This window comes from Hyla sarda, chromosome 8, assembly GCF_029499605.1.
Source record: "Hyla sarda isolate aHylSar1 chromosome 8, aHylSar1.hap1, whole genome shotgun sequence".
NCBI lineage: Eukaryota > Metazoa > Chordata > Amphibia > Anura > Hylidae > Hyla > Hyla sarda.
Genome location: NC_079196.1, coordinates 118,777,051 through 118,849,139, shown reverse-complemented (window position 1 = coordinate 118,849,139; position 72,089 = coordinate 118,777,051). Strand labels below are relative to the sequence as shown.

Genomic DNA, 72,089 nt, shown 5'->3' with positions numbered 1-72,089 from the left:
AACCTTGGAGGCTGGGACCGGTGCACTTTATTCCTAGTCAGCTCAGTGGTTAGGTACTACACGTGGAACGCACGGTGTTTAGTGTCGACGCAGCGTAAAATCCTCCCTGTGGATGTGGTGGTTAGGAACATTCTCGGTGACCTGGTGAAGGTGCGTTCTCTGGAGTACGAGAGGCTGGGTGCTGGCAGGGCCTCTCGTCTATGGAGGGGCTCTGCCTTTAAAGTGCCTTAGCCTGTTGTCTCCCCCTGGTGGTGGGCTGATGCTGGCACATTAGTCTTTTTGTTTTGCGCAGTTGGTTTATGGTAATATAGGGCTTGCAGGCGCTGAACTTGAGCTTTAGGGGTTTGTTGTTTGGCTTATAGTGTTATATGTATTTGTTATTGTATTTATTGTTGTAGTCTATTTGTATACTTATGTATTGTATATATTGTTAGTCTGTGTATATTTTATGTAATGTATATATTGTATATATTGTGTGATGCCACCTGGGGTTTGGGTTTAGTTTAGGTTGGGTGGTGGGTTAAAAAGGGGGGAGGGGGTTTGTATGGGACTTTTATATACACAGAAAATCCTGGACTGGTTCATGGACGTCTGGTAACATGTTCTGGGGGCATGGGATGCGGGACCAGCTCAGGGCCAAAAAAAAAAAAGTGGTGTTATTTTGTTTGTGTTGGTTTTTATTATTTTGTATATATTATTATTGTTGTTGTTATTCTTTTTGGTATATTACTGGTATTGGGTTTTTGGTATTGCAACTGGGCCAGGAAATTCACATTTAGTATTAGTGTATATAGTTTATTAGTATGGTATGGGTATTATGGGTATTATAGGAATATGTCTTTTGTAAATATTGTATATATTTGTTTGTGTGCAGGAATGAGTGTGGGGTGGACCGGTGTTGTATTTTATGCTATGGTGTTGGTTTTATGATCGTTATATTGATATGTTCTGTCGGATATGATATGTTTATGTTTTGTAATTTTTTTATTGTTATGTTTGAAATTTTAATAAAAGATCTACAGGATATAACTCAGGATCAGTACAGGATAAGTAATGTAATGTATGTACACAGCAATCTCACCAGCAGAATAGTGAGTACAGCTCTGGAGTATAATACAATACTCTGGGTCCTAAGGCAGTGTATGCCAACCCAGGCGCCTCCAGCTATTGCAAAACTACAACTCCCAGCATGCCTACACAGCCAATGGCTCTCCGGGAATGCTGGCAGTTGTAGTTTTGAAACAGCTGGAGGCACCGGGTTGGGAAACACTGGGTTAGGCCCTAAGATAGTGTTTGTCAACCAGGGCGCATCCAGTTGTTGCAAAACTACAACTCACAGCATGCCCGGACAGCCAAAGGGGTTGAGGGGGGAAGGTAGAAGGGGGGCAGGCAGGTGAGGGGGGGTTACCTATATGGTGTTGGGTGATGGAAGGGAGGCCATGCAGGTGGGGAGGGGGGGGGGATACCTGTATGGTCACAGTAGCGGGAGGCCTGCAACATTCTACGGGAACAGACAAAACTGCTGGAGGGCGCATGCTCATCTCCAGCGCGCTCCTCTCTGCCGGCACCACGTCTCACATGTCATCACTAACGTGATGACGCTTCTCCTAGGCAGCCACAGCGGTGCTGTAGGGCCGCATGCTGCAGGCTGCCTGGGAGGTAAGGAAAGGGGGGGGGGCGTGGGGGTTGGGGGACACAGAGCGCGGGCGGCGGCACACAGCACGGGCGGCAGCAAAGTGTAAAAAAAAAATATATATAAACTTTAATTTTGCGGCGGTGGGTCAGTCCGCCCCTGGCTCCCCCCTTGAGAGTGGCACCCGGGGCGGGCTGCCCCCCCTTGCCCCCCCCCCCCCCCCTTAGGCATGCCACTGGCTAAAACTTAATATTCCTTAAATACTAAAAGATGAGCTGGTGCTCATAATACACAAAAATACTAAAATAGTGATGTAAAAAGCACCTCAAAAAAGTGTACAACACCACAACCACCAGCTAAATGTGTGGTGCGAGGGCACCAGGACAATAGGAAAAATAGGATAACAGATATTAAATCATAAATGAGGAATGCTGGAGGGAGGACAAGGGGGGGGGAGTATTAATGATATTACAGATGTCCCCTATAAATAGATGGTATATAGATAGTAGTATAACTGAAGTAGGAGGGGTATAGTGCCCTCTAACTTTAGTCCACCCTCATCAGCTGTCCCTGTCTTTTGAGGGACGCACCTCTGTAACAGGGTTACCTCAACCACGGTGCTGTTCCCTCACCTAGTCTAGAGTGAGGGAGAAAACAACAAACCAGATGTATAATGAAGTAGAATAAATATCAAAAGATCATATAAAAAGCCCAGGAGCCCTTGTGGCACTATACACAGTTGGGTAAAAAATATTAGGACACAAAAATACAAAATAATAATGCAGTGCCCAAATAAAATATCAATGGGTTACAATACCCAAATATGATAAGAATATGGTGTTCAGAGGACACCTGAACATCAAGAAATAACTACAATCAGGGACTCTATAGTTAAAGGGACTGTTCCCCAGGACTGGCGCATGGCAAATGTGGTGCCAATAATTAAAAAGGGGACAAAAGGTGACCCAGGGAACTATAGACCTGTTAGTTTAACCTCTGTTGTATGTAAATTGTTTGAGGGTTTTCTTAGGGATGCTATTTTGGAATATCTTGATAAAAATAAATGTATGACCCCCATATCAGCATGGCTTTATGAGGGAAGTGCGTTCCAAATCCCAGTGGTTTGGGTTTATGTAGTATCTTATGCTATCCCAAGTACAGACTTGCGCACATACCTGGTAAGCGGCGGCATAATTTCTGTTGATGCATATGAGCCAGAGTGACATGGTATCCGGCAATTGGAGCGCATTTCTGCTATTTTGTTTTTTTTTTATTATAATTTTTTTTTATTTCATATTATATAATTTCATACAATTATATAAAAAAGAGCAACAATGTGGTATACAAACGGAACCTTACACATAAGTATCATACATTATACCTAAATAATTATTACCCCTCCTATGTCTATGTAAAGTGTTCGGCGGGCGCAGTAGAGGGCTCAGAAGGGAAGGAGCGACAAGGGGATTTTGGAGAGTACGTTTTTCTGAAATGGTTTTTGGGGGGCATGTTACCTTTAGGAAGCCCTTATGGTGCCAGAACAGCAAAAAAAAACACATGGCATACCATTTTGGAAACTAGACCCCTCGGGGAATGTAACGTGGGATAAAGTGAACCTTAATACCCCACAGGTGTTTCACGACTTTTGCAAATGTAAAAAAAAAAAAAAAAATTTACCTAAAATGCTTGTTTTCCCCAAAATTTTTTATTTTTAAAAAGGGTAATAGCAGAAAATACCCCTAAAAATTTGAAGCCCAATTTCTCCCGATTCAGAAAACACCCCATATGGGGGTGAAAAGTGCTCTGCTGGCGCACTACAGGTCTCGGAAGAGAAGGAGTAACATTTGGGTTTTTGAACGCAAATTTTTCTCTGGGGGCATGCCGCATTTAGGAAGCCCCTATGGTGCCAGGACAGCAAAAAAAAAACACATGGCATACCATTTTGGAAACTAGACCCCTCGGGGAACGTAACAAGGGGTTAAGTGAACCTTTATACCCCACAGGTGTTTCACGACTTTTGCATATGTAAAAAAAAAAAAAATTTTTCACCTAAAATGCTTGTTTTCCCAAAAATTTTACATTTTTAAAAAGGGTAAAAGCAGAAAATACCCCCCAAAATTTGTAACACAATTTCTCCCGAGTACGGCGATACCCCATATGTGACCCTAAACTGTTGCCTTGAAATACGACAGGGCTCCAAAGTGAGAGCGCCATGCGCATTTGAGGCCTAAATTAGGGATTGCATAGGGGTGGACATAGGGGTATTCTACGCCAGTGATTCCCAAACAGGGTGCCTCCAGCTGTTGCAAAACTCCCAGCATGCCTGGACAGTCAACGGCTGTCCGACAATACTGGGAGTTGTTTTGCAACAGCTGGAGGCTCCGTTCTGGAAACAGTGGCGTACCAGAGGTTTTTCATTTTTATTGGGGAGGGGGGCTGTGTAGGGGTATGTGTATACGTAGTGTTTTTTACTTTTTATTTTATTTTTTGTGTTAGTGTAGTGTTTTTAGGGTACAGTCGCACGGGCGGGGGTTCACAGTAGTTTCTCGCTGGCAATTTGAGCTGCAGCAGAAAGTTTGCGGCAGCTCAAATTTGCAGCCAGATACTTACTGTAATCCTCCGCCCATGTGAGTGTACCCTGTACGTTCACATTGGGGGGGACATCCAGCTGTTGCATAACTACAACTCCCAGCATGCCCGTTGGCTGTCGATGACTGCTGAGAGTTGCAGTTTTGCAACAGCTGTAGGCACACTGGTTATGTATCACGGAGTTTGTGACCTAACTCAGTGTTTCACAACCAGTGTGCCTCCAGCTGTTGCAAAACTACAACTCCCAGCATGTACGGTGCATGGTGTACGGTGACTGCTGAGAGTTGTAGTTTGCAACAGCTGGAGGCACACCGGTCGTGAAACACTGAGTTAGGTAAAAAAAAACTCTGAGTTTCACAACCAGTGTGCCTTCAGCTGTTGCAAAACTTTCAGCAGTCACCGACAGCCAACGGGCATGCAGGGAGTTGTAGTTATGCAACCAGCAGATGCACCACTACAACTCCCAGCATGCACTTTAGCTGTTTGTGCAAGCTGGGAGTTGTAGTTATACAACAGCTGAAGGTACACTTTTCCATAGAAAGAATGTGCCTCCAGCTGTTGCAAAACCATAAGTCCCAGCATGCCCATAAGGGAATGCTGGCAGTTGTGGTGGTCTGCCTCCTGCTGTTGCATAACTACAGCTCCCAGCATGCCCTTTTTGCATGCTGGGAGCTGTTGCTAAGCAACAGCAGGAGGCTGTCACTCACCTCCAACGATCCAGACGCTGCAGGTCAGTCCCGCCGCCGCAGCTGCTCCTGGGGCCCCGATCCCAACAGGGGCGCCGGGGATCGGGGTCCCCAGCACCCGGGGTGCACGTCCCGCACCCGCTCACGTCCTCCAGAAGAGGGGCGGAGCGGGTGCGGGAGTGACACCCGCAGCAGGCGCCCTGATTGGTCGGCCGGTAATCCGGCCGACGAATCAGGGCGTTCGTGAGGTGGCACCAGTGCCACCTCACCCCTGCAGGCTCTGGCTGTTCGGGGCCGTCAGAGAAGGCCCCGAACAGCCAGTAATTCCGGGTCATTGGGTCACTGGAGACCCGATTGACCCGGAATCGCCGCAGATCGCTGGACTGAATTGTCCAGCGATCTGCGGCGATCGCCGACATGGGGGGCATAATGACCCCCCTGGGCGATATGCCGGGATGCCTGCTGAACGATTTCAGCAGGCATCCGGCTCCGGTCCCCAATCGGCTAGCGGTGGGGGCCGGAATTCCCACGGCGTATGGATACGCCCTCGGTCCTTAAGGACTCGGGATGCAGGGCGTATCCATACGTCCTATGTCCTGAAGAGGTTAACATCTGTGCTGATGTGTACATCCAGAGTGTTCCATTAAACACCTGGTTGTTTATCTTTATCTTTAAGTATTAAAACATCTGGTGATCAATAATGTGGCAATGTATTGATGCTGACTGTATACCATTCACCGTGCATTATATGATCATGTGTGATTAGCTTCTACTTGTTAACCTATCGCTTTTTGAGTGCTGGGATATACTAATATCTGTGTGTAATAATACTACCTGATAGGTTGCGCTATTCCTCATAGCCTACATTGGTTATCCTACATATATTCATATGTGTTGCAATTGTAGTTATTTGTTGATGTTAAGGTGTTCCCTGATGAACCCATGTGTTACTAGAGGGGGAAATGTGTCAGAACAGTATTTTTCTGAACACCATATTGTTATTAATATTGTCAGTAATATCTGTACCCTTGTTCATGATATTTAGAGATTCTCTGGTGTCTGGTATTGTGCCAAGGGACTGGAGCAAGGTGAATGTGGTACCAATCTTCAAGAAGGGCTCTAGGTCTTCGCCAGGCAATTATAGACCGGTAAGTCTGACGTGCGTTGTGGGTAAATTGTTTGAAGGATTTATAAGGGATTACATACAGGAATACATAGGGGATAATAGTATTATACGTGATAGCCAGCATGGGTTTACTTAGGATAGAAGTTGTCAAACCAATCTAATTTGCTTTTATAAAGAGGTGAGTAGAAGCCTTGACAGAGGAATGGCTGTGGATATAGTGTTTCTGGATTTTGCCAAAGCGTTTGATACTGTCCCTCATAGACGTCTGACAGGTAAGTTAAGGTCCTTGGGCTTGGAAACTTTAGTTTGTAACTGGATTGAACACTGGCTCATGGATCGTACCCAGAGAGTGGTGGTCAATGATTCGTACTCTGATTGGTCCCCGGTAATTAGTGGTGTACCCCAAGGTTCAGTACTGGGCCCGCTGCTGTTTAATTTATTTATCAATGATATAGAGGATGGTATTAACAGCTCTGTTTCTATCTTTGCAGATGACACCAAGCTTTGTAGCACGGTACAGTCTATAGAGGATGTGCATAAGTTACAAGATGACTTGGATAGACTAAGTGTCTGGGCATCCACTTGGCAAATGAGGTTCAATGTGGATAAAAGTAAAGTTATGCATCTGGGTACTAAGAACATGCATGCATCGTATGTCTTAGGGGGGATTAAACTGGCAGAGTCACTGGTAGAGAAGGATCTGGGTGTACTTGTAGATCACAGACTACAGAATAGCATGCAATGTCAGGCTGCTGCTTCCAAAGCCGGCAGGATATTGTCATGTATAAAAAGAGGCATGGACTCGAGGGACAGGGACATAATACTCCCCCTTTATAAAGCATTGGTACGGCCTCGCCTGGAATATGCTGTTCAGTATTGGTCGCCTGTTCATAAAAGGGACACTGTGGAGCTGGAAAGGGTGCAGAGACGCACGACTAAACTAATATGGGGCATGGAACATCTTAGCTATGAGGAGCGATTAAAGGAGTTACAATTGTTTGCATTGGTACGGCCTCACCTGGAATATGCTGTTCAGTTTTTGTCGCCTGTACATAAAAGGGACACTGTGGAGCTGGAAAGGGTGCAGAGACGTGTGACTAAACTAATATGGGGCATGGAACATCTTAGCTATGAGGAGCAATTAAAGGAGTTACAATTGTTTAGTCTTGAGAAGAGACGTTTAAGGGGGGATATGATAAACGTATATAAGTATATAAATGGCCCATACAAAAAATATGGAGAAGAACTGTTCCAGGTTAAACCCCCCCAAAGGACGAGGGGGCACTCCCTCCGTCTGGAGAAGAAAAGGTTTAGTCTAAAGGGGCGACACGCCTTCTTTACCGTGAGGACTGTGAATTTATGGAACGGTCTACCTCAGGAACTGGTCACAGCAGGAACAATTAACAGCTTTAAAACAGGGTTAGATACATTCCTGGAACAAAATAACATTAATGCTTATGCAGAATTATAAAACTACATCCCGTCCCCTTATCCCCTTACATCCTTCCCTTCAATTCCCTGGTTGGACTTGATGGACGTATGTCTTTTTTCAACCATACTAACTATGTATATACTATGTATGTATATTATATTTGGGTACTGTACCCCATTGATATTTTATTTGGGCACTGCATTATTATTTTGTATTTTTGTGTCCTAATATTTTTTACCCAGCAGTGTGTAGTGCCACGAGGGCTCCTGGGCTTGTTATTTGATCTTTTGATATTTATTCTACTTAATTCTACATCGGGTTTGTTGATTTCTCCCTCACTCTAGTGAGGGAACGGCACAGTGGTTGAGGTAACCCTGTTACAGGGGTGGGTCCTTCAAAAGGCTGGGACAGCTGGTGAGGGTGGACTTGAGTTAGAGGGCACTATACCCCTCCTACTACAGTTATATTACTATCTATATACCATCTATTGATAGGGGACATCTGTAATATCATTAATACTTCGACCCCCCCCCCACCATCCTCCCTCCAGCATTCCCCATTTATGATTTCATGTCTGTTATCCTACATAAACATTTTATATATTGTACATCTTGGCAAAATATTAACCTTTCTAATATACTAAGAAAATGTTATTTCCTTTTTATGAAAATCATGGCTTATAAAATCATGTTTTGTCCAAGCTTAAGCACAGGCATAGACAAAGTCCAGTAGGTTAGGGTGGGCTAGCACTCCTCTCTGCTCTTTCCTGTCTATTTTTCTTATAAAGTATATTAGAAAGGTTAATGTTTTGCCAAGAAGTACAACATATAAAAAGTTTTTGAATCTGACAGTGCCCATTTAAGTTGTAAGGTAAAGATGCACCATGTGATGCATGTATTAGATATTTGGGTGCAATGCGCCACAATTTGAAATGTACCCAAACTCTGCCCAATATGAGACACATTAATAACTCTGAAGGGTTTTACAAAGTGAAAAACAAAACAACATGAGAAATGCAAACCATGACTATTGATACATTACCCCCATGGCGTGAGCCATAAAATTTGTGAGATCAGTCATTTACATGTAGTCTAGCAGGTCGGATCATGTATAACAAAAGAGCTAGGGAATGCAGACTGGATGATTAATAAAACACAATGAATATAGCAATGTCTGACGTGCAGTGGCTTGGAGGCAAGTATATCAGACTTGGGACCTTTAAGATGTTCTCTGGTCCTTAGTGCTCTCTGCTGACATCTCTGTCCATTTTAGGAACTGTCCAGAGCTGCATATGTTTCCTATGGGGATTTTCTCCTACTCTGGACAGTTCTTAAAATGGACAGAGGTGTCAGCAGAGAGCACTGTGCTCGTGATGTCAGCTGAGAGCTCTGTGTTCCAAAAAGAAAATAATTTCCTCCGTAGTATTTAGAAGCTAATAAGTACTGGAAGGATTAAGATTTTCTAATGGAAGTAATTTACAAATCTGTTTAACTTTCTGACACCAGTTGAGTAAAAAAACTAAAAAAGTTTTCCAAAGGAGTACCCCTTTAATAGTTTGTTGTTGCAATATATATATATATATATATATATATATATATATATATATATATATATATGTATATATATATATAAAACTCAATGTGTGTGTATGTATGTGTGTATGTTCCAACATCACGTCCAAACGGCTAAAGATATTAACATGAAACTTGGCACACATGTTACTTATTTGTCAACAACAAACATAGGATAGGTAATTTAATCCTTACTCTCCCATATTTGGCAGGGGCGGGGTTTATGTTTAAAGTCCCATACAAGTCAATGGGAAATACATGTTACTGCATAACTTCCAAACGGCTGGAGATATTTTGATAATACTTGGTCACATATTACTTATTTGTCCACTTAAAATATAGTAATAGTTAATTTAACCCTTAACTACCCCCATTTGTGAGGGTTGGGGTTTTTGTTTAAAGTCCCATGCAAATCAATGGGAAATGTATGTTCCCACATAACTTCCGTACGGCTGGAGATATTTCAATACCTGGTACACATATTACGGGTCAGGATAGGAGGTCGGGATATGAGGATGGGATATGAGGACGGGATAGGAGGACGGGATAGGAGGACGGGATAAAAGGTCGGGATAGGAGGTCGGGATAGGAGGACGGGATAGGAGGAGGGGATAGGAGGAGGGGATAGGAGGAGGGCGATAGGAGATCGAGATAGGAGGTTGAGATAGGAGGTCAGAATAGGAGGACGGGATAGGAGGTTGAGATAGGAGGACGGGATAGGAGGACGGGATAGCAGGATGGGATAGTAGGTCGGGATAGGAGGTCGGGATAGGAGGAAGGGATAGGAGGACAGGATAGGAGGACGGGATAGGAGGACGGGATATGGGGTTGGGATATGACAAAAATATATGTGGACGGGATATGAAGTCAAAAGCTTCCTCCTTTGTTTATTTTCCTCCCCAACAAGGATTAGGAAGGAAAAACCGGGCAACGCCAGGTACTCAGCTAGTATATATATATATATATATATATATATATATATATATATATATATATATATATATATAAAACTCAATGTATGTGTGTATGTATGTATGTATGTATGTGTGTATGTTCCAGCATCACGTCTAAACCGTTAAAGATATTAACATGAAACGTGGCACACATGTTACTTATATGTCAACAACAAACATAGGATAGGTGATTTAACCCTTACTCACCCCCATTTACCAGGGGCGGGGTTTACGTTTAAAGTCCCATACAAGTCAATGGGAAATATATGTTACTGCATAACTTCCAAACGGCTGGAGATATTTTGATAATACTTTGTCACATATTACTTATATGTCCACTTAAAATATAGTAATAGTTAATTTAACCCTTAACTACCCCCATTTGTGAGGGTTTTTGTTTAAAGTCCCATGGAAATCAATGGGAAATGTATGTTCCCACATAACTTCCGTACGGCTGGAGATATTTCAATACCTGGTACACATATTATGGGTCGGGATAGGAGGTCGGAATATGAGGATGGGATATGAGGAGGGGATAGGAGGACGGGATAGGAGGACGGAATAAGAGGTCGGGATAGGAGGTCGGGATAGGAGGAGGGGATTGGAGGAGGGGATAGGAGGAGGGCGATAGGAGGTCGAGATAGGAGGTTGGGATAGGAGGTCAGAATAGGAGGACGGGATAGGAGGTTGAGATAGGAGGACGGGATAGGAGGACGGGATAGTAGGATGGTATAGTAGGTCGGAATAGGAGTTCGGGATAGGAGGACGGGGTTGGAGGACGGGATAGGAGGACGGGATAGGAGGAGGGGAAATAGGGTTGGGATATGACAACAATATATGTGGACGGGATATGAAGTCAAAAGCTTCCTCCTTTGTTTATTTTCCTCCCCAACAAGGATTAGGAATGAAAAACCGGGTACTCAGCCAATATATATATATATATATATATATATATATATATATATATATATATAAACAAACAACAAAAAACGTGGTCTCAAATGGCTGGAGGTGCTCAACCCCAAATGCGGTTGTGCATTTATACTGGGGGAGCAGATCCTGCCCTTGTAGTCCGTTGCTAAGGGTGATCCCCAGCATAAAAATGCATACAATGGAGGATGCCTGCAGCGGACTACAAGTTCCACAATAGAATCCTACACCAGATAAACGGTGTGGATGTGTAACAATTAGAATACAATACAGGAATATGGGTGCACTACTGTGGTGGATGTAACAATGACATTGGCTATCCCTCAACACTGATGTTAAAATTGAGACATTCGCCAGTGTATCCTTATATGAAGGACACACCAGAGCCCGCACACCAACGCCAAGGTTTCTCAAGATGGTGCGAGACCTAACGCTAATCCTACCTGTGCTTGATAAGCCAAACAGGGGCCAGTGGGCAATTACGGCAGCATTCGGTCGACTCACAACTTCCTCCCAGATACCCTCCAGCGTGACTGAGCACACATGCAATGGGAGGAGGGAGGCAAGCTGCAAGCCCCACCTGAGTTGGCTAATATGGGTGCCTGGCCTCACAGGTGCTACATTAATGCTGCCTTGAAGGTATTCAAGGCGCATTAATTTTGGAGTTTACACACCTCCAAGTATAAAATTTAAACAAACAACAAAAAACGTGGTCTCAAATGGCTGGAGGTGCTCAACCCCAAATGCGGTTGTGCATTTATACTGGGGGAGCAGATCCTGCCCTTGTAGTCCGTTGCTAAGGGCGATCCCCAGCATAAAAATGCATACAATGGAGGATGCCTGCAGCGGACTACAAGTGCCACAATAGAATCCTACACCAGATAAACGGTGTGGATGTGTAACAATTAGAATACAATACAGGAATATGGGTGCACTACTGTGGCGGATGTAACAATGACATTGGCTATCCCTCAACACTGATGTTAAAATTGAGACATTCGCCAGTGTATCCTTATATGAAGGACACACCAGAGCCCGCACACCAACGCCAAGGTTTCTCAAGATGGTGCGAGACCTAACGCTAATCCTACCTGTGCTTGATAAGCCAAACAGGGGCCAGTGGGCAATTACGGCAGCATTCGGTCGACTCACAACTTCCTCCCAGATACCCTCCAGCGTGACTGAGCACACATGTAATGGGGTTGAGCACCTCCAGCCATTTGAGACCACGTTTTTTGTTGTTTGTTTAAATTTTATACTTGGAGGTGTGTAAACTCCAAAATTAATGCGCCTTGAATACCTTCAAGGCAGCATTAAGGTAGCACCTGTGAGGCCAGGCACCCATATTAGCCAACTCAGGTGGGGCTTGCAGCTTGCCTCCCTCCTCCCATTGCATGTGTGCTCAGTCACGCTGGAGGGTATCTGGGAGGAAGTTGTGAGTCGACCGAATGCTGCCGTAATTGCCCACTGGCCCCTGTTTGGCTTATCAAGCACAGGTAGGATTAGCGTTAGGTCTCGCACCATCTTGAGAAACCTTGGCGTTGGTGTGCGGGCTCTGGTGTGTCCTTCATATAAGGATACACTGGCGAATGTCTCAATTTTAACATCAGTGTTGAGGGATAGCCAATGTCATTGTTACATCCACCACAGTAGTGTACCCATATTCCTGTATTGTATATATATATATATATATATATATATATATATATATATATATATATATAAAACTCAATGTATGTGTGTATTTATGTATGTATGTATGTATGCATGCATGTGTGTATGTTCCAGCATCACGTCTAAACCGTTAAAGATATTAACATGAAACTTGGCACACATGTTACTTATATGTCAACAACAAACATAGGATAGGTGATTTAACCCTTACTCACCCCCATTTGCCAGGGGCGGGGTTTACGTTTAAAGTCCCATACAAGTCAATGGGAAATATATGTTACTGCATAACTTCCAAACGGCAGGAGATATTTCGATAATACTTGGTCACATGTTACTTATATGTCCACTTAAAATATAGGATAGTTAATTTAACCCTTAACTACCCCCCATTTGTAAGGGTCATGGATTTTGTTTAAAGTCCTATGCAAATCAATGGGAAATGTATGTTTCCACATAACTTCCGTACGGCTGGAGATATTTCAATACCTGGTACACATATTACGGGTCAGGATAGGAGGTCAGGATAGGAGGTCGAGATAGGAGGATGGGATAGGAGGTTTGGATAGGGGGTCAGAATAGAAGGTGGGTATAGGAGGTCGAAATAGGAGGACGGGATTGGAGGTCGAAATAGGAGGACGGGATAGGAGGTCGGGATAAATGGACTGGATAGGAGGACGGGATAGGATGTCGGGATAGGATGTCGGGATAGGAGGTCAGGATAGGAGGTCAGGATAGGAGGACGGGATAGGAGGTCGTGATAGGAGGTCGAGATAGAAGGTCGAGATAGGAGGTTGAGATAGGAGGAGGGGATAGGAGTTCGGGATAGGAGGACGGGATAGGAGGACGGGATTGGAGGTCGGGATATGAGGCCGGGATATGAGGACGGGATATGAGGACGAGATAGGAGGTCGAGATAGGAGGACATGATAGGAGGTCGGGATAGAAGGTCGAGATATGATGACGGGATAGGAGGTCGGGATAGGAGGACGGGATAGGAGGTCGAGAAAGGAGGACAGGATAAGGTCGGGATAGGAGGATGGGATAGGAGGTCGGGATAGGAGGCCTGGATATGAGGACGGGATATGGGGTTGGGATATGACAACAAGATATCAGGAGGAGATATGAAGTCAAAAGCTTCCTCCTTTGTTTATTTTCCTCCCCAACAAAGATTAGGAAGGAAAAATCGGGCAACGCCGGGTACTCAGCTAGTCTATATATATATATATAAAACTGAACTAGCTGAGTACCCGGCGTTGCCCGGTTTTTACTTCCTAATCCTTGTTGGGGAGGAAAATAAACAAAGGAGGAAGCTTTTGACTTCACATCCCATCCTTCATATTGTTGTCATATCCCAACCCCATATCCCGACCTCCTATCCTGACCTTCTATCTCGTCATCCTATCTCGACCTCATATGCCATCCTCACATCTTGTCCTCATATCCTGACCTCTTATCCCATCCTCATAGCCCGTCCTCCTATCCCGCCCTCCTATCCCGACCTCCTATCCCGACCTCCTATCCTGACCTCCTATCCCTTCCTCCTATCCCGTCCTCCTATCTCGTCCTCCTATCCCGTCCTCCTATCTCAACCTCCTATCACAACCTCCTATCCTGTCCTCTTATCCCGTCCTCCTATCTCGACCTCCTATCTTGACCTTCTATCCCATCCTCCTATACCGTCCTCCTATCCCGTCCTCCTATCCCGTCCTCTTATCTTGACCTCCTATGTAGACCTCCTATCTCAACCTCCTATCCCGACCTTCTATCCTTTCCTCCTATCCAGTCAATCTATCCTGACCTCCTATCCCTTCCTCCTATCTTGACCTCCTATCCCGAGCTCCTATCCCGACCTCCTATCCTGACCTCCTATCCCGTCCTCCTATCCCATCCTCCCATCTCGACCTCTTATCTCGAGCTCCTATCCCGTCCACCTATCCAGTCCATCTATCCCGACCTCCTATCTCGACCTCTTATCCCGGCCTCCCATCCCGACCTCCTATCCCATCCTCATATCTCGACTTCCTATCCCGTCCTCCTATCTCGACCTCCTATCCTGGCCTACTATTTCGACCTCCTATCCCATCCTCCCATCTCGTCCTCCTATCTCGACCTCCTATCACGACCTCCTATCCAGTCCTCATATCCCCACCTCCTATCCCATCCTCATATCCCCTCCTCATATCCCGTCCTCGTATCCCATCCTCGTATCCCGTCCTCCTATCCCGACCTATCTCGACCCGTAATATGTGTACCAGGTAGAGATGAGCGAACTTACAGTAAATTCGATTCATCACGAACTTCTCGGCTCTTCAGTTGCTGACTTATCCTGCATAAATTAGTTCAGCTTTCAGGTGCTCCGGTGGGCTGGAAAAGGTGGATACAGTCCTAGGAAAGAGTCTCGTAGGACTGTATCCACCTTTTCCAGCCCATGGGAGCACCTGAAAGCTGAACTAATTTATGCAGACTAAAGTCATCAACTGCCGAGCCGAGAAGTTCGTGACAAATCAAATTTACTGTAAGTTCGCTCATCTCTAGTAGCAGGTATTGAAATATCTCCAGCCGTACGAAAGTTATGTGGAAACATACATTTCCCATTGATTTGCATGGGACTTTAAACAAAAACCCCGACCCTCACAAATGGGGGTAGTTAAGGGTTAAATAACTATTCTATATTTTAAGTGGACATATAAGTAACATGTGTGCCAAGTTTCATGTTAATATCTTTAGCCGTTTGGACGTGATGCTGGTACATACACACACACATACATACACACACACACACACGTTGAGTTTTATATATATAGATGTGTGTGTGTGTATATGTATATATGTATGTATGTATATGTGTGTGTGTATGTATGTATGCATGTATGTGTGTATGTTCCAGCATCACGTCTAAACCGTTAAAGATATTAACATGAAACTTGGCACACATGTTACTTATATGTCAGCAACAAACATAGGATAGGTCATTTAACCCTTGCTCACCCCCATTTGCCAGTCCCATACAACTCTATGGGAAATATATATGACTGCATAACTTCCAAACGGCTAGAGATATTTCGATAATACTTGGTCACATGTTACTTATATGTCCACTTAAAATATAGGATAGTTAATTTAACCCTTAACCACCCCCATTTGTGAGGGATGGGGTTTTTGTTTAAAGTCCCATGCAACTCAATGGGAAATGTTTGTTCTCACATAACTTCTGTACGGGTGGAGATATTTCAATACCTGGTGCACATATTACGGGTCGGGATATGAGGTCGGGATAGGAGGTCGTTAGGAGGTCAGGATATGAGGACGGGATTTGAGAACTGGATAGGAGATCGAGATAGGCGGTCGGAATAGGAGGACGGGATAGGAGGTCGAGATAGGAGTTCGAGTTAGGAGGTCGGGATATGAGGACTGTATAAGAGGACAGGATAGGAGGTGGAGATAGGAGGACGGGATAGGAGGTCGAGATAGGAGGTCGGGATAGGAGGTCAGGATAGGAGGAGGGGATAGGAGGATGTAATAGGTGTTTGGGATAGGAGGGTGGGTTTGGAGGTCAGGATATGAGGACGGGATAGGAGGTGGAGATAGGAGGACGGGATAGGAGGTCAGGATAGGAGGACGGGAAAGGAGGTCCAAATAGGAGGTTGGGATAGGAGGTCGAGTTAGGAGGTCGGGGATAAGAGGACGGGATAGGAGGATGGGATAGGAGGTCGGGATAGGAGGTTGAGATAGGAGGTCAAGATAGGAGGACGGAATAGGAGGTCAGGATAGGAGGACATGATAGGAGGTCCAGATAGGAGGTTGGGATAGGAGGTCGAGTTAGGAGGTCGGGGATAAGAGGAGGGGATAGGAGGACGGGATAGGAGGTCGGGATAGGAGGTCGGGATAGGAGGTCGAGATAGGAGGACAGGATAGGAGGACGGGATAGGAGGTTGAGATAGGAGGTCGAGATAGGAGGACGGGATAGGAGGTCGGTATAGGAGGTCAGGATAGGAGGTCCAGATTGGAGGATGGGATAGGAGGTCGGGAGAGGAGGTCGGGATAGGAGGACTGGATTGGAGGACAAGATATGAGGATGGGAAAGGAGGTCGGGATAGGAGGTCGGGTTAGCAGGTCGGGATAGGAGGTCGAGATAGGAGGATGGGATAAGAGGACAGGATAGGAGGATGGGATACGAGGATGAGATAGGAGGTCGGGACAGGAGGTCGAGATAGGAGGACGGGATAGGAGGTCGGGATGTGGGGTTGGGATATGACAACCATATATGAGGACTGGATATGAAGTCAAAAGTTTCCTCCTTTGTTTATTTTCCTCCCCAAAAAGGATTTGGAAGGAAAAACCGGGCAAGGCCGGGTACTCAGCTAGTATATATATAAAACTCAACGTGTGTGTGTGTGTTTATGTATGTATGTGTGTATGTTCCAGCATCACGTCCAAACGGCTAAAGATATTAACATGAAACTTGGCACACATGTTACTTATATGTCAACAACAAACATAGCATAGGTGATTTAACCCTTACCCACCCCGATTTGCCAGGGGCGGAGTTTATGTTTAAAGTCATATACAAGTCAATGGAAAATAAATGTTACTGCATAACTTCCGAACGGCTTGAGATATTTCGATAATACTTGGTCACATGTTACTTATATGTCCACTTAAAATATAGGATAGTTAGATTAACCCTTAACCCCTTGGGGACGGAGCCCGTTATGACCCTAAGGATGGGAGCATTTTTTGCAAATCTGACCACTGTCACTTTAAGCATTAATAACTCTGGGATGCTTTTACTTATAAATTTGATTCTGAGATAGTTTTTTCGTGACATATTCTACTTTATGTTAGTGGTAAATTTTCGTCGATACTTGCATCATTTCTTGGTGAAAAATTCAATAGTTTGATGAAAAATTTGAAAATTTTGCATCTTTCTAACTCTCCTCGGTGGGTGGAACCTCTAGTACCTCCTCTGCAAGCTCTGATCGCAACCGGTTTAGAAAACCACGACGTACGCAGGAATATAATCAGCGATCTGGGAAGAGACGCTCAACCAGACAAAGGGAGACTACATCACGATCTGGTGCCTCCTTGAAGGTAATCAATCTGTCTGACATAAAGTTAGCTAAGGAACAGGAGTCTGTACTTAGACTAGGTTTGTCATTTTGCCCTCAAGCTAATTTTATTCTCTTTTCAACAGTGAAAGATATCCAACTGTTTGCACGCCGGTTGATTTTAAAGAAATTACATGCACGTCACTTGGATCAAGACACTGTGGCCTCACTAGACACAATATTGGATCAGTAAGTTGTTAGAAATCTACAATCACTACTTGATGAGCAAGAAGGGGGAACTCAATTGCGGACTGGTGAGTACCCACGTGACCTTCTTCCAAAAAGTACAACTTTTCCTCCCACAACATTGTTTCCTGAGATTGATATGTTTATCAAATTAGTAACCAGAGACCTAAGATCTTTGGAGGAAACAAGAGCTTGTGATAATTTGACACGTTCACAATGTCAAGCTGTCCAGGAGTTACGCTCCCTCAAAAATGTGGTAATAAAACCATCTGACAAGGGGGGTAATGTCGTTTTATGGCCAGCTCATACTACGTGACTCTCATTGCTACAAGGGACTCACTTTTAACCCCCTATTGTCTTTCAACAGGAGTTGTCACACATCTTGGACAATGCCATGGAGGAAAATATTCTTACATCTAAGCAGAAGAAGGATCTCACTGTACGTTTTCCCACGATTCCTACCATCTATCTTCTACCGAAGATCCACAAAAACTTGTTGGTACCACCTGGACGACCCATTGTTTCAGGGTGCAATTCCCTAAAGGAACCTATTTGTAAGTGGATCGATTTTTTCTAACAACCTCTTGTTGAACTGCTCCCTTCCTTCATTAAGGACTCTAATGACGTTCTGCAACGATTAGATGGGATCCAATTGGATGACAACTCGTTTTTGGTAACTTGCGACGTAGAATCGCTGTATACATCAATAAGACACTCTAACGGTATAGCAGCAACAAAGTACTTCCTTGAATCCAGTGACCTGGATGGGAAATTGTGCACTTTAATCCTCGAATTGCTGTCCTTTATCCTGACCAGAATTTTTTTTTTTTAAAGGGGTCTTCTACCTACAACTGCAGGGAACGGCTAAGGGGGCGGCTGGTGCCCCCTCATATGCCAATTTGTTCCTTGGGTTGTGGGAGAGGACCCTTTTTACTTCTGATACCTGCCCCCTGGCTGACAAAGTGTTGTCATGGGGCAGGTATATAGATGATGTTTTGTTTATTTGGCAGGGTACTTTAGACGAGTTGGAACAATTTATGGGAATTTTAAACGACAATGATCGTAACATCCATCTTACCTATAAAGCAAGCAAAACTAATATTGACTTTTTGGATATTTTAATACAGGGGGACAGCAATGGTTTTATTCAAACTAATCTCCATCGCAAAAGTACTTCGGCCAATACTGTATTGCATGTGAGTTCGGCCCATTCTGAACATTTGATCAAAAACATACCAGTTGGACAGTTTTTACGAGCCAGGCGACTATGCTCAACAGAACAAGATTTCGTGGTACAGGCACGTGATCTTGAACAACGATTCCGCGAACGTGGTTATAGCAATAGGAGTATAAGAAGAGCCTATCTAAGAGCAAAGAGGACAGATCACACTACATCATTGCATGGGATGCGAAAAACCAAGATATTGGATAACCAAGGTGAGGTGCATCCTGGATTTTAATTCTCGTAGTCATGAGATCAGACAGATACTTGACAGACACTAGTCTATTCTACAAATAGATGAAAAATTAAGGAACATGATATCCCCAAGACTGGCAATTGCATACAGTTGCAATGAGAATCTTAAAGATTTTTTAGTGCGGAGCCACTATGAAGAAAAAGAAACATACTTGTTTGGCTCCAAGGGGTCTAAGAATTGCTGTTCACCCTGTGGTAAATGTATTGCGTGCAGTAATGTCTTAAGAGCTGACAAATTTCAGAACTCATCTCATACTCAATCCTATGACATCAGACAGAAAATTAATTGTATTACTAAAGGGGTGGTATATATTGCCCAATGCCCCTGTGGATTGATTTATGTGGGCATGACCACGAGGGAGTTCCGTCGCCGGATAAGGGAACATGTCTTGGACATTGGCGCTTCAATTGCTGAAACGAACATTCAGCAATTGAAAACATTGCCACGTCATTTTAAAATTAAACACAACAGTGAGGCTACCCTCTTTAAATTTGTAGGCATTGACCATGTTCCAGTCAGCATAAGAGGTGGCCAATGGAAGAAATGTATGGCACAGAAGGAGACATGTTGGATTTTCAAATTGGACACACTCATACCTCAAGGCCTCAACGAGGTAAATAGTTACGCCCATTTCTTATGAGGAGTATTGGTGGACTTTTGAGCTCAGACTTTGGTGTGCGTTATTTTAAGGGTTTTTAATCTCAGTGGTTTTATCAGTTAAAATTGTTTTTAATTCACTCCTTAATCATCTTTTATCCTGTTGTTGTTTTCTAGATTGTGTGACTTACCATGTGGAGCGCTCTTGATGACCGATGGCTTGTGTTATATTCAGAACATCTTTCCGGGAAATTAATATAGAATGAAATATATTTATTTATTTATTTATTTTTTACATATTGCATCATCACTTTATTTCATTATTCACTCTTATTATTGATCTCATGATCATGAGGTCTTCTTATCATATAAAGACTTTGTTTACATACATATTTTTATATGTTTATATCTATATATATTTTTTTTGCATATTAGCACTTTATAAGGGTTCTTGCATACCTTGCATCACTAATTTTTTCATAATTTTTATTTTTTTTGGGAGGTTTCGTTTACATTGCACATTGCACCTTAATCATGGGTATTAGATTATACCCCTCAGTCATGTATTTAATAATCTCCCATTGGATGGATTTTCTCACAACCCCCCAATGTTAACCTTTTTCTTTCTAGTTTCTTCTCTCCTTTTTTTTTCTCTTCATTCTTATCTTTCTTTTTTCTTTCCCCCTTTTCCCCCCCTCTTTTTTCTCCCCCTTTCCCGTTTGTCCCCATTCCCCATTTCCTTCCCCCCTTCCTCCCCCCCTCTTTATCCTTTATTACTCCATTAATTACTTCTCCATTTTTTTTTCATCTTTTCTAATTTTTGCACGCTTTTTTTCACTGCATGTCACTATTTGCACCTTTTACACTTTTGCACGTGTGTTTTGCGTCACTTTGTCTTGTCTTTTCTATGTATGCCGGTCACACCTGATTTATTTCTTGTTCCTGCACTATGTGCAGGGCGGCGATAAGAATTAATCATTTACTTTTATATACAATTGCTTATGAATATTGATATTGTAGTGTTATATCTTCACTCAATTATACTATTTTTGTATTGCACTCGAATGTGTCATTTATTATTTATGTATTTTGGTTTTTCACTTAATCATATGAACGATCCTCCATTTTTGTCCTCTATTATTTGTTTACATAGTACTTACCTGTTATAATTTATTGTTCCCAGTTTAATTTAATTTATTTTAATTTGTTAATCTACTTTACTTGTAACATAGCCATCAATGGACCCACAGCGAGATCTCGCAATAGTAGCGATCTTCTTATATATATGTGGGTCTATTTGTCTTCCAGGCCTCGTTTTGAGAACGAGGCTTGGTCTTGCAATGAAACAGCGATATGCCTTAGTGATACGCCCCAGTGATGCGGCGCTTCATGTTATGTGACGGGCTCGTATCCAAGCCTCGTTGTGAAACTGAGGCTTGGTGCTTTCCCTGGATATACTATTGGGCGGAATCTCGCGGTGCGAGTGAACAGAGATGTCCAGACCTCGCTTTGGGAGCGAGGCTTCGCCGTCCCTGAGTGCGGATATTGCACAGATGTGATACACCCTCACATGCTTTACCTCAGGCACTCCTATTGGCTTTGTCCTCTTATAAATATTCACACCACATTCCTCTGACTACACCCCGGAAGAAGCCTTCATTGGTGAAACGCTGGGTGGCGGGTGGCAGGCACTCTATTTCCTCTCCACTTGGTTAGTATATTTTGCTTTGTACATGTCTCAGCATTGTTTTAGGTTTTTACTTAAGCCATATTTTTCACTTACTGCCTCTTATTACTTACTTTTTGTGTGCCTTGTTTACATACTTGGCCTTTGTATGGGAATTTTCCCTACTATCTAATATATAGGCACCACATTTATCCATTAGTATAGTGAATTGGCATTATTGTATTTTCTATACCTTTGATATCTCAGTGCTTTGACACTTCAGTGCTCTGCCCCCTGGTTCTCTCAGCAATTGTTGGACCTTTCTGACATGCAATATTTGTGTCTTTTAAATGTTTTTAAATGTTTGTGAATTTTTGCATTTATGTCAATAAAGTACTTTTTCATAATTTACTGTCCTCAGTACGCTATTGTCTTTGGTGTAATCTATATTTGTATGCATAGGAGCTTTTTGGGTATCTTATTTTTCTAACTTTGAAGCTCTCTGCTTGTAAGGAAAATAGATATTCCAAATAAATTATATATTGATTCACATATACAATATGTCTAATTTATGTTTCCATCATAAATTTGACGTGTTTTTACTTTTGGAAAACATCAGAGGGCTTCAAAGTGTAGCATCAATTTTCCAATTTTTCGCAAAATTTTCAAAACCGGAATTTTTCAGGGACCAGTTCAGGTTTGAAGTGGATTTGAAGGGTCTTCTGATTAGAAATACCCCATAAATGACCCCATTATAAAAACTGCACCCTCAAAGTATTAAAAAGGACTATAGTAAGTGTCTTAACCCTTTAGGTGTTTCACAGGAATAGCAGCAAAGTGAAGGAGAAAATTCAAAATCTTCATTGTTTACACTCGCATGTTCTTGTAGACCCAGTTTTTGCAATTTTACAAGCAGTAAAAGGGAAAAAAATCCTCTTAAAATTTGTAACCCAATTTCTCTCGAGTAAGGAAATACCTCATATGTGTATGTCAAGTGTTTGGCGGGCGCAGTAGAGGGCTCAGAAGGGAAGGAGCAACAATGGGATTTTGGAGAGTGAGTTTTTCTGAAATGGTTTTTGGGGGGCATGTCCCATTTAGGAAGCCCCTATGGTGCCAGGACAGCAACCCCCCCCCCCACATCACACACTATTATGGAAACTACACCCCTCAAGGAACGTAACAAGGGGTACGGTGAACCTTAACACCCCACAGGTGTTTGACAACTTATTGTTAAAGTCGGATGTGTAAATGAGAAAAAAAATATTTTTCACTAAAATGCTGGTTTAATAGGAGAAAATGCCCCCCCAACATTTGTAACCCAATTTTTTCTGAGTATGGAAATAACCCATGTTTAGACGTCAAGTGCAGAAGAGAAGGAGCGCCATTGAGCTGTTAGAGAGATAAGCCCCCCGTGGTGCCAGAACAGTGGACCCCCCCCCCACATGTGACCCCATTTTGGAAACTACACCCCTCTTGGAATGTAATAAGGGGTACAGTGAGCATTTAAACCCTACTGGCGTTTGACAGATCTTTGGAACAATGAGCTGTGCAAACAAAAAAATTAAATTTTTCATTTTCACTGACCACTGTTCCAAAAATCTGTCAGACACCTGTGGGGCATTAATGCTCACTGTACCCCTTGTTACATTCCGTGAGGGGTGTAGTTTCCAAAATGGGGTGACATGTGGGTATTTATTTTATTGGGTTTATGTCAGAACCGCTGTAAAATCGGCCACCCCTGTACAAATCACCAATTTAGGCCTCAAATGAACATAGTGCGCTCTCACTCCTGAGCCTTGTTGTGCGTCCACAGAGCATTTTACGCCCACATATGGGGTATTTCCGTACTCAGGAGAAATTGTGTTACAAATTTTGGGGGTCTTTTTTTCCTTTTACCTCTTGTGAAAATAAAAAGTAAAGGGCAACACCAGCATGTTAGTGTAAAAACATTTTTTTTTACACTAACAGGCTGGTGTAGACCCCAACTTTTCCTTTTCATAAGGGGTAAAAGGAGAAAAAGCACCCTAAAATGTGTAGTACAATTTCTCCCGAGTACAGAGATATCCCATATGTGGCCCTAAACTGTTTCCTTGAAATACGACAGGGCTCCAAAGTGAGAGAGCGCCATGCGCATTTGAGGACTAAATTAGGGATTGCATAGGGGTGGACATAGGGGTATTCTACGCCAGTGATTCCCAAAAAGGGTGCCTCCAGCTGTTGCTAAACTCCCAGCATGCCTGGACAGTCAGTGGCTGTCCAGAATGCGTTGAGTTGTTGTTTTGCAACAGCTGGAGGCTCCGATTTGGAAACACTGCCGTACAATACGTTTTTCATTTTTATTGGGGGGGGGGGGACAGTGCAAGGGGGTGCTTATGTAGTGTTTTACCCTTTATTATGTGTTAGTGTAGTGTAGTGTTTTTAGGGTACATTCACACTGGCAGGTTACAGTGAGTTTCCCGCTAGGAATTTGCGCTGCCGCGAAAAATTTGCAGCAGCTCATGCTTGAAGCAGGAAACTTACTGTAAACCCGCCTATGTGAATGTACCCTGTACGTTCACATGGGAGGGCAAACCTCCAGCTGTTTCAAAACTACAACTCCCAGCATGTACTGACAGACTGTGCATGCTGGGAGTTGTATTTTTGCAACAGCTGGAGGCACACTGGTTGGAAAACCTTCAGTTAGGTTCTGTTACCGAACTCAGTATTTTCCAAGCAGTGTGCCTCCAGCTGTTGCAAAACTACAATTCCCAGCATGTACTGATCACAGAAGGGCATGCTGGGAGATGTAGTTATGCAACAGCTGGATGTACGCAACTACAACTCCCAGCATGCCGAGACAGCTGTTTGCTTTTTGGGCATGCTGCGATTTGCAGTTTTGCAACATCTAGAGTGCTACAATTTAGAGACCACTAAACAGTGATCTCCAAGCTGTGGACCTCCAGATGTTGCAAAACTACAACTCCCAGCATGTCAAGACAGCAAACAGCTGTGTGGGCATGCTAGGAGTTGTAGTTTTGCAAGATCTAGAGGGCAGTATAGCGATCACTGTGCAGTGGTCTCTAAACTGTAGACCTCCAGCTGTTGCAAAACTACAAATCCCAGCAGTGTTTTAGACAATATCTGTAGTGAACACATAACTTATCTTTGTGTTGGTTCCATTTCCACAGATGAAAATACTACATGTCAATACAGCCTTAGATACAAAAAAAAAGTTTATCATTTGTTAAAAAACTACATAAAATGTATAGAAATAGTATTTTAACAAAAGTAAATGTCAAAGTGTAAAGTAACACTCCTCCTACTGGGTCACATGAAACGTGACATTATTCCTGGCAGCTCGAAAGGTCTGAACAACCCGAGATCTTCAAATTGTGACTGTAGAAAATCTGGTTGGAGTCATAGAATGAAAACCGAAATTCTCCAGGGGAGATTGAAGTGTATATAAATGGCGGAGGCATGCACAGCACTCCTGATAAATATACATTCTCAATGCATGGATTATTTAGAATTCATGACCAAGTTTTTTGCCCTAACCATCTTGAGTTTCCATTTTTGGCACAACAGAAATTGGGTGGGATAAGTCTTTTCTTTTTATTTCTTTTTTTTACCCATGATAAGAGATTTTAGATTATACCTCACACCGTTGATTCCTAAGGCTCAGTATGATGGCTTTGGGATGGACAATAATTTACTTCCTGTACTCAGCTGTCTGGGCATGCTGGGAGTTGTAGTTTTGCAACATCTGGAGGGCTACAGTCAAGGGCTACAGTCAAGAGACCACTATAGTGGTCTCAGACTGTAGCCCTCTAGATGTTGCTAGGCAACTCACTGGCTTCCGTTGCATCCAGGGAGTCGTCCTATTCTGCCGCACGCCGCCCCCAGATCTCCGTCGCCGCCCGCCCATCACCATCCCTCCGCAGCCTCCGGACGGGTAAGTGGACGTCCCCGTCATTTCCCCGTCCTGCCCCACCTATTGTGGGTGGGCAGGACGGGGAAAACGAAAGTAAAGCCCCCCGCCCCCGATCTGCTATGGTGGTCGCGTCTAGACCACCAATAGCAGGGATAGGAGGGGTGGCACCCGTGCCACCTCACTTCTATCGCTTCAGGGGGAACGTGGGTGTCTTAGACAACCGCAATACCCCTTATATTCCGGGTCACCGGGTCACCAAAGACCCGGAATGACCCGGAATCGGCGCAAATCGCAAGTGTGAATTCACTTGCCCCCCTGGGCATTTGCACGGTGTGCCTGCTGATATCAGCAGTCACCAAGGTCTGGTCCCCGCCCCGCGCGACCGAAATTCCCACGGGCGTATGGATACGCCCTTCGTCCCCAACAGGTTAACTACCCCCATTTGTGAGGGTCGGGGTTTTTGTTTAAAGTCCCATGCAAATCAATGGGAAATGTATGTTTTCACATAACTTCTGTACGGCTGGAGAAATTTCAATACCAGGTACACATATTATGGGACGGGATGGGAGGACGGGATGGGAGGACGGGATGGGAGGTCGGGATAGGAGGACGGGATGGTCGGGATAGGAGGTCGGGATAGAAGGTCAGGACGGGATAGGAGGACGGGATAGGAGGACGGGATAGGAGGACGGGATAGGAGGACGGGATATGGGGTTGGGATATGACAACAATATATGGGGATTGGATTTGAAGTCAAAAGCTTCCTCTTTTGTTAATTTTCCTCCCCAACAAGGATGAGGAAGGAAAAATCAGGCAATGCCGGGTATTCAGCTAATATATATATATATATATATATATATATATATATATATATATATATATATATATATATATATATATCTCAACGTGTGTGTATGTATGTATGTTCCACAAAAACTTTCAAATGGCTGAAGATATTAACATGAAACACAACAAACATAGGATAGGTCATTTAACCCTTACGCACCCCCATTTGCCAGGGGCGGGGCTTATGTTTAAAGTCCCATGCAAGTCAATGGGAAATATATGTTACTGCATAACTTCCAAACGGCTGGAGATATTTCGATAATACTTGGTCACATGTTACTTATATATCCACTTAAAATATAGGATAGCTAATTTAACCCTTAACTACCCCCAATTGTGAGGGTCAGGGTTTTTTTTTAAACATCAAATCAATGGGAAATGTATGTTCCCATCTAATTTCCGTTAGGCTGAAGCTATTTCATTACCTGGTACACATATTACGAGTCAGGATATAAGGACGGGATGGGAGGTTGGGATAGGAAGACGGGATATGAGGACGAGATATGAGGTCGGGATAGGGGGTCGGGTAGGAGGTTGGTATAGGATGTCAGGATAGAAGCACAAGATAGGAGGACGGGATATGAGGACGGGATAGGAGGTCTGGATAGAACCAGAATAGGAGGACTAGGAATAGGAGGTCAAGACAGGTCCAGGAATAGGAGGTCGAGATAGGAGGATGGGATAGGAGGTCAAGATAGGAGGTCGAGATATGAGGATGGGAAAGGAGGTCGGGATAGGAGGATGGGATAGGAGGTCTAGATAGGAGGTCAGGATAGGAGGTCGAGATAGGAGGATGGGATAGGAGGTCAAGATAGGAGGTCGAGATATGAGGACGGGAAAGGAGGTCGGGATAGGAGGTCGGGATAGGAGGTCAGGATAGGAGGTCGAAATAGGAGGATGGGATAGGAGGTCGAGATATGAGGACGGGAAAGGAGGTCGGGATAGGAGGTCGGGATAGGAGGTCGGGATAGGAGGATGGGATAGGAGGTCGAGATAGGAGGTCAGGATAGGAGGTCGGGATAGGAAGACAAGATAGGAGGACGGGATATGAGGACGGGATAGGAGGTCTGGATAGGAAGTTTGGATAGGAGGTTGAGATAGGAGGACAGTATAGGAGGTCGGGATAGGAGGACAGGATAGGAGGACGGGATAGGAGGTCAGGATAGGAGGTCGGGATGTGGGGTCGGGATATGACAACAACATATGAGGACTGCATATGAAGTCAAAAGCTTCCTCCATTGTTTATTTTCCTCCCCAAAAAGGAAGGAAAAACCGGGCAACGCCGGGTACTCAGCTAGTATATATATATATAAAACTCAAAGTGTGTATGTATGTATTTGTGTGTGCATGTTCCAGCATCACTTCCAAGCGACTGAAGATATTAACATGAAATTTGGCACTCATGTTACTTATATGTCAGCAACAAACATAGGATAGGTACTTTAACCCTTACTCACCCCCATTTGCGAGGGGAAAGGTTTTTGTTTTAAGAACAATGCAAATCTATGGGAAATGTATGTTCCAGCATAACTTCCGTACGGCTGGAGATATTTCGATAATACTTGGTCACATGTTACTTATATGTCAAATAAAAATATATAATAGTTAAATTAACCCCAATCTACCACCATATGTGACAAATTGGGTTTTTGTTTCAAGTCCCATGCAAGTATATGGGACTTCTGGTACCTTACTCCACAAGCTCAGCCTGTGCTCCTGGCAAATGCGTCAGTCCGGCTGGCAAGCCACACCCTCCCCACATTCCATGCCCCATCTTGCAAAAACACGGCCACCCTTTAAGCCACACCCCTTTTATTTTCAGTTTACAATATCTTTTACCACAACTCAGCCCCACCGGAGGACGGGATATGAGGATTAAAAATGAGGATTAGATATGGGAACGGGATATGAGGATAGGATATGGGAACGGGATATGAGGATTAGATATGGGGACAGCATATGAGATTAGATATGGGGATGAGATATGAGGTCGGGATAGGAGGACGGTACATGAAGACGGGACATGAGGTTGTGACAGGTGGGCAGGATATGGGGAGGGGATATAAGGTCGGGGTATAAGGTCAAGATATGAGGACAGGATATGAGGTCGGGATATGAGGATTAGATATGGGGAAAAGATATGGGGACGGGATATGAGGATTATACATGGGGAAAGGATATGGGAACAGGATATGAGGTCGGGATATAAGAACGGGACATGAGGATGGGATATGAGGTCAAGATATGAGGATGGGATATGGGGTAAGGATTTAAGGACAGGATATGAGGACAAAAGCTTCCTCCTTTGTTTCTTCCCCAACAAGAATAAGGCAGGAAAAATCGGGCAGCGCCGGGTACTCAGCTAGTTTATAATAAAATATGTGACCTGACCCTTTGTGGGTAGGAATACTTTGGTTCCAGCCTCCCTAGTTGGACTTAAGAGATTCCTCCATCAGAATATTTAAACAGCTTCTGGAAGGGAAAGACATGTGACCAAAACCCCATATCCTAAACCTCAGTGTGTAGCAGATGATATGGCAGATTACACAGGTTAAACTCAAAACAACCAGACAAAGATTCAATTAACTGGAGATACTTCACAGCCACACAACAGCCTTAGACACCAGCAGCTGGGACACAGGTACCGGGCCACTACACACTGAAATATGTTGTTATATTTGCTCTTTAGTGTTGCGCGCAAAAATCCGTAATGCTAATTTTTATTGCAACTATTGCAACTTTGTGAATATAGCGCTATATATTCGCAATTACAAATATTCAGGTTTTTTCTCACAGTACACATCACAGTGATCATCCCACCCTGCTTCCAGCTTGTGGTCTAAAGAAGGCTCCAATACTATTTACTGTGTTAGACTGGCTCGCAAATATTTCGCATGTGTGAATATTCGCAAATATCGTCACTGATCCCTCCCTTCTTTTAGCTTGTGAGCCAATGAGAATGATGCAAAAACAGTTGTCAGAGGCTAGCAACATCCTTATCAACCAATAGGAAAGTTGCCCACCCCTTCACTATATAAGATTCCTTTTTTTTTTTTTTGTGCAGTTTCATGTGTTTGTGAGAGGAGATTGAATACTGTCTGTGCGTTCAAAAGCTTTTTTTCAAAGCAAAGCAAATTATCTAGTGTAAGATAGAGTAGGTTAGCTTAGCAGATAGGTTCTAGTGTACGGTATAGAGTTAGTGCTGTGCTTTTTTAAAAGAAAAGCAGATCATCTAGGGAATTTATAGTGTTAGATAGAGTAGGTTAGTTTAGCAGATAGGTTCTAGTTTAGGGTATAGAGTTAGTTTAGGTATAGTATAGTGTAGGCTTTAGGTGTGTTTTAGTGTTTTAGTTTAGTGTCTGTGAAAAGAAAAAAAAAGTTTATTAGCTTTAGTTTTTAATTAGTCTTTTACTGTTTAGTGTGTGTAGTTAGTAGTGTCTGCATCAGTGTCTGCATAATTGTCTTTGGTTAGTAAAAAAAAAAACTAAAAAAAAAGTTTATTAGCGTTAATTTTTGGTTAGTTTTTTTTACTGTTTAGTTGGTGTAGTTAGTAGTGTCTGCCTAATTGTCTTTGTCTTGTTATAAAAAAAAGACAAAAAAATTAGTTTATAAGCGTTAGTTTTAAGTGTTAGTGTCTTCCTCAGTGTCTGCACCAGTGTCTGTGTCTTTTGTAATTTTTGCCCCAGAGTCCCCATCCCAATAACATTTTCCCCATCGCTAATATGAGTAGTTCACGTGGCCGTTCAGGCAGCAAGGGCAGCAGAGGTGGACCGCAGCCAGCCCGGGGCAGTTCCTCTAGGGGGTCAGGCGCAGGTGGCAGGGGTGTCCCTCTCATTAGAGACTTTTTTGTTGGTGGCAGCCGCCCCATTTCCTCACAGGATGCCAAGGAAGTAGTGGCTCTTGTGGCACAAGCAAGTAATACAGATTCCTCTGTCCCGGTTCCGAGCAGCAGCACTCCTGTTCCTGTAGGACCCGCCCCCAAGAATCTAGCCTTCTCCTGTTTGACAGCGACAGTGAAAGGGACCTCTTGGGGGATGTCATTCATCAGGCTGAACTGGATTTCAGTGATGATGCTTAGGACCTTTTGGAAGGGATTGAGGAGGAGGAGGAGGGGATAATGGCTGTCAGTACCTCAGTGACATCTGTTCCAACTGGTGGAAGTGGTTTTAGTCAACGAACCCCCTCACCTAGTCATACCCAGGCATCAGCGAGGGGACAGCGGAGCCAGGTCAGGGGCTCCATGTCTGCTGTTCCCCTCAGTCCTCCACAGTTTTACCCTGGGTCTGACATATCAGGGGGCGAAGAGGAGGGTGACCCAGAATGGGTGCCACCTCCCTTGTCAGTTCACAGCAGCAGTGACAAGGAAGGTAGGCACCCTAGGGAAACAGTGTGCCAGGTCACTAGGGAGACCAGCGTCAAGGGCTCCAATGGTAATGGCAGTAGAAAGAGGCAGCAGCAGCCAGCTCCACCTGTGCGCACTGAGCCCGAACAGTTGCAAGTCAGCACCACCCCATCTGACAGGAGGTCAGTGTTTAAGTCACCTGTTTGGGATTACTTCACCCTGATAGCAGATGATGATGCTATAGGCATTTGTCAGCCGTGCCATGCCAGGGTGAGGAGAGGGAGGTCTTTGGCTCGACTGGGTACCACTGCCCTTATCCAGCACCTGAGAGTCGACCACTGGCGGGACTGGGAACAGATGTGGGGTTGGGGTAACAGCGCCACCAGCAGTGTGCAGGGGATAGCAGCTCCTGCCACTGTGCTGCAGACACCCCAACCCCTTCCAGCCATGCATTTCCACTCCACCGTTCCCTCTCGTAGAGGTACTGGTACCGGTAGCCAGACCTCTGCCTCCACTGCACCCTCCTCTATGTCCTCCACTGCCGTCTGTTGCCGATGCATTTGAACGCACGGCGCCATACCCCCCCCCGGGGACTGGTGTGTGTGTTCACTCAATGGGCTCCTGGCAAGGTTATCGCCCAACATCTGCTGCCCTTCATTCTTGTGGACAGCAATCCATTCAGGCAGATGTTGGAGCAGGCCCAACCCTGATGGCGTGTCCCCTGCCGCCATTTCTTTGCCAGGAGCGGCTTCCCTGCCCTACACCATCACATTGTTCAGACTGTATCCCTGTCACTGGATCACGATGTCAGTAACAGAATGCCTCTGACAATGGATGGTTGGACCAGCAGACATGGGCAGGGACGATGTCTTAGTTTTACTGCCCATTGGGTTTCCCTCCAAGGCACCGGGGAGGGATCGGCAACATCTGAGTTTGTGGTGCTGCCCCGGGGCATCCAGGGGAGAACTGCTGCTCTCCAGCAAGCCACTGTCGCCATGGCTGCTGAGCCCCCAACAAGTGTCTCCGTAGCTACGCAAGTGTGAGACACGTGCGCTGCCAGGCTGCGCTCCAGCTTGTGAGCTTAGGAGAACAGAGACACACTGGACCTGATGTTCTGGCCGCACTACAGGCTCAGGTCCAGAAGTGGCTGACACCTCGCAGGCTAGAAGGGCAGAAGGGCAGCAACCTACTCGCCGCCCTCCATGCTGGCAGTCTCACCCACGTGCCCTGCCTGGCACATGTCCTCAACCTTGTACTACAGAAGTTCCTGCGCACATATCCATCCAAGGAAGCTTTTGACTTCATATCCCGTCCTCATATATTGTTGTCATATCCCAACCCCACATTCCGTCCTCATATCCCGACCTCCTATCCCAACCTCCTATCACATCATATCTCGACCTCATATCCAGTCCTCATAAACCGACCTCCTATCCTGACCTCCTATCGCATCCTCATCTCGTCCTCCTATCTTGACCTCCTATCTCGACCACCTATCACGACCTCCTATCCCGACCTCCTATCCCGACCTTCTATCCTGACCTCCTATCCCGACCTCCTATCCCGACCTCCTATCCTGTCCTCCTATCCAGTCCTTCTATCCCAACCTCCTATCTCGACCTCCAATCTTGACCTCATAACCCGACCTCCTATCCTGTCCTCCTATCCCACCCTCCTATCCTGTCCTAATATTCCATCCTCATATCCCGTCCTCCTATCTCAACCTCCTATCCCGACTTCCTATCCCGGTCCTTCTATCCCATCCATCTATCCCATCCTCCTATCCATACCTCCTATCCCGACCCGTAATATGTGTACCAGGTATTGAAATATCTCCAGCCGCACGGAAGTTATGTGGGAACATACATTTCCCATTGATTTGCATGAGACTTTAAACAAAAACCCTGACCCTCACAAATGGGGGTAGGTAAGGGTTAAATTAACTATCCTATATTTTAAGTGGACATATAAGTAACATGTGACCAAGTATTATGGAAATATCTCCAGTCGTTTGGAAGTTCTGCAGTAACATATATTTCCCATTGACTTGTATGGAACTTTAAACATAAACTCCGCCCTTGGCAAATGGGGGTGAGTAAGGGTTAAATTACCTATCCTATGTTTGTTGTTGATATATAAGTAACATGTGTGCCAAGTTTCATGTTAATATCTTCAGCCGTTTGGACGTAATGCTGGAACATACACACACACATACACACGTTGAGTTTTATATATAGATACCCGGCGTTGCCCGGTTTTTACTTTCTAATCCTTGTTGGGGAGGAAAATAAACAAAGGAGGAAGCTTTTGACTTCATATTCCGTCCACATATATTGTTGTCATATCTCAACCCCATATCCTGTCCTCAGATCTCGACCTCATATCCCGTCCTCAAATCCCGACCTCATATCCCGTCCTCCTATCCTGACCTCCTATCCCGTCCTCCTATCCCGTCCTCCTATCCATTCCTCCTATTTCGACCTCCTATCACGACCTCCTATCCCGTCCTCTTATCTCGACCTCCTTTCTCGACCTCCTATCCCGACCTTCTATCCTGACCTCCTATCCCGACCTCCTATCCCGTCCTCCTATCCAGTCCTTCTATCCCAACCTCCTATCTCGACCTCCAATCTTGACCTCATAACCTGACCTCCTATCCCGTCCTCCTATCCCACCCTCCTATCCCGTCCTCCTATCCTGTCCTAATATTCCATCCTCATATCCCGTCCTCCTATCTCAACCTCCTATCCCGACCTCCTATCCCGACTTCCTATCCCGGTCCTCCTATCCCATCCATCTATCCCATCCTCCTATCCCTACTTCCTATCACGACCCATAATATGTGTACCAGGTATTGAAATATCTCCAGCCGTACGGAAGTTATGTGGGAACATACATTTCCCATTGATTTGTATGAGACTTTAAACAAAAACCCTGACCCTCACAAATGGGGGTTAGGTAAGGGTTAAATTAACTATCCTATATTTTAACCCCTTAACGACGCAGGACGTAAATTTACGTCCTGTACCGGCTCCAGCGATATGAAGTGGGATCGCGCCGTGATCCCGCACCATATCGCGTCAGTCCCGGCGCTCAACAACGGGCGGGACCCGTGGCTAATACCACACATCGCCGATCGCGGCGATGTGCGGTATTAACCCTTTGGAAGCGGCGGTCAAAGCTGACCGCCGCTTCTAAGGTGAAAGTGACCCGGCTGCTCAGTCGGGCTGTTCGGGACCGCCGCGGTGAAATCCATACCCGGTGTTGCCCGGTTTTTCCTTTCTAATCCTTGTTGGGGAGGAAAATAAACAAAGGAGGAAGCTTTTGACTTCATATTCCATCCACATATATTGTTGTCATATCTCAACTCCATATCCTGTCCTCAGATCTCGACCTCATATCCCGTCCTCATATTCCGTCCTCCTATCCTGACCTCCTATCTTGACCTCCTATCCCGACCTCCTATCTCGTCCTATCTTGACCTCTTATCCCATCCTCCTATCCCGACCTCCCATCTCATCCTATCTTGACCTCTTATCCCATCCTCCTATCCCGACCTCCCATCCCTTCCTCCTATCTCGACCTCCTATCCCGTCCTCCTATCCCGGTCCTCCTATCCTGACCTCCTATCCCGACCTCCTATCCTGACCTCCTATTCCGACCTCCTATCCCGACCTCCTATCCTGTCCTTCTATCCCGACCTCCCATCCCGACCTCCTATTCTGACCTCCTATCCTGACCCGTAATACGTGTACCACCTATTGAATTATCTCCAGCCGTACAGAAGTTGATTTGAATGGGACTTTAAACAAAAACCCTGACCCTCACAAATGGGGGTAGTTAAGGGTTAAATTAACTATCCTATATTTTAAGTGGACATATAAGTAACATGTGACCAAGTATTTTAGAAATATCTCCAGTCGTTTGGAAGTTACGCAGTAACATATATTTCCCATTGACTTGTATGGGACTTTAAACATAAACCCCGCCCCTGGCAAATGGGGGTGAGTTAGGGTTAAATCACCTATCCTATGTTTGTTGTTGACATATAAGTAACGTGTGCCAAGTTTCATGTTAATATATTTAGCCGTTTGGACGTTTTTGTGGAACATACATACATACACACATACATACATACACACACACGTTGAGTTATATATATTTTTCCAATAATTGAACAGCTTATTTAACCCCTTAAGAACCAAGCCCATTTTCACCTTAACCCCTTAAGGATTGAGCCATTACCACTGTCACTTTAAGCATTAATAACTCTGAGATGCTTTTACCGATTATTCTGATTCTGAGATTGTTTTTTCGTGACATATTCTACTTTAGTTTAGTGGTAAATGTACGTCGTTACTTGCATCCTTTCTTGGTGAAAAATCTCAAAATTTCATGAAAATGTTGAAAATTTAGCATTTTTCTAACTCTGTTTGTAAGGAAAATTCATATTCCAAATAAATGTTATATTGATTCACAAATACAATATATCTACTTTATGTTGGAATCATAAAATAGAAATGTTTTTACTTATTGAAAAAATTAGAGGGCTTCAAAGTATAGCAGCAATTTTCTGGGCAGTCTTGGCATGCTGAGAGTTGTAGTTTGGCAACATCTGGAGGGCTACCGTTTGGGCAGCACGGTAATAGTGGTCTCCAAACTGTGACCCTCCAGATTTTGCAAAACTACAACTCACAGCATGCCCAGACAGCCTTTGGCTGGGAGTTGCAGTTTGGTAACCACTAGAAGGGCAGCAGTAAATATCGTTTTACTGCCACCTTTCTCCACCCCTCCCCCCCCCCCCCACCGTCTCCTCCCTACCTGCGCTGCTGATCTCCGCTCTCTCCACCGATGATCGGCGGTCCCCACGGCATCTTGTCCTCAGGTACCGGCCGCCATCTTCTCCCCCCATTCTGCCCAACATCCAGGGGTGGGCAGAGGGGCGGTTTCCATGGCAACCCGCTGTTGTGCATTGCCATTGGTCAGAATTCATTTCTGACTAATGGACGGTGATAGGAGGAGATCGCACCACTGCGACCTCGCTCCTATCCCTCAGGATGGTCGTGGCTGTCATTGAGAGCTCCAATCATCCCTATTTTCCGGGCGATCGGGTCACCAGAGACCCGATCAGCCCCGAATAGCAGAAAATCGCATGTCTGACTTGACATGCGATTTCCTGCGATCACCGACATGGGGGGGTCTCAGGACCCCCCCTCGGCGATGTGCCGGGATGCCTACTGAATGATTTCAGCAGGCATCCCAGGCCGGTCCCCAACCGGCTAGTGGCGGGGACCGGAATTCCCACGGGCGTATCCATACGCCCTCAGTCCTTAAGGACTTTAAAACGGGGGCGTATGGATACGGCCGCCGTCCTTAAGAGGTTAAGGACCAGAGCGTTTTTTGCACATCTGACCACTGTCACTTTCAGCATTAATAACTCTGGGATGCTTTAACTTTTCATTCTGATTCCGAGATTGTTTTTTCGTGACTACTTTATGTTAGTGGTAAATTTCCGTCGATACTTGCATTATTTCTTGGTGAAAAATTCCCAAATTTGATGAAAAAAATTTAACTTTGAAGTTCTCTGCTTGTAAGGAAAATAGACATTCCAAATAAAGTATATATTGATTCACATATACAATATGTCTATTTTATGTTTGCATCATAAAGTTGACATGTTTTAACTTTTTGAAGACATCAGATGGCTTCAAATATCAGCAGCAATTTTCTAATTTTTCACAAAATTTTCAAAATCTTAATTTTTCAGGGACCAGTTCAGTTTTGAAGTGGATTTGAAGGGCCTTCATATTAGAAATACCCCATAAATGACCCCATTATAAAAACTGCACCACTCAAAGTATTCAAAATTACATTTAGAAAGTTTGTTAACCCTTTAGGTGTTTCACAGGACTAGCAGCAATCTAGCAGCAAAGTAAAGGAGAAAATTCAAAATCTTTATTTTTTACACTCACATGTTCATGTTTCACAATGTTTTTATTGAATTTTATAAACATAAGAAATGTAACATACAACATAATATGACATCAGATGTGTCAGAGTTTACATATGAACATGCATAATAACCTTGACTGGTGGAGCATAATCGTTCATCCAAACAGTGTTATGCATATTCACAAAGGATCTATCAGGTCCAAAGGGACCTTAATTGAAATTTGAGAGCAAGATAATAACAATAAGAAAGAAAACAATAAAATAGTGAGTCTCCATAACTTCAACAAAATCAATCAAAATTGCTGCATCAGGCAGTTGTCTGGTATTTGGTAGAATTCAGAATCGAGGTCTCACAAGGGTCAGCCGTCTTATACACTCGAAGAACCCCTCTTTTGTGTGTAGTAAGCTAAATTTTATCATTACTTAGTTTAGATAATAAGGGTCTATGGGGGTTTATAAAGCTTAATCCAGGATTCCCATGAGGCTGTACACTCGTCTCTTTTTCCCTTTTGACCAAAAAGTATTAGCTCATAGTTATAGTGAGATAGCAGTGTATGTATTAATTCGTTAATGTGTGGAATCTCTTTTGATTTCCATTTGGAGGCTAGTAACATTTTATATGACAAACATATGTGTACAATCGGAGTTTGTATGTTTTTTGGGAGATCTTCCAGACCCAGAAGTAATAGAAGTAATTCATCTTTAGGTTGTGAACAATGAGGGATCAATTTCAAAATCATACTTTTTACTTCTGAAACAAAGGTAAGTATGGCCGGGCACGTGAGGAAGATATGTTTTAGGGAGCCTTGTTCCCCACAATCCCTCCAACATAGTGGCGACAGGTGAGGAAAAATCAAAGATAATTTTTTAGGTGTGTAGTACCATCTATTGACAAACTTGCAATGATGTTCCCATAGATTAGCACATACTGTTGCTTTTTTTATCTTTAAGGATGTATTCAGCCATTTAGATTCAGAGAATGATTGTCCCAAGTCGGATTCCCATCGTACCATCCCCGAATTTTTGTTTAACCATTTGTCATCATTAAAATAGGAATAAAAGTTTTTAAGTCCTTTTTCCCAGTTTTTGAATTTTTACAAGGGGTAATAGGAAAAAAGCCCCCCAAAATTTGTAACCCAATTTCTGTAGAGTAAGGAAATACCTCATATGTGTATGTGAAGTGTTCAGCGAGCGCAGTAGAGGGCTCAGAAGGGAAGGAGCAACAATGCGATTTTGGAGAGTGAATTTTGCTGAAATGGTTTTTGGGGGGCATGTTGCAATTAGGAAGCCCCTATTGTATCAGAACAGCAAAAAAAAATAAACACATGACGTACTACTTTGGAAACGACACCCCTCAAGGCACGTAGCAAGGGGTCCAGTGAGCCTTAACACCCCACAGGTGTTTTTTTTAAACATTTTTACAAGGGGTAATAGGAGAAGATGCCCCCCAAAATTTATAACCCCATTTCTTCTGAGTATGGAAATACCCCATATGTGGACATCAAGTGCTCTGCTGGCGCACTACAATGCTCAGAAGTGAAGGAGCACCATTGAGCTTTTGTAGAGAGAATTTGTTTGGAATGGAAGTCAGGTGCCATGTGCGTTTACAAAGCCCTCCGTGGTGCCAGAACAGTGGACCCCCCCCCACATGTGACCCCATTTTGGAAACTACACCCCTCACAGAATTTAATAAGGGGTGCAGTGAGTATTTCCACACCACTGGCGTTCAACAGATCTTTGGAACAGTGGGCTGTGTAAATGAAAAAGTAAATTTTTCATTTTCACGGACCAGTGTTACAAAAATCTGTCAGACACCTGTGGGGCCTAAATGCTCACAGCACCCCTTTTTACATTCCATGATGGGTTTAGTTTCCAAAATGAGGTCACATATTGGGGAGGTCCATTGTTCTGGCACTATGGGGGCTTTGTAAACACACATGGCCTTCAATTCCGGACAAATTTTCTCTCCAAAAGCACAATGGCGCTCCTTCTCTTCTGAGCATTGTAGTTTTGCCCGCAGAGCACTTTACATCCACATATGGGGTATGTTATTACTCACAAGAAATGGGGTTACAAATGTTGGGGGGCTTTTTTCCTATTTTCCCTTGTGAAAATCAAAAATGTAGGGTAATGCCAGCATTTTAGTGAAAAAAGAAATGTTTTCTTCATTTTCCATCCAACTTTAACGAACATTTGTCAAACACCTGTGGAGTTTTAAGGCTCACTATACCCCTTGCTATGTTCCATTAGGGGTGTAGCTTCCAAAATGGGATCACATATGGGTATTTATTTTTTGGCGTTTATGTCAGAACTGCTGTAAAATCAGCCACCCCTGTGCAAACCACCAATTTAGGCCTCAAATGTACATATTGTGCTCTCCCTCCTGAGCCTTGTTGTGCGTCTGCATAGCATTTTACGCCCACATATGGGGTATTTCTGTACTCAGGAGAAATTGTATTACAAATTTTGGGGTGTCTTTTTTTTCCTTTTACCTCTTGTGAAAATAAAAAAAAGTATGGGACAACACCAGCATGTTAGTGGATATTTTAATTTTTTTACACTAACAGGCTGGTGTAGACCCCAACTTTAACTTTTCATTAGGGGTAAAAGGAGAAAATGCCCCCTAAATTTTTTTGCCAATTCTACCCAAGTACGGAAATACCCCATATGTGGCCCTAAACTGTTTCCTTGAAATACGACAGGGCTCCGAAGTTAGAGAGCAATATGTGCATTTGAGGACTAAATTAGGGATTGCATAGGGGTGGACATAGGGTTATTCTACGCCAGTGATTCCCAAACAGGGTGCCTCCAGCTGTTACTAAACTCCCAGCATGCCTGGACAGTCAGCTGTCCGGAAATGCTGGGGGTTATTGTTTTGCAACAGCTGGAGGCTACGTTTTGAAAACACTGCCGTACGATACGTTTTCATTTTTATTGGGGGGGGGGGGCAGTGTAACGGGGTGTATATGTAGTGTTTTACCCTTTATTATGTGTTAGTGTAGTGTTTTTAGGGTACATTTGCACTGGCGGGGGTTTACAGTGAGTTTCGGGCTAGGAGTTTGTGCTGCGGCAGAAAATATCCAAAGCTCAAACTTGAAGCAGGAAACTCACTGTAAACCTGCCCGTGTAAATGTACCCTGTACATTCACATGGGGGGAGGGGGGCAAACCTCCAGCTGTTGCAAAACTACAACTCCCAGCATGCACTGAAAGGCATGCTGGGATTTATAGTTTTGCAACAGCTGGAGGCCCACTGGTTGGAAAACCTTCAGTTAGGTACTGTTACCTAACTCAGTATTTTCCAACCAGTGTGTCTCCAGCTGTTGCAAAACTACAACTCCCAGAATGTACTGATTGCCAAAGGTCATGCTGGGTGACTTAGTTATGCAACAGCTGGAGGTACGCAACTACAACTCCCAGCATGCCAAGACAGCTGTTTGGCCATGCTGGGAGTTGTAGTTTTGCAAGATCTGAAGGGCCACAATTTAGAGACCACTGCACAGTGATCTCCAAACTGTGGCCCTCCAGATGTTGCAAAACTACAAATCCCAGCATCCTCAGACAGCAAACTGCTGTGTGGGCATGCTGGAAGTTGTAGTTTTGCAAGATCTAGAGGGCCACAGTTTAGAGACCACTGTATAGTGGTCTCAATCTGTAGCCCTCCAGATGTTGCTAGACAACTCACCGGCTTCCGTAGTCTGCACCAGGGAGCCAGCCGCATGTCATTGCCGCCCAATGCCACCGCTGATCGCCGCCTGCTGCAAGCTGCTGCCGCCTCCGTTGGTAAGTGACCTCCAGCGCCGGTCACCGACGTTTTCCCTGCTCTGCACGGACAACAGTGGGTGGGCAGAGCAGGGGAACCGAACTGTAACCCCCCCGTCCCGGATCGGCTATTGGTCGCTTCTGACCGACCAATAGCAGGGATAGGAGGGGTGGCACCCCTGCCACCTAACTCCTATCCCTTCAGGGGAACCGGTGGTGATCCCCCTTATTTTACGGGTCACCTGAGACCCGTATGACCCGGAATCGCCACAAATCGAATGTGAATTCACTGGCGATTTGCCGCAATCACCGACATGGGAGGGTCTCAGAACCCCCCTTGGCATTGGCACAGGATGCCTGCTGAATGATTTCAGCAGGCCTCCCGGCCAGGTCCCCATCCCGCGGGCATACAGGTACGCCCTTGGGACTTAAGTACCAGCGAGCAAGGGCATACCCTTACGCCTGTGGTCCTTAAGGGGTTAATTATTTGATCAACACGCCGCCCACACCGACACTGTTATACAGCATAGCAGAGTTTGTAGTCTGTTCAGAAGGCACTATGTGTTCACCAAGACACTCAGACCAGATTGCTGTACGCTTTTCATCTCATTTTCGACAGAGATTAAGCAGATCTACATTCATTTTGTGGATTACATTTACCTGCAGTTCTATGTATTGATTAAAAACATAACAATATCAAAAAAGAAAGCACACGTTTGAACAAAAAGAAATATTTATAACATGCATGTAAACAAAAAAAATAACAAACACGACTCTAGGGCACTCCGTCAGCTGTTTTTGGAGGTCCAGCAACTTCTGTATCCCCTTTATGTTATCCTCCTCCAGCTTATTTATCTTCTTATCCAGAAGCCGCTGGTATTTTTTAATGTCCTGCATTGCTGCATTTTGGTCCCGCTGCATCGGGATAATGTGATTTTTTAATTCAGAGACAACTGTCAGGATTAAGAAAAAAATTACTTTCAATGAAAATTAAGATGTAATTAGTGCATTCTCTAGAGTATTTGTTAAAGCACTGGTAATTTACATAATTCTCATTAGTTAATGGTATTTGTAAAGATTTTATAGTTTTTAGTTAGTGTTAGTTCAGTATAATTTAATGTTATTTATAGAGATGAGCGTATCGAATTGGACAAATCTGAATTTTTTAGGAATTTCAAGAGAAAGATCTTTAAACCGGCAAATCAATTCACCTGAAGCCCACATCATTGCAGGCAGGCAGATAGACAGGGTCAATAGAGAGAAAGAGAGAGTACACTTTATGTTGCTACTGTACTGGGGTGTATTACTCTAAAGCCAATAGGGGCCAGTTAGTGTGAGCACTAAAAGACCTATTCACCTGCTTTTAATGCCTAATTCAGGTGTAACCGTACTGGGGCATATTTTCCTATCCTAAGTGTGATATAAGCAGTAAAGACAAAAAACTATGTGTGTAGCTCACAGCTACAAAGCTCAGAGGCTAGATCGTATGTTCACCGAAACCAAAACCGAAAACTGAAATCCGAAACCTCCAGGACCTCCCCAGAGATACTGGTGTATGATTGACGTATGATAATAAAATATATAACATGTCTAGAAATATGAAATATATTAGTACCCTGAAACGTGTTTAGATTGTGAACATTTGAATATGCACTACTACTGCAAGAAATTTGCCATCTTTGGAAAAGCTATTCTTCTGTTGCCCGGACTGAATAGCAGCATCCCGTTCATGCACTTTAAATCATACAGCCGGCCTTTGCTCCCAACATCTCACCCCACGTGGACCTTCTCCTGATGTCAGATGCCACTCCACTGGAGCTCCGGTCTTGCCGATTGGAGTAACAAGTGTTTATTCTCCGCTAACCAAGATGGAGTGTGGCAGCGGTGCAGTGTAGAAGGTATGTTATAATCCATCCTACAGCCCGTCACAAGCAGTCCTCCCACTGTCAGAGCTGACCTTATACAGGACGTCCACAACGTATATACCATTCTTTAGACATGTATCTTGTGTCAGTGACTGTGAAGCATCTAGGCCGATAGCCACGGGCTTTTAACTATCTCCTGCCACCAGTGCCAGAGTAGTAAATGCCGGATTAAGTGATATTCAGTTGGAACTTTCATCTACCACCTTGATCCAGCTTATATATTTTATGCCTATAATATACCGTATTTATCGGCGTATAACACGCACTTTTTAGGCAAAAATTTTTTGGCTAAAGTCTATGTGCGTGTGATACGCCGATACACCCCCAGGAAAGGCAGGGGGAGAGAGGCCGTCGCTGCCCGCTTCTCTCCCCCTGCCTTTCCTGGGGTCTAGAGCCCTGCTGCCGGCCCTTCTCTCCCCCTGGCTATCGGCGCCACTGCCCGTTCTGTCCCCCTGACTATCGGTGCCGGCGCCGATAGCCAGGGGGAGAGAAGCGGCGCCGACAGCCAGGGGGAGAGAAGGGGCAGTGGCACCGATTGCCGGCGCCGCTGCCCCGTTGCCTCCCCCCATCCCCGGTGGCATAATTACCTGTTGCCGGGGTCGGGTCCGCGCTGCTTCAGGCCTTCGGCGTGCGTCCCCTGCGTCGTTGCTATGCGCTGCACGGCGCGGCGCATGACGTCAGTGCGCCGCGCCGTGCAGTGCATAGCAACGACGCAGCCGCACGCCGGAGGCCTGAAGCAGCGCGGACCTGACCCCGACAACAGGTAATTATGCCACCGGGGATGGGGGGAGGCAATGGGTGCCGCTGCCCCTTCTCTCCCCCTGGCTGTCGGCTGTATAGTCAGGGGGACAGAACGGGCAGCGGCGCCGATAGCCAGGGGGAGAGAAGCGGCGGCAGCAGGGCTCTAGACCCCAGGAAAGGCAGGGGGAGAGAAGCGGGCAGCGACGGCCTCTATCCCCCTGCCTTTCCTGGGGGTATATCGGGGTATACACACGCACACACGCACCCTCATTTTACCATGGATATTTGGGTAAAAAAAACTTTTTTTACCCAAATATCCTTGGTAAAATGAGGGTGCGTGTTATAGGCCGGTGCGTGGTATACCCCGATAAATACGGTACATTATAATTTCAGTAATAGTGTATATCTACATGTTTTAGCTTTACCATATTCAAGCACCAATATCTCTGGTGAGGTCCTAGAGGCTTTGGATTTTTGTTTTATTTTTCTAATCTAAGTGTAATATACACACTTAGCACTTTTATGTTTTTTCCTGTTAACCCCTTAAGGACTGAGCCCTTTTTCACCTTAAAGACTCAGCCCTTTTTTGCAAGTCTGACCATTGTCACTTTATGCATTAATAACTCTGGGATGCTTTTACCGATTATTCTGATCCCGAGATAGTTTTTTCGTGACATATTCTACTTTATGATAGTGGTAAATTTTCATCATTACTTACATCCTTTCATGGTGAAAAATCCCCAAATTTCATGAAAATTTTGAAAATGTTGCATTTTTCTAACTTTGAAACTCTCTGCTTGTAAGGAAAATGGATATTGCTAATAAATTATATATTGATTCATAAATACAATATGTCTACTTAATATTTGCATCATAAAGTTTTACTTTTGGAAGACATTAGAGGGCTTCAAAGTTCAGCAGCAATTTTCCAATTTTCCACAAAATTTTCAAAATCTGAATTTTTCAGGGACCAGTTCAGTTTTGAAGTGGATTTGAGGGGTCGTCTTATTAGAAATAAAGCATAAATGACCCCATTATAGCAACTGCACCCCCCAAAGTATTCAAAATGACATTCAGAAAGTGTGTTAACGCTTTAGGTGTTTCACAGGAATAGCAGCAAGGTAAAGGAGAAAATTCCAAATTTAAATTTTTTACACTTGCATGTTCTTGTAGACCCAGTTTTTGAAATTTTACAAGGGGTAAAAGGAGAAAAAGCCCCCCAAAATTTGTAACCCAATTCCTCTCGAGTAAGAAAATACCTCATATGTGTATGTAAAGTGTTCGGCGGGCGCCAATGGGTTTTTGGAGAGTGAGTTTTTCTGAAATGGTTTTTGGGGGGCATTTCACATTTAGGAAACCCCTATGGTGCCAGAACAGCAGAAAATCCCACACATGGCATACTATTTTGGAAGCTACACCCCCCAAAGAATGTAACAAGGGGTCCGCTGAGCCTTAACACCTCAAGGGTGCTTGACAACTTTTTGTTAAAGTCGGATGTGTAAATGACATTTTTTTTTTTCACATCCAACTTTAACGAAAAATTGTCAAACACCTGTGGGGTGTTAAGGCTCACTATACCCCTTGTTACATTCCATGAGGGGTGTAGTTTCCAAAATGGGGTCGCATGAGGGTATTTTTTTTTTTTGCGTTTATGTCAGAACCGCTGTAAAATCAGCTACCCCTGTGCAAATCACCAATTTAGACCTCAAATGTGCATAGTGCACTCTCACTTCTGAGCCTTGTTGTGTGCTCCCAGAGCATTTTACGCCCACATATGGGGTATTATCATACTAAGGAGAAATTGTGTTACAAATTTTGTTTAGTTTTTTCCCTTTTACCGCTTGTGAAAATTAAAAGTATGGGTCAACACCAGCATGTTAGTGTAACATTTTTTTTTTTTTACACTAACATGCTGGTGTAGACCCCAACTTTACCTTTTGATAAGGGGTAATAGGAGAAAAAGCCCCCCCCCCCAAAAAATTTGTAACACACTTTCTCCCGAGTACGGAGATACCCCATATGTGGCCCTAAACTGTTTCCTTGAAATACGACGGGGCTCCGAAGTGAGAGAGCGCCATGCGCATTTGAGGACTAAATTGGGGATTTGAATCCGCCACAAAAATACCCTACATCAGTGTTTCCCAAACAGGGTGTCTCCAGCTGTTGCAAAACTCCCAGCATGCCTTGACAGTCAGTGGCTGTCTAGCAATACTGGGAGTTGTTGTTTTTCACATCTGGAGGCTCCGTTTTGGAAACAGTGCCGTACAAGATTTTTAATTTTTTTTATTGGGGGGGGGGGGGGGGTTTGGGAAACACTGAGAGTTTGTTTCTTAACTCAGTGTTTCGCAACCAGTGTGCCTCCAGCTGTTGCTAAACTAGAACTCCCAGCATGTACAGTCTCTCAGTGCATGCTGGGAGTTGTATTTTTGCAACAGCTGGAGGCACACTGGTTGCAAAACACTGAGTTAGGTAACAAACTCGGTTTCACAACCAATGTGTCTCCAGCTGTTGCAAAACTGCAACAATCAGCATGCATTGACAGCCGAAGGGTATGCTGAGAGTTGTAGTTTTGCAACAGCTGGAGGCACACTGCTACAACTCCCAGCATACCCTTTGGTAGTCTGTGCATGCTGGGAGTTGTAGTTATGCAACAGCTGGCTACACACTTTTTCATAGAAAAAAAGTGCCTCCAGCTGTTGCATAACTACAACCCCAGCATGCACAGACTAGCAAAGGGCATGCTGGGAGTTGTAGTTGGAACTCCAGCAGTTGCAAAACTACAACTCCCAGTGTGCCCTTTGGCTTTTGCATGGCGAGAGTTGTTGCTAAGCAACAGCAGGAAGTGAAGAGGCCTTACCTCTTGCTGTGTATCCTGCCGCCGGGACGCCGCCGCTGCTGCAGCCGATCCTGCTGCTCCTGTCACTGCCACCGCACCAGAGGGGACAGCCGCCGGACCAGGGCAAGGTAGGAGACCCCCTCCAGTGCCGATCTCTGCTCCGATCGCCGTCCCCAGCAGGTCCTGTGCCACCTCACTCCTGCTGGGTAAGGGTGAATGGGGCTGTATCGGACACTTGAGACCCGATTGACCCGGAATAACCGCAAATTGCACGTCTGAATTGACGCGCGATTTTCGGCGATCGCCAATATGGGGGGACCTCAGGACCTCCCTGGGCGACATGCTGGGATGCCTGCTGAACGATATCAGCAGGCATCCCTGTCAGGTCCCTGCCCGGTGAGCGGCAGGGGCCGGAAGAACGCAGGTCTGCTCATGCTGTTGCCGCCTCAAGCCTGTGTCATTCTACCACTATATGGTCTACTCTTGCTGCTGCCACCTCAAGCCTGAGTGATTCTGCCACTATATGGTCTCATAATGCTGCTGCCACCTCAAGCCTAAGTGATTCTGCCACTATATGGTCTCCAAATGCTGCTGCCACTTCAAGCCTGAGTGATTCTGCCACTATATGGTCTCCTATTGCTGCTTCCAACTCAAGCCTGTGTCATTCTGCCAATATATGGTCTACTCATGCTGCTTCCACCTCAAGCCTGAGCGATTCTGCCACTATATGGTCTACCTGTGTCATTCTGCCACTATATGGTCTATTCATGCTACTGCCACCTCAAGCCTGTGTCATTCTGCCACTATGTGGTCTACTCATGCTGCTGCCACCTCAATCCTGTATCATTCTGCCACTATATGGTCTACTCATGCTGCCACCTCAAGCCTGATTCGGATCAAACTAAATTTTTTCAGAATATTCGGCAAATGGAATTTTCAAAAAAATCTTTGGTTGGTTAGTTAGTGTTAGTTCAAGTAGTTTAATGTAATTTAGTTGGTTAATTTGTGATAGTTATGTAGAGTATAAAGTGATTTATTTGCATATTTAATGGTTTTTATAGAGTTAGTGTCTAGTGTTCTTGTATTATATTATGGTATTGCGTGGTTTTCCCTTCATTTTTGAATGCAAATTCACCCCTTTTCCACCTTTCTGCCCAGGCCATTTTTGGACAAGTGTCAACTTTTAAATGCTTTTACTTATCCTAGCCATTGTGAGATTGTTTGCTTGTTAAATATTATATTTCAGGACAGTGGGAAAAATTCAGTCACAAAATGTATTTGTTAGTAAAAAAAAAACATTTTTTTCACCTTACATTACAAAAAGTATACTTAGTAATCATTTGTAAAGGGATGAAATACTTATTTTCATAACTGTATATATACATTACATTTGTTTCTCTTGCCAACACCCTGTAAAGTAAACATTGTACCTGGGCATTTCTTGTCCCGGATCTTAGTGATCAGATGGAGGTTCCTCCTCTTCAGATCTGACCACATTTTTACGATGGACAATCGGGTGTGGATCCTTTTGTGTTTGGTCCTGAACTCCTCCTCCAGGCCATCCACAATGACCTGTTTGTCAGCCTGCGAGCCAGTTTGATCATAACCCCTTTGCAAAAAGCTCTGCAGGATGAAGATGCAAGTATATTAATTATCCCAATCTAAAAGTATTTGTTGTGACTATGTCTGTGGCATGCATGTATGGACAGCGTAGAAATATATCTCACATTCACATTGCACATCCATTTTCCTGCCTCACACTATCTACCCCTCACACACACACGGACACACACACACACACACACACACAGTCTATAGATTAAAGTTGGTGTTCTGTTGGGCTGGGCTCAGGAGAATCTTTATTTCTCAGACCGCCAGTATTTGCTGGTTCATTTAGAATTACCCCTGGTGCACCACGGGGAGACGAACCAACTTAACACCCAATACAGTACCGTCAGTTCACTAGACAGGTAAATCTTTGCTCAGCTTGACAATATCCGATTGCTCAGACCCCACACACATACAATAGCAATACAATCTGATCTTATAACGGTAATTTAAAATCTAATATTTCCCCTTCAAATCCGGCCCTTGAAGAAATACGCAAAATTATCAAGGACCTGCAGCCAATATTTGCGGAAGATGAGATGCTAAAAGAAATCTTCCCTGAACCTCCCATCTTGGCCTTCAGACAACCACACAATTTACAACAAAAGCTGGTCAGCCGAAAATTACCTACAGAAAGAACAGACACAGACAATGGGACCAAACCCTGCACCAAACCTCGCTGTAAACTCTGCCAACATATCTGCACCAAGATGGAAGCCACCCACAACAACAAGACATATAACATTAGGGGACTATACTCCTGCACATCCCCAAATGTGGTCTACATGATACAATGCACCAAGTGTGACATGGGATGCTACATTGGTAAAACTGGACGGAAACTCAACGAAAGGATGAATCAACACGGAAGTTCCATAAACCACCATAAAGAAAATGACTACTGCACCTCAGTTGGACACCTTTTTACCCAAACAGGCCACTCCACACATGACCTTACAATCAAGATACTGAGAGGGAACTTCAAAAACACACAAGAGAGAAAGACATTTGAAGCCAAAAGCTTGAGCTTTTTATCTCATCAAAATTTCTTATGACCTGTACTATACTGTATTCTCTTTTGCATCTCACATTGTCCTGCTTAATTACCAGTCTCTCCCCTGCTCCCCCCTCCCTCCCCCTTTTTCTAGTCTGTGTTCCCATAACAGGACAATTTATGGCCCATCTTAGTGTGAATTCTCCACATCTATTGTCTTAACCCCTGCATATTTGTGAGATGTAACCTGTGTCTTCTGCTTGTGAGCTTAGATTTGCTTTGGACTTGATAAAGGGAGGAATCCCGAAAGCTTGTCTCTACAAAATTATGTTAGTTCAATGAAAAAGGTATTACAAGATACTGCAACATTTTTTGATTTGCATCCCTTCAAAGACTAAATACTTAGTGCACCAATCAGTAATATCTACTTAGAACTGATAAATAGTGAAGTTGTATCTATTGCAAAATCATTTTTTTCATGCACAAATATATTTTAACTCTCTATCGGCATATAAAGAGATTAATCTAACATGCATGTGAAGTGTAATCAAATACACTGTGCTACACAGTGTAATGTAAAAATACTTACAGTGATCAGGAGTTTTTCCTCCTTCTTGGTAAACTTGCTCCCCACCATGTTTTCTCAGTCACAGGAAACTTTGCAGGAAACTTTGCAAAGAGTAACAAGTTGCGGAAGTAGATCACGCCGATATTGCGCATGTGCATGTGAATTTGATAAAGAATTTTCGCATAGAAAAAAAGGGACGTGCATATTACGAATATGCGATTTTCGCGAATATAGGATGGATTTTCACCCATATATTCATGAAATATCACAAATTCGAATATGGCCTATGCTGCTGATCACTATTGCTCTTTAGGGTAGGCAATTGGTTATAGTTTTAAAATGGTGTTATGCAGAAGAGCACTAGAAATAAATAAAGACAAAGGTATCTGGATACAGTCTAATATACAGTAGGAAACAGATTTTTAGCTTCAAATACATTAAAGCACTTTTATTATTCAGAGCGCACATTTAGTATTCAGTGTTCCTTAAAGGGGCTGTCATAAGCGATGCTCCGGCCGGACATTCCGGCCATGAGCTCATCTTCCCCCGTGTCCCGGCCCCGACCCCCGGCGGGGCTGGGATTCGCAGTCCCAGCCCGTCACTCCCCTCCGTCCCCGACCTCTGTCCCTCAGCGCCCCTGCCTTTTTGCGCGTGCGCCAGAACTGTGAAGTTTAAAAGGCCAGTGCACCTGTAATTAGTAGTATCACCTGCACCTTTTTATAAGTTTTAGCTCCTCCTTAGCACCCCTGCCGGATCTTTGTTTGCCCTGTGCCTTAGAGAAAGCACTTCTAGTTATTCCTTGCCGTGTACCAGACCTCTGTATTCCGTGACCCGACCTGGTTTCTAGCCACCAGCCTATTGACCTTCTGCTATCCTACTGACTACGCTCCTGTGCTGCCTGCCCTGACCTCTAGCCTGTCCGACTACGTCTTGCCTATTTCTTAAGTACCATGCTTCACCTCAGCCGCCTGTGTGGTCGAGTCATGCCAGGGGTAGCGACCTGGGTGTCGCCTGCCGCAGCAAGTCCAACCCGCTTGCGGTGGGCTCTGGTGAAAACCAGCGGCACCTTAGATTCCACTCCCTGGCACGGCCCGCGTCATCTGCCACACAGGTCCAGCGGATCTACTACTTAACCTGCTCCAGACTACCGTGGAACTACAGATCTACTACTCCCTGGGTACCTGCCATCTGCGGTGAGCCTTACAGGGGCATTCCAGGATTTTTTTTTTATTTCACTATGCTACAGGGGCTGTAAAGTTAGTGTAGTTCATAATATAGTGTCTGTACCTGTGTGTGACGGTTTTCTCACAATTCTTCTGTGATTTTCACCCCACTATTTATTTTTACCAGCATACAAAATGACTGTTGTCTCAGATTTTTCCCAGCTTGCAATGCGGCCGAGACCTGACTCACTAGTCAGCTGATGACAGGGAGCCTGTCTGCTTCAATGGGGGGAGTGATTGCTTGGTGGGAAAAAAATCAATCTGTAACTAATGCAGCGGCTGTAGGCACCCTGATTGAAAACCAAAGGTCTTTTGTTTCAATGGGTGGGGTGGCTGATGTGTGGGAGGGAGGAAAATGGAATTGTGGGATTTCTAGTCAAACAAAAGAAAACTCAAACAGGAAATAACAGTTCACAAAAAGCTGCCACAGTATTATGGTAATCTCACAACATAGCCATTTAGCCCCAAGACAAGCGCAGATCCTCCCTAAGCATGTCCATTACTGCCTGCCTGGTACGTATGAAAATCATCTTATGGTGGATAACCCCTTTAACTGACAAGGGTTTTGGGCATGGTTGTAAATGTGTGTGGCTTGGTAGGAATGGGCATAGGTTAAAATTAGAGATGAGTGACCCGAATTTTAGGGTGACCACGGCTCGCCGAACTTTCGAACATACGCAAAATAATTAACATGAGTTATGGAACACATTGTGTTTTGGTGTCCAGAGGAACCAGAAAACACGGTGGAAGTAATGTTATATCAGGTTGACCAGCATTCCTTGCAACTATCACATGATAAACCAGCAAATCATTGTAAACCTGGGGTTATGTATCAATCAGCTCCCAGGCCAATAGGAGAAAGCAAAGGCGGTCAGCGGTGGCCATTCTGGAGAGAGACACAGATAGAGAGACAGTGTGTGTGAGCAATAGGAGCTCCAGAGATACTGTATAATCAATCACAAAAGCCTAATCCACCATAGAACAATGATTCCACAGCACAGCCTTCATCTGTGAGCTGATCTCAGGGAATTCCTGCCCACAAATCCCAGTCAGTCCTATTCAAATATCTGTACAACTACTGAGCAAAGCTGTGGGCTGGCTGATCATGGAGACATCATTTGTTGTCCCTTCCTGCAGAAGCCTCATCGTGGACTTCAAATCACAGCAAGCTTTATTCCAGTCACAAACAAATATCTGTATAACTGAGAAAAGCTGTGATAGCAATACATATTTAAATCACTGTGAACACATCATGGCCATCTCAAGCATCTTACATTTACAGGCTTTAAGCGAACACACAGTATATCTACCAGTTGTAAGCTAACACAGCTGTAAAAACGCCTTGCTATAATGTGCATTAGCCCTCTAACTTGCTAGTACTGCCGTATTCTTGCTTTAATCAAACACACATTGTATTTACCTGCTTTTAAGCTAACACCACAGTTCAAAGTGTTGAAAGCTTAAGTTGACTATTAGTTAAGTGAAAAATCACCCCAAAAAGATTCAAATTAACCTTATAAAATATGTCTGGTAAAGAAATTGTTGGACAGGTAAAGTACAAAAGACCCTTGCCATGTTCTCTGCCAGTAAGAATGTTAGTGGAAATAGAAGCACCAGTACAGGTAGCAGCAACAGCAGCCAGGTGCCTTGTGGTAGTAGTAGCAGCTACGTCAGTCGTCCCAACTTACTGTCTGCCAGAGGTTGTTTGGTTTCACAGGATAGTACGATTGACTCATTCGAGGTCTTCTCATGAGGAGGAAGAAGAGTCTGACGATATGATGATGAGCCAGCTGTCCGTGGATTCCTCCTCGTCTACAGTTAAATGGTGCTGTGGAAATGTCGTACTAGATGGTCTGTTTCTTCATCTCTGTCTTTGCTTTCTTCCCTCGTACTAATGAGCAGAAGGATAGCACTAGCCATGAGGAGGAGTTGTGTCACAGTCAGCCTTTAAAGTGCGTTGCTGAGGTGGTGGAAGGAAATGCAGTGGCCGAATAAAGCACTAGTGGGACTGGTGGTGGTAGGTGTGGTGGGGATACTGTAAGGCAACATGGTAGATATGCTCAGGGGGAACAAGGGGGCCATGATCAGACATAAGAGGAGCAGTAGGGACAATGAAGAGGATTTTAACTATGAGGATGTCAGCAGGCCTGTTGGTCTGAGTAACTCAAGAGCAGGTGACAGCGACACTGCTGGACCTGCAGAGAGAAAGTAAGGCACAGCTAGGGCATGCCTTTATGTATTAAGCCTCTACTTCAGCACGTCGAAAGGCATCATAAGGCCTGACTACAAGTATACCTAGTCCACCAATGCTTGCTGTCTGGTGGCAAAAGCTAACACTACTTCACCCCTGCCTCCTGTCCGTTGGCTACAGTTACTACTAGTCCCGATTAGCACAATCATATGGTGCAGAGGGTGGGCCAATACATGCAAAATGTCAGTGTCCAGCACAGTGCATGCAGTGCAAAATTTTAAAAACCTAAATTTTTAAACCTCCTGCTGTCCACTGGCTACTACCAGTCCCTGTATTCTGGCCTCAGTCATTCCAGGGCTTTGTAATGTCGAAAGATCCCGGCAAAATCTTCATGCGCTCCAGCTTGAAACAGCCTTTTTCAACTGCATACTGCATACTGCATAACATTACATTGGCTCATTAAATACATGGCTTTGTGACTGAAAGGGCCTCAAGGCACCTTTGCCCCATAAGAAGACACTATCAGTTTGAATGACACAAGGTAGACAGTTACAGATTTTGCATTATGGACTTTTTTAGTTACACCTCTGATGCTGGCTACTACCTGTCCCTCTAATCCTTGCTGCTGCTATATCAAGCCTTGCCCTAAAAATATGTAAACCCTACATTTTTAAACATCATGCTGTCCGCTAAAACTCTTACTTGTCCTCTTCCTTCCACTGTGTGCTGGTCTGTGGCCACTCCCAATAGTCCACCATCACCTTTGCTGCTGCTAACTTCAGCTAGGCCTTGAAAAATTTTTAAAACCTAAACTTTTAAACCTCCTGCTGTACACTGGATACTATTAGACCTCCTACACCTGCTGTATGCTGGATACTATAATTTTTCTCCTCCTGCTGTGCTTTGGCTACTATCATAAGTCCGCCTCTGCTGTACACTGGATACTAATGATCTGTCTCTTTCTACTGTACTCTGTATACTACAAGTCCCTATAGTCCATCTTCACCCTTGCTGCTACTATTTTTTCCGTTTTTGCATTTTCATTTTTTCCTTATCACCTTCTAAAAATCATAACACTTTCAATGTTGCACATAAAATTCCATATGATGGCTTATTTCTTGCGCCACCAATTCTACCTCGCAGTGAAAAACCTACGGCGAAACGGAAAAAAAATTAATTGTGCGACAAAATTGAAGAAAAATTTAAATTTTGTAACTTTTGGGGGCTTCCGTTTCTACACAGTTCATTTTTCGGTAAAAATAACACCTTATCTTTATTCTTTAGGTCCATACGGTTAAAATGATACCCTACTTATATTGGTTGGATATTGTCGTACTTCGGAAAAAAAATCATAACTACATGCTGGAAAATTTATATGTAAAAAATTCTCAACTTCTAACCCCTATAACTTTTTTATTTTTCTGCGTATGGGCCGGTATGAGGGCTAATTTGAGGGCTAATTTTTTGCGCTGTGTTCTGAAGTTTTTATCGGTACCATTTTTGTATTGATTGGCCTTTTTGATCACTTTTTATTCATTTTTCATGATATAAAAAGGGACCAAAAATACACTATTTACACTATTTACACCGCACGCGGCAATACCACATATGTTTTTTGTTTTTTTTTATTTACACAGATTTTTTTTTTTTTATGGGAAAAGGGGGGTGATTCAAGCTTTTATTAGGCAAGGGGTTAAATGACCCTTGTTAACTTTTTTTTTCTTCACTTTTTTTTTTGCAGTGCTATAGCTCCCATAGGGAGCTATAACACTGCCCACACTGATCTCCTTTGCTGATCCCTGCAAAGCCATAGCTTTGCATGGATCAGTGAGATGGGGGCTCAGGCTTGGAGCAATCAACGTGACCCCGTTTTAAACACCGGGACCGGGTGTAGGGCATACAGGTACGCCCTACGTCCTTAAGGAGTTAAACCTCTTGCTGTACATTGGCTACTAGTAGTCCCACCAGTCTGCCATCACCTTTGCTACACATACTCGATCCATAATCCCCAAAAAAGGGATAATTATTTTAAACTCTTAAGGACATAGGACGTTCTCTAACGTCCCCACTACCTGGGCTTTAATGCCCAAGTACGTTAGAGAACGTCCTGTTGTATTTCCGGTCTCTGCCGCTTGCCGGGCTGAGATCGGAACCGGATGCCTGCTGAAATCCTTCAGCAGGCATCCAGGGCAAACGCCGAGGGGGGCCATGTAGGCCCCCCATGTCGGCGATCGCCGCAAATTGCAAGGGAAATCCGGGCTGATTGGGTCTCTGGGACCCAACTGCCCGGTAATTTTGCATGATCCCGGCTGTCACAGACAGCCAGGACCATGCTGGAATATAGGAGCGAGGTGGCAAGCCTGCCACCTCCTCCGATCCCCTGCGATCCGTCGGTTAACTAACCGACCAATCGTAAGGGGGGGGGCGGTTACTTCCTCCCACACTGCCTGGCCCCCTGAAGTCCAGAAAGGACGGGAGGAAGACCGGAGGACGCGGCGGGGGACGGGGGAGTGCTGGGGACCGGCCCCGGTACTTACCTCATCCCTGAAGACCCGGATCCTGGCGACGGAGACGGCGGCAGTGGCGACAGGTGAGTCGATCTTCAGCCGCGGGCGGGCCCTTATCAGCAATGCACGTCGCCGTAAAGCGACATGCATTGCTGTATTGGGACCCTGTATACTACAACTCCCAGCATGCCCAGCCAGCCCTTGGCGTCTGGGCATGCTGGGAGTTGCAGTTTTGCAACATCTGGAGGTCCACAGTTTGGAGACCACTGTGCCCTTCCAGATGTTGCAAAACTACACATCCTCAGCATGCCCTTACTGTCCAGGCATGCTGGGAGTTGTAGTTCTGTAACATCTGGCCCTTCAGATGTTGCAGAACTACAACTCCCAGCATGCATGGACAGTTTTGGCATATTGGGAGTTGTAGTTTTGCAACATCTGGAAGGGCACAGATTGGGAACCACTCTATTAGTGGTCTGCAAACTGTAGTCCTCCAGATGTTGCAAAACTACAACTCCAAGCATGCTGGGAGTTGTAGTTCGGCAACATCTGGCTCTAGAGATGTTGCCGAACTACTACTCCCAGAATGCCTGAGAATGCTTGGAGTTGTGGTTTTGCAACAACTGGAGGCACACTGGTTGGGAAACATTGTCTGTTTCCTAACTCAGTGTTTCCCAACCCGTGTGCCTCCAGCTGTTGCAAAACTATAACTACCGGCATGCACTGATAAACTGTGCATGCTGGGAGTTGTAGTTTTGCAACAGCTGGAGGTCCCCCCCCTGTGAATGTACAGGGTAAATTCACATGGGCAGGGGGCTTACAGTGAGTATCAGGCTGCAAGTTGCAATGCAGCAAATCTTGCACGGCAGCTCAAACTCGCAGCGGGAAACTCGATGTAATCCCCCACCCATGTGACTGTACCCTAAAAACACTACACTACACTACACTAACACAAAATAAAATAAAAAGTAAAAAAAACTACATACACATACCCCTACACAGCCCCCCTCCCATTAAAAATGAAAAACGTCTGGTACGCCACAGTTTCCAAAATGGAGCCTCCAGCCGTTGACTGTCCAAGCATGCTGGGAGTTTTGCAACATCTGGAGGCACCCTGTTTGGGAATCACTGGCGTAGAATACCTCTATGTCCACCCCTATGCAAATCCCTAATTCAGGCCTCAAATGCGCATGGTGCTCTCCCTGTCGTATTTCAAGGCAACAGTTTAGGGTCACATATGGGGTATCGCCGTACTCGAGAGAAATTGCCTAACAAATTTTGGGGGGCTTTTTCTCCTTTAACCCCTTATGAAAAGGTGAAGTTGGGGTCTACAACAGCATGTTAGTGTAAAAAAATAAATGTTTTACACTAACACGCTGGTGTTTCCCTATACTTTTCATTTTGACAAGAAGTAAAAGGGAAAAAAGCCCCCCAAAATTTGTAATGCAACTTCTCCCGACTACGGAGATACCCCATAAGTGGGTGCAAAGTGCTCTGGGGGCGCACAACAAGACCCAGAAGGGAGAGTGCACCATGTACATTTGAGGTGATTTGCACAGGGGTGGCTGATTGTTACAGCGGTTTTGACAAATGCAAAAAAAAAAAAAACATGTGACCCCATTTTGGAAACTACACCCCTCACGGAATGTAATGAGGGGTGCAGTGAGAATTTACACCCCACAGGTGTCTGACGGATCTTTGGAACAGTGGGCTGTGCAAATTAAATATTTTGTACAGTCCACTGTTCCAAAGATCTGACAGACACCAGTGGGGGGTAAATGGTCACTAGACTCCTCAAGGGGTCTAGTTTCCAAAATGGTATGCCATGTGGGGGTTATTTTGCTGTCCTGGCACCATAGGGGCTTCCTAAATGCAACATGCCCCCCGAGCAAAATTTGCTCTCCAAAAGCCAAATATGACTCCTTCTCTTCTGAGCATTGTAGTTTGCCCGTAGTGCACTTCAGGTCCACTTATGGGGTACCTTTATAGAAGAGATGGGGTTACAAATATTGGGGGGTCTTTTCTGCTATTAACCCTTGCAAAAATGTGAAATTTGGGGGGAAACACACATTTTAGTGATTTTTTTTTTTTACATATCGTGAAACCCCTGTGGGGTATTAAGGCTCACTTTATTCCTTGTTACGTTCCTCAAGGGGTCTAGTTTCCAAAATGGTATGCCATGTGGGGGTTATTTTGCTGTCCTGGCACCATAGGGGCTTCCTAAATGCAACATGCCCCCCAAAAACCATTTCAGAAAAACGTACTCTCAAAAATCCCCTTGTCGCTCCTTCCCTTCTGAGCCCTCTACTGCACCCGCCGAACACTTTACATGGACATATGAGGTATGTGCTTACTCGAGAGAAATTGGGCTACAAATATAAGTATACATTTTCTCCTTCTACCCCTTCTAAAAATTTAAAAATTGGGTCCATGCTGTTTTCCGATACCTCTGTATGCATTTCAACAACAGCAGGCATCTACAAAAACCAGGGATACTTTATAAGCCTATACAATGCATGAACCCATTAAGCTGTTTAAGGCTATATTCACATGGCAGAATGTCCATGTGGAATTCTGCACAGACACTCTGAGTAGAGTTCCATAGAGGTTGAATATTTTTGCGGTTGGAAATGCATTGCTGTCTATGAAACGGCACATTTCAAAGCAGTCCTAGTGCTGGCATGTTCTGCCAGAGCTCCGCTGTCTGTGGAATGTCCACAAAAAAGTTTTCTCATTTTTAACAAAGATGCTTTCAGTATTAAGAGATGAAAATTATGTTGGACAGAAAAACATGATGACTTGGTGAACTAATTTATACTAGTTAATAGTTATATATTGTTCTTTGTATTGTGCATGTTTAAATAGTTAGGCTCCTTAAAATAACTACCGTAAGATTATTAGTTTATGTACAAATTAGTGAGTTTTAATTGTTATTTTTAGTATCTTTTCTCTGATGTTTTAGTTACTTATATGTAACCAAATGTATAATGTGTTGCACAATTTAGTCATGTGCTAGACTAGAAAAGAAATGTTTTTAATGTAAATGTTTTGTATAGTTGGCTGCTTTTGGCTTTTAAAATCTAGTGAAAGCAAAATACTACAACAAAAGTCAAAGCAAACAGTGAACACTCTATAGTACATATAAAAAGCTATTCATTCTCATTAGTTGGCACAAAATTCTGTATGTACCTTTTTCAACAGCGTACGTATATAAGGGCTTTTTCCATCCAGTTAACTAACAGTTGAGACTGTGCTGTGTGGTCAGACTTGTTCCTAAAGCATCATGGGCAAGGTAAGAAAATTATATGATATGCTACTTGTACTAAAAAAAAAATATTTTTTATGTTATGTGTTATTAATATGCTGTTATTGATCTTCTAATTTCATAGATTATATTCTATGAGGACAGGGATTTCCAGGGTCGCTCTTACGAGTGTCACTCTGAATGCCCAGATTTATCCTCATACTTTAGGCGTTGCAACTCTATCCGTGTAGAAAGTGGAAACTGGATCCTATATGAACACCCCAACTACAGAGGACACCAGTATTTTCTGCATAAAGGAGATTATCCTGACTTCCAGCAATGGATGGGTTATAATGACTCCATTAGGTCTTGTCGCATTAGCCCACAGGTCAGTTCATGAACATTATTATAATTATTATTATTTTGTTAAACCATTGTTTTTGCCAAATATGTATTATAAGAATTTTAAATATTGTATCCATTGACATCTGTGGACTCAAGCTGTACCTCTAGGTTCAGTGAATTTTACAATGATGCATACATAATGCTCCACACATGCCAGATAACAAAAATATTCTCCTCTAGAGGTATTTCTTGTTGTCACTTTATGAACACATTTCATTAAAAAAAAGTTATATTATATATAACACTGTTATGGGTACATTTATAAAGTCATAACCACTGCAGAAAATTTATAGTAGGGTCACACCTTGTGCATGCGCAGTGTACTTTATGCTGCAGAAGCATCGATGGCAGTTACAAGCGTGAACTCACTGATGCGGCTAGACAGCTCTGGTGTCTGCTCATAATAGCGGATTTCCCACTGTAAATTTAGCTGGCCACATCAGGGAGCTCACTCTTGTGACTGCCGTTGGGGCATCCACAAAATGAAATACGCTGTGGATGCGTTATATGTGACCCTACCCTTAGACAGCATTTATGTTCAGAATCCACAATAATATCTGGGTATATATCAATATGGTTTTCAATATAGGTTTCTATCATCCTTTTTGTTATTAGACAGCAAACACCTGTGCAAAATTTGTCTGTTAAGAAAAGCTGAATTGGTTTCAAACCCAAGTGTGAGGATAAAGAAGCATGAAGCAGACACTAGGCCCTTCTGTTCTAGTAGTAAAACCTTGCACCATAATGCAGGACCAATGTAGTCTCTGTTGTAACGTCCTCTCCTCTGTGTATGTCTTTGGCACAGTTTTATATAAAACAATGCAATGTTCTGCAAAGTTGGAAAGGAATAATTTTGTAATATTTTAATTTTTTTTTAACCAGTACCAAGGTTCATTTAGAATAACCATCTATGAGAAACAAGATTTCAGAGGTCAGATGATGGAGTTCAGTGAAGACTGTCCTCACGTGTATGAGCAATTTAGTTACAATGATATTTATTCTTGCCAAGTGCATGATGGATACTGGATGTTCTATGAAGAGCCCAACTACAGAGGACGTCAGTATTACCTGAGGCCTGGAGAGTACAGAAGATACACTGACTGGGGAGCAACATCTCCTAAAATTGGCTCTTTTAAGCGTGTCCATCATTTCTACTAACCTAAGAAAAAGGAACCATAGAGTTTAATTATTTCAGTCAGGAAATATAAGAAATGTTCTTAACCAAGCCAACAATAAGCTCCTTTGGACATATCCACAATTTCTATGAAGCTGAGGGAAACATTAAAGTAGAAGAAAAGAAGAAAACTAAAAGGGCCCTTTAGTGAACTTAAACCTTTACTGAAATAATAAAATATATTTTGAAAATTGTATTTTTGTTCAATTTAATATCATTCATATTGTATGTGCAAGAGGCTTGGATATTCTCAACCTGACACACAGCAATCAGACATTGATGGCCTATGCTCTCGATAGGCCATCAATGTGAAATGCCCAGAAAACTCTTTAAAGAAGAGGTCCCACAGAGGAAAATATATCCCAAAGGATAAGGGACAAATCCCTGATCACAGAAGGGTCCATCCACTGGGACCACACTTTATCTCCTGTACGGAGTTCCGGCTCTCCTCAGACAAAGGGGAGTTGGCACACCCCTTCATTCATCTTTATGGGAGATCCGGAGATACAGTGCTCTACTCTTGTATCTTCTGCTATCCTATAGAGATGAGTGGAGGGTGCATGCCGACCCACGCTCTATGCGCAATCCTTTGGTAGGGGATATATTTTCCTTCGTGGGACTTCTCCTTTAAGGCCAGGTTTCTACTTGACAGTTTTTGCTGTTTTTTTCTTGAAAACTGACGTTGCAGCTCTTGAGACTAAAATAAGAGGGGATTCAAAAGGATTGGGAAACATAAAGGAAAGACTTATTCTTCTCCTTTCTGCTGTCTGTGTAGAATGTAATACTGATTGTTTTGCTATTAATAAATTGGCACATATATTTTCCCATTTACAAAAAAAATAAAATTGAAAAAAATTCTAGTTTTCAGTCACCAAGGGCTTGGGCTGTGTTCACAAGTGACAAAGCAAAGCTTTTCTTCTTTTGATAATAGACTGATTCCTAAAAACTTTGCATCAGCATGAAGTACATTTAAATGAACTTAAACTATTAAAATATGCCTTTCAAACAGTGGCAGATTCTGATAGAGGCTCCATATTGTCCCTAAAGAACACTAATTACATTTATTGACAAAAAATAAACAAACATAATAAATAGAGATGAGCAAATCGAAGCAGACAAACCCAAATTCATTACGAATTTCAGGATTTGTTTGATTTGCAACGAACGCCAATATCGCTGTGATTCTATTGTGTGAATCGCTTCATTAAACTCCATTTAACAGCGTTCCAGGCTCCAGGACACCTAAAATGGCAGATTCACATGTCAGTACACGGGGCAGGGGATGCTGGGAAGGTGGGAAGGCAAGGCGGGAAGGGAGGTAGGCGGGATGACCCTAAATCACATGCAGGATGCAGCCTATCAGCATTCATTCACCCCTGTGATGTCACAGCCCTATATAATTGGCAGCCATTTTGCGGCTGTTCATTTCATGCAATACACTGCAGAGGGATAGGACGGACTGCATGTCTCTGTGTGTTACACAGACACACTGAATTGATTATAATGCAGTGTTCCACTGCCAACTGCTAGTCACATCAGTGTTGTGGACAGAGAACAGTGCAGTGCTTGTTCTCACTGAGAAGGATTTTTACTCTAGCCATTAACCTCCCTGTCACTTTATTCAGCATTTCATCAGAGAGGGGCAGATAGCTTTTCATTGCCTCATACATATCAACAAGCTGCCTGAACTTCATTGACCTCATCACAGGAGGCAGGAATTATATTTCAGTGCCGTTCTATGTATCATCTGCTGCTTATACTAGTCTGTAGACGGTATAATAACAGTCAGTTCACACCATTCCTAACACTCTGTGAAAGAGTGCAATTTTGGGTATAATACACTTTTTTTGTGTGCTGCTGCACTGTTGTGTCCTGCTGCTGTGCAAAAAAAAAAAAAATTTCAGCGAACTGTAGTGCATTTCTCTGCCCTCATATGTGCACACCACATACCTACGTATCTGTAAATCTGTAACAAGCCAAGATACTGGGAAAGTCTAGGCAAAAGTAATCACCGGCTGGTGTTTTATGAAAATACGTTTTCCAAGTGTACTGTAGAGCATTTTTTTTTGCCCTCATACGTGCATACCACATAAGTACATTTAAGTAGTGTACCATTTTGTACCTGTTAATCTGTCAAGGGCCTACATACTGTGAAAGTCCAAGCAAAAGTAATCACCGGCTAGTGTTTTTCGAAGATACGTTTTCCAAGTGTACTGTAGTGCATTTTTTTGCCCTCATACGTGCATAACACATACCTACATCTAAGTAGTGCGCTTTTTTGGACCTGTAAATCTGTAATAAGCCTACATACAGTAAAAGGACCGGGAAAACGAATCACTGGCTGTTGTTTTATGAAAATACGTTTTCCAAGTGTAGTGTAGCGCATTCTTTTGCCCTCATAGGTGCAAACCACATACCTTCATCTAAGTAGTGCCCTTTTTTGTACCTGTTAATCTGTAACAAGCCTACATACAGTCCAAGGCCCGGGAAAACAAATCACTGGCTGTTGCTTTATGAAAATATGTTTTCCATGTGTACTGTAGCGCAATTTTTTGCCCTCAGACGTGCAGACCACATATCTACATCTAAGTAGTGCACTTTTTTGGACCTGTTAATCTGTAATAAGCCTACATACAGTGAAAGGCCAGGGAAAACTAATCACTGGCTGTTGTTTTTATGAAAATACGTTTTCCAAGTGTACTGTAGAGCATTTTTTTTGCCCTTATACGTGCATAACGCATACGTACATCTAAGTAGTGTACCATTTTGTAGCTGGTAATCTGTCAAGGGCCTACATACTGTAAAAGTCCAAACAATAGTACTCATCGGCTGGTGTTTTACAAAAATACAGAGATTTTAGGCACATTTTAGCGCATTTTTCTGCCTTCATAAGTGCATACCGCATGCGTACATCTAAGTAGTGTACTATTTTGTACCTGTTCATCTGTCAAGGTCCTACATACTGTGAAAGTCCAGCAAAAAGTACTCATCGGATGGTGTTGTACTCAGATTATTTTTTAAGTGTACTGTAGAGCATCATACTGCCCTCATCAGTGCATACCACATACCTACATCTAAGTAGTGTACTATTTTGTTCCTGTTAATCTATTAGGCCCTACATACTGTGAAAGGCCAGCCAAAAGTAATCACCTGCTGCTGTTCAAGACAAATACTATTTTAAGCGTAGTGAAGCATATTGTACTCCCCTCATACACGCACTAAGTATGTCAGGCAGAGAAGTGCCAGGACATGCACAGAGGAGTGGCAGCTGCCTAAATCCTTCAGGCTGAGGTCGCAGCAGACTAGGGGCAAGTGGAAACAGGAGTTGCAGTGAGAGGCCTGAGCTTCCGTTATCAGCTAACGGTCGTGTTTCGACCAGCAACCCATCTGCCATCGTTAATTGGTTAACACGGTCATCCACTTCATCACAAGTGACATCTGACACGCCCAGTCAACAGTCGGTTCCTCAGACACAACCCTCAGTTGGCATGACCCAGGAGCAGTCCCTGTCCTCCCATTTCCTCTGTCCTATGATGTTCCCTCTCCTACAGAAGTATCTTATGCTGTGGGTTCAGCTCCACTATTCACTGAGGATGATCTAATACAGGACAGTCAGCAGCCACTGCCATGCCAAGAAGGGGAGGAGACTTTCGCTGCTTGCTCTGCTAGGCGGGCCAGTAGTGATGAGGAGAGTGACGTGGGAGGCGATGTTGCCAGGGTTCAGGGTCCTGAAGCAGACACTGTTGAGGAACCTGAGGAGGACATCAGTGACGTGCAGACACAACTCGATGATGATGAAGCCAATCGCAATTGGGAGCCGAGTGCAGAAGGGGCTTCATATCATCAGGAGAAGAGAGTTGCAGGTTGCCCTTGAGGCAGCAGCTGAGGAGCAAGGCGGTAGCATGGTTGGCAGTCAGCGTGGTGGCAGAAAAGGAAATTCTGGAGCCAAACGTTACTGGAGGAGACCACCTGCTTTGCAGCAGCCTACCTTCCCAGGAGGTAGTGGTACTGGGGTTCCTGGTGGCAGTAGCAGTCTATTGGTGCAGACTGTTGGTGGGAAAATCAGCTACTCGGCAGTGTGGCAGTTTTTCATCAAGCATCCGGAGGAGGTTCAGATACCTACATGCAAGATATGTCGGCAGAAGGTAAAGCGTGGCAAGGATCCCAATGTTGGCACCACGGCCCTGCGTCAACACATGTTTCGCCACCATAAAGTGGCCTGTGAGAACCGTGGCTCCGATGTAGTGGTCCAGGCTCCTGCATCACCCAGTGGAACGCCACTTCCCCCTTCTGCCAGCCAAGGCTCTGTGGTGTCCTGGTACTGTACTCGTACTGTACCTCGTGTTATAAGTCCCCAAAGTCAGAGTTCCTCCATACTGACAGGATGCTCTTAGTGGGATAACCCCTAGTCCCCTCTTCCTTCTTTAATTTTATGTGTATATTGTATATAATGTATAGTGTAAATATTGCTTCCAGGACCTTAGGTCACATGATTTATAATTATATTGTTCTGCTATGGTTACGGACCTTCCAGGTCATGTGCTCATGTCACGTGTTGAACCACAATGCTTTGTATTAATACTGACAGGTCTGGGGGGAAAAATAAGCTTGAAGCCCGCCCCTTTAGATATAAGGGCACTGTTTCCACTCATCGCTCTCTAAGTTCCTGGTTGCCAAGGAATTCTGTGTATACCTGCAAGACAAATCTAGGCCTGAAGCCTGCTAACTTCCACTGAATACAAAACCGTGAGTTCAATCTAACTCATTGCTAATCCTACGTGACTGCTGGACCCAAACAATTCCCCTAAATCCCGTGGAACAGCGTAAAGCAATTACAGCATAAATCAAGCTTATTCCCTACAAGGTCCCAACTAGAGATGAGTGAATCGAAGTTGACGAACCCGAATTCGTTACGAATTTCATGCAAAATTTGATTCGCAATGAATACGAATATTGCTGCGATTCTATCGCACAAATCGCTTCATTAAACTCCATTTTACAGCGTTCCAGGCTATTGGAGACCTAAGATGGCGGATCCACATGTGAGTACATGGGGCAGGGGATTATGGGAGGGTGGGAAACAGCGGCGGGAATGAAGGTAGGCGGGCTGACCCTTGAACCACATGTGAGATGCAGCCTATCAGTTGTCACGATTCGGCTGGCAGGAGGTGGATCCTCTGTGCCAGAGAGGGATTGGCGTGGACCGTGCTAGTGGACCGGTTCTAAGTTACTACTGGTATTCACCAGAGCCCGCCGCAAAGCGGGATGGTCTTGCAGCGGCGGTAGTAACCAGGTCGTATCCACTAGCAACGGCTCAACCTCTCTGACTGCTGAAGATAGGCGCGGTACAAGGGAGTAGACAAGAGCAAGGTCGGACGTAGCAGAAGGTCGGGGCAGGCAGCAAGGATCGTAGTCAGGGGCAACGAAAGGAGGTCTGGAACACAGGCTAGGAACACACAAGGAAACGCTTTCACTGGCACAATGGCAACAAGATCCGGCGAGGGAGTGCAGGGGAAGTGAGGTATACATAGGGAGTGCACAGGTGAACACACTAATTAGACCAACTGCGCCAATCAGTGGCGCAGTGGCCCTTTAAATCGCAGAGACCCGGCGCGCGCGCGCCCTAGGGAGCGGGGCCGCGCGCGCCGGGACAGGACCGACGGAGAGCGAGTCAGGTATGGGAGCCGGGGTGCGCATCGCGAGCGGGCGCCACCCGCATCGCGAATCGCATCCCGGCTGGAGGCCGTATCGCAGCGCACCCGGTCAGTAGATCTGACCGGGGCGCTGCAGTAGCGAAGATGTTGCGAGCGCTCCGGGGAGGAGCGGGGACCCGGAGCGCTCGGCGTAACATCAGTGTTCACTGACCCCTGTGATGTCACAGCCCCTATATAATCGGCGGCCATATTGCCTCTCTTCATTTCATCTATGCACTCAGATGGAGAGGAGGGGACTGCGTGTGTATGAATAGCTCATACCACAGAGTTACACTGCAACTGCAAGTCACATCAGCATTAGGGAAAGACAGGAGTGCAGAGTGCTTTGCTGTAACACTGAGAAGGATCATTGATAGCTAAACTTCCTATTCACGTTATTGAGCATTGCAGCAGAGAGGGGCAGATAGCTGTCAGCTGCCTCATACAGATCTCCAAGCTGCCTGAACTATCTGAAGCATCTTACCTCCTCCTTTTTCAGCCCAATTGAGTTTATTTTTATTTGCTCCACAAAACTTCTGCTGCTCAGAATTGTGTGAATTGTGGATTTTTTTTTTTTGTGGTGCTGCACTGTTGAGTCCTGCTGCTGTTCAGAAATAAGTCATATTAGTGTGGACTTTAGTGCCTTTTTACCATTTTTCACCTGTTACTCTGTCTTTGTGCTAAATTCAGTGTTATACCACACGTTATACACCTGCCGATGTATTCAAGAAAAAAATGTTTTTCCTGCGTACAAATATGCTTTTTCAGTGGCCTTATCATTGCAAAGGGCCTAAATACAAGCAAATAGCGTACCATATACTACCTTTTTTTCTGTCTCTGTGCTAAATTAAGTGTTATACCACACGTTATACACCTGCCGGTGTATTAAAGAAAAAAAAAGGTTTTCCTGCGTACAAATACACTTAACAGTGGCCTTATCATTGCAAAGGGCCTAAATACAAGCAAATAGCGTACCATATGCTCCCTTTTTTCTGTCTCTGTGCTAAATTCAGTGTTATACCACACGTTATACACCTGCCGGTGTATAAAAGAAAAAAAAACTTTTTCCTGCGTACAAATACGCTTAACAGTGACCTTATCATTGCAAAGGGCCTACATACAAGCAAAAAGTGTACCATATACCACCTTTTTTTCTGTCTCTGTGCTAAATTCAGTGTTATACCACACGTTATACACCTGCCGATGTATTAAAGAAAAATAATTTTTTCCTGCGTACAAATACGCTTTACAGTGGCCTTATCATTACAAAGGGCCTAAATGCAAGCAAATAGCGTACCATATACTACCTTTTTTTCTGTCTCTGTGCTAAATTAAGTGTTATACCACACGTTATACACCTGCCGGTGTATTAAAGAAAAAAAAGTTTTTCCTGCGTACAAATACGCCTCTTCAGTGGCCTTATCATTGCAAAGGGCCTACATACAAGCAAATAGCGTACCATGTACCACCTTTTTTCTGCCTCTGTGCTAAATTCAGTGTTATACCACACGTTATACACGTGCCAGTGTATTAAAGAAAAAAAAGTTTTTCCTGCGTACAAATACGCTTAACGGTGGCCTTATCATTGCAAAGGGCCTAAATACAAGCAAATAGCGTACCATATACTACCTTTTCTTCTGCCTCTGTGCTAAATTAAGTGTTATACCACACGTTATACACCTGCCGGTGTATTAAAGAAAAAAAAAGGTTTTCCTGCGTACAAATACGCTAACAGTGGTTTATCATTGCAAAGGGCATACATACAAGCAAATAGCGTACCATATACTACCTTTTTTTCTGTCTCTGTGCTAAATTAAGTGTTATACCACACGTTATACACCTGCCGGTGTATGAAAGAAAAAAAAACTTTTTCCTGCGTACAAATACGCTTAACAGTGGCCTTATCATTGCAAAGGGCCTACATACAAGCAACAAGCGTACCATATACTACCTTTTTTTCTGTCTCTGTGCTAAATTCAGTGTTATACCACACGTTATACACCTGCCGGTGTATTAAAGAAAAAAAAGGTTTTCCTGCGTACAAATACGCTTAACAGTGGTTTATCATTGCAAAGGGCATACATACAAGCAAATAGCGTACCATATACTACCTTTTTTTCTGTCTCTGTGCTAAATTAAGTGTTATACCACACGTTATACACCTGCCGATGTATTAAGAAAAATAATTTTTTCCTGCGTACAAATACGCTTTACAGTGGCCTTATCATTACAAAGGGCCTAAATGCAAGAAAATAGCGTACCATACATAGGCGTGCGCACGGGGTGTGCCAGGTTTGCCTGGGCACACAATAATCAAGCCCAGGCTCCGTCAAATTCGGGATATCCCGGGAGCATAGGAATCGGGGGGACACATCCCCCCAGAAAATCATGCAGGGGGACAGATCATGGGGTAATCCTCCCCAGTTCTGCCCGCAGACTTTGCTGTATCATATGCTCCCTGGGTCTATTTAACCCAGGGAGGCATTTATAGCTGTTCACTCTCTGCCGGAGCTTCTGGACTGTGTGCGCACACAGGTCAGAGAAGGCCGTGACTCCTTCCCAGACGCAGGCGCTGATGACGTCAATCATCAGCGCCTGCACTGTGGACAAGAGAGAACGCGGCCCGGCTCTTCAGGAGATCGCTGCGTGGGACTAGGTGAGTTTTTTTTGTTATTTTCTTTGGTACTTTGGGATGGGGAATCGTGTGGGTGGTGACCCGGTGGGGTGGTGACCCGGTGGGGGGCTTTTAGTCACAATACACAGTGTTACTTCACACTTACTCTACTGCAGTTTTTCCCAACCAGGGCGCCTCCAGATGTTGCAAAACTACAACTCCCAGCATGCCTGGACAGCCTTTGGCTGTCTAGGCATGCTGGGAGTTGTAGTTTTGCAACACCTGGAGGCACCCTGGTTGGGAAACACTGCTCTACTGGACCCTTTTCACATAGACACGCTATTATGCAGTTACTTCTATGAATTTTTATTACTGCTCTTTATTTTGCAGTCCAATTATATGTGAGTTAATGTCCTTTGTATGTTTAGTTCACAAATAGAGCAACTGATGGAGGGCACTTCATACAATCATAGATGCAGAGCCTCTAGTGCAGTGGTCTCCAACCTGCGGACCTCCAGATGTTGCAAAACTACAACTCCTAGCATGCCCGGACAGCCAACGGCTGTCAGGGCATGCTGGGAGTTGTAGTTTTGCAACATCTGGAGGTCCGTAGGTTGGAGACCACTGCTCTAGTGTTATTCAAAGTGCATATATAATTAGGTGTTACTGTTTTTTTTGTGTAAACTGCGCATTCATAAACATAAGATGCATAACTTTGCCTTGATGTCAGGACCCTTCTTGTATAATTGCACAAAGTCGTGTGTATTACATCGGGTCCCTATATTAGCACCAGGTTATGTATTCACTGTTCACTTTATTGCAGATGTCCCAACACTGCGCTATTGCACTAGTGCCCCTCACTCCATTTCCTAATCCACACATGTACACAGCTTCCTTTGTTATGCATTGGCGGCAGATTGTATTACACTATGCCATTGCACTTCGCTGTTTCCTAGGTAGTGGTAGCTGGTTTCAAGTATTTGGGCTCCGATCACATTGCCATAGGTGATCCTACGTGTTTCATCCGCTTCAATTAATCAGGGATCACGTTGTAGCGTGTATTCTTCTAATATCGCTTCCCGGGCCACCAGTGACAGGCACTAATGCAATAGCGCAGTGTTGGGACGTGAACAGTGAATACATTACCTGGTGCTAATATAGGGACCCCATGTAATACACAGGACTTTGTGCAATTATACAAGGGTCCTGACATCAAGGCAAAGTTATGCACCTTATGTTTATGAATGCGCAGTTTACACAAAATGTGAAACAGTAACACCTAAGTATATATGCACTTTGAATAGCACTAGAGGCTCTGCATCTATGATTGTATGAAGTGACTCTATCAGTTGCTCTATTTGTGAACTAAACATACAAAGTGTGAAGTGACACTGTGTATTGTGATCTGACTTTGCCTACATGCTATCTACCTAGCTATCAACTACCAATCCACCTAGCAACCAACTGACCTAGCTAGCTAAAAACCAACCTACATACCTTATAGGCACTGATTTGAATAGGGACCTTCCATATGATAAAATATACCTTTTATTAAGTTCCATTTAACCCCTTAACGATGAAGGACGTAAATGTACGTCCTGATGACGTGGTACTTGACGCACCAGGACGTACATTTACGTCCTAAGCATAACCACGGGCATCGGAGCGATGCCCGGATCATGTGCGGCAGGTCCCGGCTGTTGATCGCAGCTAGGGACCCGCTGGTAATGGCGGACATATACGCGTGCGGCGTGAGTTTGTGCTTTAGGGTGCACACCCTAATGCAATAGGCTGCGCACGCCTATGGTACCATATACTACCTTTTTTTTCTGTCTCTGTGCTAAATTAAGTGTTATACCACACGTTATACACCTGCCAGTGTATTAAAGAAAAAAAAGTTTTTCCTGCGTACAAATATGCTTTTTCAGTGGCCTTATCATTGCAAAGGGCCTACATACAAGCAAATAGCGTACCATATACTACCTTTTTTCTGCCTCTGTGCTAAATTCAGTGTTATACCACACGTTATACACGTGCCAGTGTATTAAAGAAAAAAAAGTTTTTCCTGCGTACAAATACGCTTATCGGTGGCCTTATCATTGCAAAGGGCCTAAATACAAGCAAATAGCGTACCATATACTACCTTTTCTTCTGCCTCTGTGCTAAATTAAGTGTTATACCACACGTTATACACGTGCCGGTGTATTAAAGAAAAAAAAGGGTTTCCTGTGTACAAATACGCTTAACAGTGGTTTATCATTGCAAAGGGCATACACACAAGCAAATAGCGTACCATATACTACCTTTTTTTCTGTCTCTGCTAAATTAAGTGTTATACCACACGTTATACACCTGCCGGTGTATGAAAGAAAAAAAAACTTTTTCCTGCGTACAAATACGCTTAACAGTGGCCTTATCATTACAAAGGGCCTAAATGCAAGCAAATAGCGTACCATATACTACCTTTTTTTCTGTCTCTGTGCTAAATTAAGTGTTATACCACACGTTATACACCTGCCAGTGTATTAAAGAAAAAAAAGTTTTTCCTGCGTACAAATACGCTTTTTCAGTGGCCTTATCATTGCAAAGGGCCTACATACAAGCAAATAGCGTACCATATACTACCTTTTTTCTGCCTCTGTGCTAAATTCAGTGTTATACCACACGTTATACACGTGCCGGTGTATTAAAGAAAAAAAAGGTCTTCCTGCGTACAAATACGCTTAACAGTGGTTTATCATTGCAAAGGGCATACATACAAGCAAATAGCGTACCATATACTACCTTTTTTTCTGTCTCTGTGCTAAATTAAGTGTTATACCACACGTTATGCACCTGCCGGTGTATGAAAGAAAAAAAAAACTTTTTCCTGCGTACAAATACGCTTAACAGTGGCCTTATCATTGCAAAGGGTCTACATACAAGCAAAAAGCGTACCATATACTACCTTTTTTTCTGTCTCTGCTAAATTAAGTGTTATACCACACGTTATACACCTGCCGGTGTATGAAAGAAAAAAAAACTTTTTCCTGCATACAAATACGCTTAACAGTGGCCTTATCATTACAAAGGGCCTAAATGCAAGCAAATAGCGTACCATATACTACCTTTTTTTCTGTCTCTGTGCTAAATTAAGTGTTATACCACACGTTATACACCTGCCAGTGTATTAAAGAAAAAAAAGTTTTTCTGCGTACAAATACGCTTTTTCAGTGGCCTTATCATTGCAAAGGGCCTACATACAAGCAAATAGCGTACCATATACTACCTTTTTTCTGCCTCTGTGCTAAATTCAGTGTTATACCACACGTTATATACGTGCCGGTGTATTAAAGAAAAAAGGTTTCCCTGCGTACAAATACGCTTAACAGTGGCCTTATCATTGCAAAGGGCATACATACAAGCAAATAGCGTACCATATACTACCTTTTTTTCTGTCTCTGTGCTAAATTAAGTGTTATACCACACGTTATACACCTGCCAGTGTATTAAAGAAAAAAAAGTTTTTCCTGCGTACAAATATGCTTAACAGTGGCCTTATCATTGCAAAGGGCCTACATACAAGCAAATAGGGTACCATATACTACTTTTTTTTCTGTCTCTGTGCTAAATTCAGTGTTATACCACACGTCATACACATGCCGGTGTATTAAAGAAAAAGAAAAGTTTTTCCTGCGTACAAATACGCTTAACAGTGGTTTATCATTGCATAGTTACATAGTTACATAGTTAGTACGGTCGAAAAAAGACATATGTCCATCAAGTTCAACCAGGGAATTAAGGGGTAGGAGTGTGGCGCGATATTGGGGAAGGGATGGGATTTTATATTTCTTCATAAGCATTAATGTTATTTTGTTCCATGAATGTATCTAATCCTGTTTTAAAGCTGTTAATTGTTCCTGCTGTGACCAGTTCCTGAGGTAGACCGT

The 72,089-nt window shown here is 43.9% G+C and overlaps 1 protein-coding gene across 3 annotated transcripts; it reads left to right on the top strand.

Annotated features, from left to right (window-relative positions):
- Positions 1-25,447: 25,447 nt before the first annotated feature.
- On the top strand, positions 25,448-59,987 carry LOC130284043 (gamma-crystallin-3-like). Of its 3 annotated transcripts, XM_056533965.1 has the most exons (6): positions 25,448-25,560; positions 37,386-37,441; positions 42,190-42,338; positions 58,232-58,322; positions 58,420-58,662; positions 59,562-59,987. In XM_056533965.1, exons 4-6 carry the CDS (start codon positions 58,314-58,316, stop codon positions 59,835-59,837), a joined length of 528 nt encoding a protein of 175 aa, XP_056389940.1. In that variant the 5' UTR covers positions 25,448-25,560; positions 37,386-37,441; positions 42,190-42,338; positions 58,232-58,313; the 3' UTR covers positions 59,838-59,987. The 3 variants fall into 3 exon arrangements, with proteins under 3 accessions (XP_056389940.1, XP_056389942.1, XP_056389939.1); XM_056533967.1 differs by lacking the exon at positions 42,190-42,338; XM_056533964.1 differs by lacking the exon at positions 42,190-42,338 and having other exon boundaries at positions 37,386-37,521.
- The last annotated feature ends 12,102 nt before the right edge of the window (positions 59,988-72,089 follow it).

Excerpts from the sequence above, each read along its gene's own strand:
- LOC130284043 (XM_056533967.1), top strand. Across the intron at positions 58,663-59,561 it reads CTTGTCGCATTAGCCCACAG|TACCAAGGTTCATTTAGAAT; the intron begins GTCAGTTCATGA and ends TTTTTTAACCAG.